Genomic DNA, 72,089 nt, shown 5'->3' on the forward strand with positions numbered 1-72,089 from the left:
TCCTAAAATAACACAGGTTCCTTTGATTTCTAAACTCACTTCTCCCTTTATTTCAAACAAATTATTAAATTATATTTTTATTTATAGTCTTTCTTAATTTGGGGGGCTCTCTAACTCAGGAACTCTGATGACAAGTACTCTGCTCCCCTGCTTTATCTTTAATAGCTTTCATCTCTTTCCCTCTTACCTCTTCATTTGCTCTCATTACATCATACCTTTCCTCTGAATTAAAAATTTAATTTTGAGCAACATATAGTGTAATATATGTACATATGTGTATATATTTATATTTATATATATATATAAATTCATAGTTCCATATTCAGGATATTCTGATATAATATTATTACATCAATATGTGATACTCAGATAAGTTTTATAGCTTCTACAGCACATTTTTTTTTAATTTTCCCTTACTGGTGTAATGTTTGTTTACTCTCTGGAATCTCTGTTGTCTTTCCCTTTTCTTCGTTTTTCTTTAGAAAGTTTGTTTAGTTACTCGGCTACATATTTTCTTCTTTCTCATACCTAATTTTGGCAACTTTGTCCAGAATCTCTATTTTCTCCTATATAATGAGGGTAAATTTTCTTTGACATTGCTCCATAGCTGGTTGGCACCCTCTCTTGAGAACTGAAGTTTTGCTATTATGCGTACTTTTGGTATTTTGAAGACGTGAGCAGTTCAGAGTTTGAATATAGTCATTTTTGAATAGCCAAGTCTCTGTTCTCTCTTTTGAAATTTTATTAAATGTCTGTAACAGAATTCACTCTACTAAGTTGATGTGCATATATTATTTTTAAGGAAGGATCCACTTGAATTTTTTATCATTCTCCTGGAACACAGTGACCCCTGGTGGTGTTTCCTGCTTCTGCTGAGGACCTGAGATGCTCCTGGTCACAGAGATTTTTTTCTTAAGGAGGTGTCCTTAGATTTTTTTTTCTAGGCTGTCTAATTACTCTCTCATTCTGCTATCCTAAGAATTTTTAGTATGTTTTCAATTAATCCTCTTCCATGTCTAAGGTATTAGAGAGATGAATAAGGATTAAACTGCATACCAGAATCAGTTACTTTTCAAAATTTATATTATGAGGTTGAATCACTTTGCATATTTGGATGCTGCTAGTGAATTCATCGTTGGTTGTGTCAGGGTATGGGTGGCTGTCTACCACACTATATATTCTTCCTTTCTTCCTTGGTAGTAGAAAAGTTTTTCTATTATTATGTACATGGCTGTTCAGGATAGAAAACACAGTTGCCAGCATCTGCTATATCTAAATGTAGGCATGTGACTAAATTTTGGTCAATAAAATGTAGGCAAAGGCAATTTCTGGAACATACTACTAAACTTTCTTAAAAGACAGCAGACATGATCCCTTTGCTATTTGTTCTCCTTTTCATCCTGTTATTGAATTAACACCAGGAGGTGATGTATGAAATTCTAGCCATCAATTTAGAACCTAAGAACAAGAGTCACACTCTAGAGATGGAAGAGTCAAAAGTGGGAATAATCCTGGGTCACTGTCAGTTATCTGAATGCATCAGAACTCTCTTATGTAGGAAAAAAAATAAATAGTACTTTGTTAAATCTACTACTATTTGGGGTTTCTTGTCATATAGAATTAAACATAATCCCGAAAGTATGCTAATTTTACTGATTTCTGTTCATTGTGTCAAGCACATATTAAGGGAGATTCTATGATCCAATTTTATTTTTTAAGCTACTATTTGTGTGGTGATTTTTTTATTTAAAAAAGTGTTGTCAAATACAGATACGTAGATTGAAATTTATATATGTGTGTATATAATTTTCATTAAGGTTGCAAACTGTCATACAGTTGATCATGTTTCCTTATTATGTTCTAATCTCTTCTATTTCTGTATTTCTGTCCCTTTTTTCATTAATTTCAGTTCTTATCCCTATTATCTCCTTTCTTCTGCTTTCTGTGGTTTTATTTGGCTCTTTTATTTTTATTTTTTAGATGCTTGGCTCTAATTTTTAGCCCTTTAATTTCAATTTTTCTACTTAAATTTATATAGTTTCTTTAAAATATCAATATTGCTTTGCCCATATATTTTGGTATGTTCCACCTTTTTTCTTATTAATAGTTATAATTAATTAATTAATTTTTTAGTTATAATTATTTTAAAATTTCATTACAATTTCTTCTTTTACCTATAAGTAGTTTAGAGATGGGTGTGCATTTTAATGTCCAAATGAGGGGCAAAGAGCAAATTATACTTTGCTATTGATTTCTAAACCAATTGCACTATGTTCAGAAAACATGGTCTAGTGTTAATAATAATATTGTTAGAAATATGTTGATCCTTAATTTGCAGCCATGCAAATGGTCAGTTTTGTTAATGGTCTCTGCATGAGCTTGATAAAATTGTTCTGCAATTGTTGGAGAGCAGCTTTTATATTTGTAGGGTTTCCATATGACCTGTTAGCTCAGGTGAATCCTAGTTTATGCTTATTATCCCAGTGTATCTCACTTACAAATATACTATAAATTTTTGTTGTTAAGTATTACATTATTATCAAATCAAATATTAATTCCAGCTGGTCAATTATGAAATTTGAGTCTTCAGATTCTTAACTAATTTGGGGGCCATTTGATAAATGAGAGTTTTGTTGAAACCTCTCACTACTGTAGTGCATTTATCAGTTTCTTCCTGCAGTTCTATCATTTATGCTGAGTATTTTATTTGATACACATATATTTACAACTGTCATAGCTTGTGGAGTTCTTTTTTTTCCCCACTGAGTTTTCTAATTCTATTGTGCCTTTATTAGTTATTTTAGTTAAATAATAATAATAATAATGATAAATAGCCACACACTACTTTATTTTGGCTTGCATTTTCTTGATTTATGTTTTTTACTTTCAAACTTTTTGCTATACATTTTACACGAGGAAGCCAAGGCAAGTGTGCAAAAGATATACCTATGTATCTAAGGTTTTACCCAAATAGTAGGAAACAGTAAAAATTCAAAACCAGGTCATCTAATGCAAAACTCACCGTTGTCTTTAATAATAACCACAAACATTGATTTAATGCCCAGTTTGTGCCAGCTTCTGTACTAACAGCTTCGTATGTATTATCCTGCCTATTCCATTAAACTCTAGTGCCCCCTTCAACCTCTCATGGCATTAGCATGTGGTAGATGTTCTAATATATATTAAATAGTAAGTAGAAAAACAAGGGAATCATTTTAAGGTATTTTCTTTCTTGCACCAGATAAATGGTGCACTATGAAAGCAGAACAACTTTGAAACTGAAGGAAAAATTAATGGTTTCAAATCTAGGTTAGATATGCACATGATTTCTTCCATTTCCATTTCCAGCTGTTGGTGAACACGTTAGGTCAGCTTATTTGCACTTTGGCACCTCTTAGGAAGAACATGTCTGTGTTGCTATTTTTGAAACTGCAAAGGGTTGATCAGGATAGTTCCCTGGTGTGAAACTCATCAGAAATTCAACTCCTTTATTTAACCTACAATCACAGCCATTTATGAAACTACTGGTTTGATATCAGAGCCTCCAATGATACTTCTCGGGATGCTACTCAAAAGGCCAGAGCTCATGGAACTAGAAGGGCTCTTTTCTTCTTTCTTTTCTTTTCTCTTCTCTTCCTTTTTTCTTTCTTTCTTTCTCTCTTTAATTCTATATTAAGATTATACTAATTTGTGATTTTAAGACTCCTAAGTCTTCTCGACTGATTCTTTTCAGCAATCATGCAGAATACCACTGCACAAAGTCCTTTGCAATAAACCTGATATTTATTTACCTTTATCTCATTGTCTGTAGCCTCTCAAGACTAATTTTGATTGGGACTACAGCTCAAAAAGAAAGGGGGAAAAAACCTACTGCATGGGAGAATTATGTCCTTGCTTTTTTCCAGAAAACAGCCAATATATTTACTTATTAGTGATACAGCTGTTTTTAACTTCCTGGGGGTGACAAGCTCTCAGTGCAGGCCAGCTGTCCCCAAAAACTTAAGACCTCTTTCTATCCAAGGCAAAGAGGTCACAGGAGTGTGGCACTCGTCACTCAGGTTTATCTAATTAGGATCCTACTTGGACCTTAACTCACTTACTTATCCCACAGATTTATTTACTGAGCACTTTCTATGGGCTAAGCACTGTTCACTGAGTTCTCTGAGTATTATTCATATTTATCTCTGGTATCCCCACTGTAGGAAATCACTACCATTTATTAGATGTCCCTGTTTACCTTGCTGGACTTGAACTGATATTCTTCACTCCTACTCTTAGATGTTGCAGCAATTATCTCTGTTACGTGAGCAGTCATGTTTGCCTTGCTTAATGCAGTGTTCTCAGCAGCTAGCAGAGTGCCTGGTACACAGTTACATATTCAATAAATACCAACCAACCATAAATCAAAGAATTATCTTAAAACTCTTATGAACCATTGCTAGCTGAGCCTTCAAGTCCTCTCCCTTTCCGTCCATATCTCCATGCCCTCATTTCACATACCTTCATCTTGGTTCACATTCCTGTGGGCCACACCTAGAACACCACGCACTCCTGACACGCTCCCTCTTTTCCATTCTCTGACTCAGTGGCTCCCCTGGGATTCCCATATCTTGTCTTCTACCTGACTTTGATATCTTTCTTAAAGATACAATGCTGTGAGAACACAAAGCCTGCCATGGAAGAGAGCCAATCTTCTGGGAAGAAAACAGAATACTAGTTGGTATTTGACAGTGCTGCCTTTGTAAATAATAAGTTATTTGACATTCAAAACTAAGGAGGTGTGTGTGGAAGAAGAGTCTCCTGCCAAGGAGGATTAATTAGCACAAAGGTCACAGTTGTGCTGCACATATTTTTGTAAGATACCATATCTAATTGTTAGGCAGTTAGACTACACTTATTTCAGACTGTTGAGATCTTTTTGGTTTAATGAGACAGTACAGTCCATCTTCACAGATCGCTGACCATTGTTTGAAGTGTGATGATAACTGCATTTAAAGTTATTGAGCTTGAGTTTAAATAAATTATACAGAGGTCAAAGAACACATATTTGGCGTTCCATAAACAGCCAGAGCTACTGAATCACAACTTCTGAGTAAAAGAAAAACCTCTTTTATTAAAACTCATACCCTGTGTGTCACTGCTAGGTTTTTCTTTAGGCATTCTATATTTTGTAAAAATAAATTATTTGTGTAAATTACACCACAAAATTTCTCTAATCCTTTAATTTTCAGATACCTTTTATTTAATTAGATTAAGCCTAGGTAATATGTACTAAACTCAGTTGCCCATATACTTTGAACTACAGGGCTAAACAGTAAGAACATTGAGTTTATTTTGAAAGAGACAGAGAAGGAAACCTATCATTAAAACATGCTTACACATATGCTGTTTTCTGTAGATTTTTTTAAAAAAGAGGTAGCTTTGTGAAAACCATCAGTGTCATTTTTGTAAAGTTAGTTTTGGTATCTTCCCAATTTAGATATTAACTATATTTAAAATAAGATAATGGGGCAGCCCCAGTGGCGCAGCGGTTTAGCACTGCCTACAGCCCGGGGTGTGATCCTGGAAACCCGGGATGGAGTCCCATGTCGGGCTCCCTGCATGGGGCTGCTTCTCCCGCTGTCTGTGTCTCTGCTACTCTCTCTCTCTCTGTATCTCTATGAATAAATAAATAAAATCTAATAAATAAATAAATAAATAAATAAATAAATAAAGTAAGTAAGTAAGTAAGTAAGTAAGTAAGATAATGGCATTTAAATAAACAGTATCTTAAAAGGAAAGTAAGTGGATAAGTAAGCTCTATTTGCCAGAGGCTTCCATATAGTCTCTTATTTTCTCTGTACCACAACTTGTGTCACAATTGGCGACAGATACCATAAGCGACATCACTTACAGCAATTCCTTTTCCTTGTGTCCTCTATAATACAGGCTAAAAAATTAAAATAGTCAACTTCATAGTGCTACCTAGTAGGAAGTCTCATGCAACTCAGTTCTTGCCAATAAAACAAGCACAACTGTGAGGATTCTGCATCTTCTGCTTCCTTTTCCATCCTGCCTGGAACAGTGAGGCTGGAGCTCCAGCCATCACCATCCAAGATGACAGCCCGAAAGTGAGAAGGGGCCTGGGTCCTAAATGACATTGGTGAACTACTACACCCACATCTCTAGGTCCATAATATAAGTAAAGCTCTCTATGGATACATCATTGAAATCTCATTTGCATTAGAAGCAGCTTAATGAATCCCAAACTGATACAATCCTTCCTGTGTTGACTTGGTCTGTAGATTTAATAGTATTTGTTATCAAAACTAAGTTTGAGGGTTAGTGTTCTGATGTGAAACTCAAGGCTTAATTAAATACCCTTTTTCCTTGCTTGAATTAAGTGACTCCACCTTTTATCCCCAATAATATAGCCAAATGGATTTAACAGATTTATTTTTCATACAGTCTCCTAAGACATATCTGAAAGTCTTGACTAAAATTGAGGAAAGACTCTTTAACACACAGTCTAGACAGCATCTGATCCTAAGCCTAGTTTAGCTGAACATTTGGTCTTTGATTCTACAATGACTCTCTCAGAAACAGAGTTGACCATCAGGATGGAGAAACACATGATTGTCCTGAAGTCAAGCCTGGAAATAAGCAATGTTGCCAGGTGACCCTGCCTCTGTTCTGAACTTGGAGCCCCTCATGACAAATGTCTTTAGAAATACTGTTCTTCAAAAGTGTGTCTTGGCAAAGGAAGCTTAAAGAAAGAATAGCTATTTCTGGCAATAACAGGCACCATGAACAGCCCAAGAAGAACCAAAGAACTGAAAAGATCTAGATCTTCTCTAACAATGTAATTACCAATGAAATTTCTCATATAATTTTACTTTCTCAGTTTTTACTTGTAGAAATAATTGTGAAACTTGGAAAAAAGAAGATATAATATCTATTTAGAACTTAGAGAGGCTCAGACTCAAAACCATCCCCCAAATATAACAAAATATTTTAATACGGATTTTCTGCTTTTAGGTACAATTTACTTTACCATTCTAATATTATTAAAAGGGCAAATATTCCCTCTAATTACCTAACACAAGTTTGTTGCACAAACTTTTATAGTATGATAGTGTCTACATTCATTTCCCTCATCTTTATTCCTATATAGGTTAAATATTGTTATTCCTTTTTTTAAGACTATTTTTTTAATTTATGAGAGAGAGAGAGAGAGGCACAGAGACACAGGCAGAGGGAGAAGCAGAGCCCAACGTGGGACTCGATCCCAGGTCTCCAGGATCACACCCTGGGCCAAAGGTGGTGCTAAACCGTTGAGCCACTCAGGCTGCCAAATATTATTATTCCTTATTCTTCAGAACCTTTTCTGAAATATCTTGGTAAAGGAACATTCCATATCATTTGGTTCAAAAATTCTTGCAGGGGTTGGGGAATGAAGAAAATAGGGGAAAAAAAAAACAGAGAGCAAAGAGGAGGGAAGATGAGATAAACCAACAAAAGCTGGGAGCTGGCTGGGTTAACTAAAGAAAAACATTTTAGGCATTGGTTGAACAGCATACAAAGTGACCTTCCTCTATCATGTTTGTATTTTCAGTAATGTCTGTTATAGACAAAAGTGCTTTATGTGAGCAGATATTTTTCAGAAGTAAAGGAAAGAGCTAAGTTTCAGGCTTAGGCCAATGTCATACATATTATTATGGCATATATAAGCCCCCTGGGGATTCAAGATTTCAGTAATTCAGATTCCACTAAACATGGATAAAACTCAAGTGACATTAATTAACTAATAATGCACTGAAGGGCCCTCCTGACCTTGGCTACATAAATATTAAAAACAGCAAAGGAACAATTAGTTTATTTGCCTCTTATAATTCACAAATTATATGTGCTTAAAATGTAGAGATATGATAGCTGTTATTTCATAGACTACTAGATTTGAAAAAAAATGCATTAACTGACTCAGAAAAGTTTAGATAAGGTGTTTCATAGTTACTTTAAATAAAAAGGGGCATGATCCAAAATTTTCTATTTCAGGACTAACTCTGTGACTGGACAGATATGATTTAACACATTCTAAAAGTCCCTTATATGAACTGGTAAACTAAATGAATTAGCCATTTTTAGGGGATCAACTGAATTGATATGACACATGTCATCTATCATTTATCTCTTGTATATGAAAGACATGAGGACATACGTTAAAAGTTTTTTTTTTTTTCTTTAATGGTCAGAAATGTAAGAATTTCAAAGAATAGGATGACCCAGCCTCTCAGTATGTGCCTGAGGTCAAGCGGACAGTCTTAAATCTCGAAAGAATATTAGATCACTAGAAAGATAGCTAAAAGATCAGATATATTTCTCCCTCAGGGTTAGAAAGGAAAATAAATTTTGTCCTTTTTCTAATACTTCTTATAATAAAAATGCAGCTATATTAATGACAAATTACCTTTTATTAGTTATTACAGCTTACATTCAAAAGTAATATGCATGATGACTACTAAAAAGCAAAGAGGATAATACTGTTCTAACCACATTAATTAGTAAAGGATTATTGCTTAAAGGATTAATCTAAAACTTTGGAAATACAGATTTTAACTAAAAGATAAAAGTAAATTATTAGGTCTGCTGCTATCTACTTTGAATGCATTTCTAAAAATCTGCATGAATTGGGAACATGCTCTATTGCCGTTATTGATTATTCGTAAGAATGAGAACCATATCACTAACTCCTTCTCTTATCATTTGTCTTCACTCCATATTAAAAACAAAGAAATATAGTAAGGAAGAGAATTTTAAAATATGAAAGAACATTATAATGGATTTTCTAAGTTAAGGAGAACCTTTTAAAGGGGAAATATTTTTAAAACAATAACAACCTAAGAATTACATACAACTCTTCTAATACTTGAGGTTACCTTTGCAGAAGACAAAATAACACCATAGAACAAATATTTAATTGATCTAGAAGAAAGCATAGCTTTTTTTCTTGAAAGTTTTTAAAAACTACTAGAACTAGGATAATGCAGTAATTTATATTTCTGAAAGATTAACCTTTTCAGCGTTTTGTCATTAACCTGAATCTGCTGTCCCATTTCTAAGTTTGGTCCATATCTAATTATCACTAAAGCAAAATTGAGATTGAGCTCCTACATTATTCTAAAATGTCTTTCTTAATGAAAATATCTCATAAAACAATTTACCCAGTAGGAAGGTCCTAATTTACCATTTATATAATTCTCTCATAAACCTAACAGCATCTCAGCTGGGCTTTAGGGGCCTCCTTTCCTTTATTTGCTATAACAATATATTTTTCTCTCCCTTCTATACTCATCAGTGTTTATCAATCACTGCAGTGTCAGAGGCCTTTACTGGGAAAACCAGAGTTCTGTCCTACTCTATAAAAATGAAAATACCCTTCCCTCAACATCACTTCTGTTAATTATGAGTAAGACTTTACTGAAGGCATGATAAGAGAATCAAAAGATGATCTGGGCAGAAATGAGACAGCCACAGAAGAGAGGTCTTCATAGTGTACATGCTCAGAAGCTATTCAGTAAGTGGACAAATTTATAAATAAATGAAAATTAGGAAAATGCTGTGCTCCCACTCAAAGGGGAGATTGAGAGAGAGTAGAGTAATATATTCTTTCTGAATGCCTCATACTTAATAAGTAGATTAGAGAAAAATATTTTTATTAATAATATGGTAATAATTTTGGAGAAAATGTCTCATATTTTCTCAATATGTTTTTATCTACATATTGACTAAATAGAGGTTTTGAGTTAGCCTAGCAAATAGTCATTGCCCTTTGATTCCTTAAGCACAATATCATATTAGCTATAATGCCTCTATAATGGAGTTTGCTAGACTCAGAACTATATATATGCTGGAACTCTATATAACAAACTCATAAATCTGAGTCATTCTGAAACTTCTTCAGCCTAGGTCATCTAACCATGCCAAACTGAAAACATTTTAAAGTATATCTCCTGTCCCCCTTCTTATCAATCTCTAAAAATTATTTAGGGGTGCCTGGGTAGCTCAGTGAGTTAGGCGTCCAACTCTTGATTTTTGCTGAGGTGATGATCTCAAGGTCATGAGATTGAGCCCCATGTCATGCTCCACACTCAAGCAGGGAATCTGCTCAAGATTCTCTCTCTCCCTCTGCCCATTTCTATCATACATGCATATGCTCTCTCTCGTTCTCTCTTTAAAATAAATAAATAAATTTTAAAAATTCTTTAACTTGAGCTCTAATATCCCTAGGTCCTATGGTGTTAGATACTTCTAAACCATTCCAAATCTATCTAGAGAAAAGGTGTAATGTCTTCAAGTAGAGACAGCATTTCCTCTTAGGAGGTAATGGGCATTCTAATTTTGGAGGCTTAATGATTTTGGCTGTTCTATATTTTATATGCAAGAAATAGCAGCCATTTCCTAGCCTGTGTGCCCCAACACATAATTTATAATGCTTTCTATTTTGTTACATTTTATAAGTTATAGTATTTAAAAGTTGTGTAAGAATCTTGTAGCAATGGTAGGTAGTATCCTCTATAACTATTTCTAGCCCCTGGCCATTGTGTAATAACCATGGAATTTGAGTGGAATTAACTTACATGCCCAGCTTCAAGTGAGGGCCTTAATGGTACCAGTCAATTGATGACTATTTGCAGTATAAAAACTATTAGTCTATCTCAGTCCACAAATGTTTCAGTTAACATATGATTCAAGTTCAATTAATCAGTGTGAGGCATAAGAATCTGTTGATAATTAGGGGAAGAAAGATGAACAAGGAAGCAGGTAGCCCAGACTGCTGCTGGGAGCCATCTTAAACTTTGATGAGAACTACAATACTGAAAGTAGAACGGTAATAGCTAAACAGATCAGTCCCTGTTGACATTTTAAGTCTCTGAATAGCCCCTCATCTCAGCCTTCACTTATGTAAGTAGAGAATTTCTCTTTATGATTTAAGTGAGTTTTAGTTTTCTGTTATTTGCCATTGAAATGTCCAACTTATCAAGGATTTTAACATATCATCATTTTTAAAATTAATTTCAGAGATAGAATTTAGTGACTCATCAGTTGCATATAATACCCACTGTTTATTTATTACATCAAGTGGCCTCCTTAATGCCCATCACTCAGTTATCCCTTACCATACTCACCTCCCCTCCAACAACCTTCAGTTTGTTTCCTAGAGTGCAGCATATCTTACGGTTTGCCTCCCTCTCAATTTTCATCTTATTTTATTTTTCCTTCCCTTCCCTTTTGTTCATCCATTTTGTTCATCCTTTTGTTCATAACTCACACAAATGACTGAAATCATATGGTATTTGTCTTTCTCTGACTGACTTATTTCGCTTGGCATAATACCCTCTTCCTCTATCTAAAAAGGATTTCATTCTTTTTGATGGCTGAGTAATATTCCATGGTATTCCTCTGGTTCCAAAGAAGTCCCCTCACGACTTGAAGGCAAAACAAAGACTGAAATCCAGGTAGTTGTACCATCATTCCTACAGTGTTTTAACTTTTTTCATTAGGTCTAAAACTGTCACTTTCATCTCCAATTATAATTATAGTTCTCTTTCAAAATAGTATATGATATCCCATACCTCTGTGCAAAACTGTTTTGCTGTTTCTTGGGGGGAAAGAAAACTAAAATAACTATCTACATAAAAATGGGGCAGCCCAGGTGGCTCAGTGGTTTAGCACCACTTGCAGCCCAGTGCCTGATCCTAGAGAACCAGGATTGAGTCCCACATTGGGCTCCCTGCATGGAGCCTGCTTCTTCCTCTACCTGTTCCTCTGCCTTTCTTTCTCTCTGTGTGTGTGTGTGTGTATCTCTTGTGAATAAATAAATAAATAAAATATTTTTCTAAAAAATGAAGTTCTGAATATTTCCTTTGAAGCTATTATTCTAAGACATTAGTTAAGACTTTAATCTAAACCAGGTTCTATTTAAGAGATGGATACAAAATACCCTTTAGTCTAATTGTTGAAGCAAGTGAATGAATATATAATTATGGTAGGCATGTTAGGTCCTTTAAGAGAGAAAAACCACAAAATTCTGTGAAGTTCTATAGGCTAGACTACACAAATTGGGAAAGGGTTCCCTTCAGATATAACATGTAAGCTATAGCTTGAATGACAGAACAGGGTTTACTTAGAGGGTTGGGAAAGACACACCAACCATGAAGCTTAGCACAAATATGAAACTGTACTTGCTTTATAAAGAAAAGGAGATAGCATAGAGAAATAAGACCTATGATTACTTACTAATTAACTAAGATCAAATGGGCATCTTATACCTTCCATCTAAAAAGATAGCAAAAGTAAAAAGATAGAACACATTATTGATAGTTTCATAGTTCTCTATGAGACTAGAGATGGCACTAGAAAGGAATGGAATATATGGGACCACAATGTGACCTGAAGGAAATTTAAAGACTCACTCACCTATTGAACAATAGGACCGTCTATTTCACTGACCCACCACAATGCTCCTGGGTACATCTTCAAAACAAAATCCTGGCAGAGTAATAATTTTCATCAATGAAGTATGATAACTTTATAGAGCATCAGGAAGCAGAGACTCTCAGGGCCTGAAGAAAAGGAACAGAGGAGATGGCCTATGTTGAGAAAGGTAGATTCCCAAAGGGCTCATGCAGGACACAACTGAACGGATGATGAAGTACTGGGGGATAGAGCACCAAGAGGGAACAAAATGAGAACAAAGGCAATCCAAGTCATTTGATAGACTTTTTTCCTAGTAAGTCATTATGGCAAGAAATAGAAAGTGGTTGGTTCATACAGTTCAGAAAACTCTAAAGGTAGACAAGAGTTTTAGTGAATAATGCATATAAAAAATCCCATTTGCAACAGACAACATTTTTTAGGAAAAGATCAAGAATAGGAGAATGCTAAAAGCAGCTATACTTCATTTTTTTCATAACATTTCTTGTTCCATAGCAGAAAACTAAATAGACTCCTACATTTTGATATAAGAAGTGGGGGGGTGGGGGGAATAAGTGATACAGCTGATCCAGCAATATCACAAATGGAAAAATGAGTCTTTAACTGAAAAAGGCTTGTTAAGATTGGGGGTTGGCCAAGCCACCCTATCTTACTTAGATGATTTACAGTCAGGAAAAGCTTATCTGCAATTCTAAAACTGCAGACTTCTATTTTATACTGTAAATAAGAAGTAAACTTTGCCATAGATTGTGGAAGAAAATCACTGTTTTAGATTAAGGCGTCCTATTTATATTCACAGACCTACAGTTGGCTAGAGCTTACTGGCTAGAAGATTATACTGATAAGAGTAATAATAATAATTCACTGAATAATTACTCCATGTCAGGCCTTGTTCTAAATTATTTGTTTATAATTTTTCATTTTATCTGCCTAACAAGACTATGAACAAGATTATTATCCCAAATTTATAGATAGGATGCACTGGGCAGGTTTCCTCTTACCCAATGACACACAGTAAGTGGTAGAACTGAAGAAGAACCAAAAAGGCAGACCCAACCTATCCTCTTCCTATTAGGTGGAGCTTCTCTGTGCTATTTCTTCTTTAATCTGCTACATTTTGACATTGAAGGAAAAATAACAACAAATGTAATGGTGTTTAGGGTATATAAATCAGTATATTTGTGTAGAACTAAAATAAAAAAAAAACTTGGGTACATGTCTGTCACTGTCATGTTCTCTTCAGATATGTTCTTCACACCCTTCTGTCATTAGTTTTCTTTTCTGTACTAAAAAAGTACAATATTACTTTTAAATGGTTTAGGGTTTTAGAACTATACCAGCTAAAGCTTCCTATTCACAAGGCTCTTACCTTTCAGAGTTCAAAATCAAATTATCAAAATCGAGTGTTTATCAAAATCAGGTATCTACTTTTCATGTTTTTTTTTTTCCACCCCTTTCTGACATGCCATAAGTAATCACAGGGTACTACATGTTTTTATCACTGATCTGCAGCCTGTGTTAAACTTTAAATGCCTTGCAAATACATCTGGTTTGTCTCAATATGAATTTTTCTAATCAGGACCAGCCTTATTAGTGTCTTCTGAAGTAAGATGCATCCTCGAAATACTAAATCCTTAATAAAAAATATAATGAGATTATGTTACCCTTTGACAACTTTAGAATTTGAAAAGATAAAGCAACATTACTCAACCAAGGATTTCTATGGGGTTGGAATTTCTATGGGGTTTCCAGGATTATTCTTATGTTTGGAGTGTAAATGCAGCAAGAATAACGAGATGTTGAAGGACTCTTGAAGGGAGATAGTTATATATTCCTCAAAAGAAGCATGAAAAACTCATACACTGGCCTTAAGCACCTGATTAATCAATACTTTATTAGAAAAAGTACAATACAACAAGAACACACACACACACCAAATACACAGACTGCTTACGGATGATTCAATTTTAAATATTCTATGCAACCATCACATTGCATGTCTCCCTTTTCTCAATTGGGACAGGTGTTCAGAAGATACAAAGTTTGGTTATGGAAGCTACGATGATTCTTATCCATATTTTGCTGTTTTTTTCCTTGGAGTTCAGGGCATCTATCTTCTTTATAATATAAAAGGATATTTCTTGTGCTGATTTGTTTTGATGCCTGAGGAAAGGATGTCTTTGTTGCTTTTCTCTCTGGGCATGTCCCACCAAGCTTTCCCTCAGAGTTTTGATCCACTTTGCTTTGAGCCTTCCCTCAGAATTAGTGACTTCCAGGTATAATTTCCAAATTCTTGTTCCAAATATGCTGTTTGCATTCAGGAGCTGCCTGTGGTTATGTTTCTCCACACACTGACTGTTCTTGGACTTTTTTGTTGTTGTTTGCTTTTAGGCACTCATCAGAATAGAAGTGTTACAGCTGCTTCTTAGATGCTGAAATGGCCGCGTCTTGAGGCTACAACATGACAGATGTGTGCTGGCTGCCTGTCACGTAAGCTCTCATTTACAGTTAATGGCAGCCCCCAAAACCCCTGACATTCCTCTTGCAATCACATAAATTAATGAAACGTCAGTCCCCAAAATATAAATAATGAAGTTTTGAAACCCATATTTAAGTTACCAGAAAAGCTATTCCTTTATCATCATCACAGTTCATTGGCAAACGACAGTACTTCGGCACAACAGAAGTAAAATCCTGTCTACAAACAGTATGTTAGCCACACTAGCTCACTCATTTCTATCACCAGACATGCTTCTGAAATTTTACTGTCTTCTTCCTTACCTACCCTAGACCCAGTTTACTTCTTATAATTATGAGTAGGACCTCTCGCCAAACAAATTTAACAAAATTGACTGTTTTGCTTACTGGATTCTCAAGGTGCTCAATATTTGACTCCTACAGCTTTAACTTGTATGTTATGTACTCAATGTTTTGTACACTTATACACTGTTACATATAAGTAACTAGGAAATCTTACTAGGGGTCATGTCAGCAGTAAGAATAAGAGTATGAAAGTAAATTCTATATTGTGTACTTCATTGTTCTTTATTCTGCTTTGCATGAGTCTGAAAATATAGAAAATATTCACTAAACTATGTAAAAATTTTTCCATTGGAAAACTTTAGAGATTTTTTGCATACTCAGAATCAGTGAAAGGAAAGAAGAAAAGAAACTCATAAATTTGGTATGACTATAAGTTGTTGCAACCTTTTATAGGGGCATTTTATCATTATCTGTCAAAATTTTTAGGTATGATACATTTGTTTTTTTTTGTTTTTGTTTTTTGTTTTGTTTTTTTTTTTTGGTATGATACATTTGAATCAGGAATTTCACTTTAAAGAATCTAGTCTATGAATATTATCAATCAAGCAAATAAAGATCTATTGCAGCATTTTGTAACAGCATTACTTTTATTAGCAATAAAAATGAAGTCAATCTGAACATTCATCAGCATGAGACTGGTTAAATAATGGTATGCTCATGCCAATATGAAGGAATACTTTAAAAAATAAAGTACCCCTAGATGTACTAAGAAAAAGAAAATTCATAGTTTATTAAGGAAAAGACAACTTGGGCCAGCCCAGGTGGCGCAGCGGTTTAGCGCCACCTGCAGCCCGGGGTGTGATCCTGGGGACCCTGGATCGAGTCCTGCGTAGGGCTCCCTGCGTGGAGCCTGCTTCTCCCTCTGCCTGTGCCTCTGCCCCCCTCTCTCTCTTCTCTCTCTGTCTCTATGAATAAATAAATAAAATCTTAAAAAAAAAAAAGGAAAAGACAACTTAAAACACAAACAAATTTGCATAACAATGCATATAGTACATTCATTCTAGCAGCACAAACACACCACATGTATTTGGAAAAGCTATAGGTATGTATCAAAAGGGGAAGGGAAGAGAAATTTTTTTCATTTTGACTAACATTTTGGATGGTTTTGCTTCATTATTAATTTATTTGAATGCTTATTATATCCAGACAATGTGTTAAGTAGCGATTTCATTTTAATACTTTTAACTGTACTTTTGTATTCATTTGAAATTATTTGTTTTTTAATGTTTTCTAATCTATTATCATGGCTCCTCAAAGAACTATGCTTTTAAAAAGAGTACTGAAATTTATTTATACAGGCCACTCAAGGAAAATGGCAAGATTTATATTCTAAATAAGTCAGAGCTGCAGGCATGTATAATCTATTAAGCTTATCAAGAAAGAACTATGTAAAATCCTTGAAACAAATTCCTGTACCAAGGTGCATGATGCAAATTTTACATATGAATGCATATCAAGTTTTCATAGGAGTTACTGAAAGAATGCTGGCTGTCCAGCTAGGCTATAATAAAAAGGAACTAATTGCCTTAAAAACAGTCTCACACTTCTGCTGAGCATTACATAGAACCTTGGTATCTCCAACTGGACATGGCTTTAGACACAACCGTACCCTTAACTGTGGATGAAAGTCATATATTACAGTGATAATAGCATAACAGTTTGGAACAGACAGACCTGATTCACAGCCTTTCTCATCCATTTAGTAATGTGTGATAAGGTACAGATCACTTAAATCACTGCTTCATTTTTTCCATCAGTAAAGAGATACTAAATATAAGTTACTTATGGTTGTATAACAACTCAATAAGTGAATGTATATAAATAAAGTAATGCATGTAAACCACTCAGTATAATACTTGGTATGTAATAAGCAATAAATAAATATCTTCTAGTACTATTATTTATAATATTTTTGATGATGGAATTTAAAATGTGTCATTCTTTGGGGGATTACAAATTCTTTAGAGGATCTATTCATATGTTTTATAATATTTTTCCATTAGTTTACCAGTTTCCTATTGCTACTATGGCAGGTTGCCATAAACTTAGTGGCTTAATGTAATATAAATTTATTATCTTTTAGTCCTTAAATTCAGAGCCTAAAATGGTCTGCAGGACTGCATCCCTTTTGCAGGCAATTGGATAGAATTTATTTCTTTGCCTTTCTACAGCTTCTAAAGAGTATCTACAGCCCTTAGTTCTTGGCTTCTTCTGCCATCTTCAAAGCCAGCAAGAGCTGGTCAAATGTTTCTCATGTTACACCACTTTTACATGCCACTACTACAGTCAAATCTTCTTCTTCCGGGGGATCCCTTGGTGGCTCAGAGGTTTCGTGCCTGCCTTTGGCCCAGGACGCAATCCTGGAGTCCCGGGATCGAGTCCCGCGTTGGGCTCCCGGCATGGAGCCTGCTTCTCCCTTTGCCTGTGTCTCTGTGTCTATCATAAATAAATAAAAATAAATCTTTACAAAAAAAAAATCTTCTTCTTCCATCCTATAATAAGGATCCTTGTGCTTACATTAGGCCCACCTAGATAACCCAAGATAATTTTCCTATCTCAAGATCCTTAATTTAGTCATATCTTCAAAGTCCTTTTTAAAGTAACATTCACAGGTCCTCAGGATTTGGATATTAGCATCCTTATGGGGCACTTATTCAGCCTACTACAACTAGTAAATAAATTCAGGCCAATTTGAATAGATTCTCAAATTTTCTGTTTGTATAGCAATGAATTTGTAAGAGACTACACCATCAAAAGCTTACAGTATCATTCATCTGATACTATTGGGGTAGTGTGGATTTTATCTTGAATTTCACTATAATTATCCCATGAGATGTTCAGATTGTACATGTACATTAGTACTCGTTGATGTAGCAGAATCAGTTTCTCCCTTGAGAAAATTTGTAATTTCCTACTTAACCTCATAATGCCCTTCATCAGACATCATCTAAGACTAGCAAGAAATTCTGAATCCTAATAGAATGTAAAAGCTGAAAGTGACCATAAAACAATCTTTTCAAGAATACCATCAAGTGTGCTCCATAAATTGCTAGATCTGGGACATATAAATACATGATCTCAGAAAGAGATTTCATGGTCAAAAAGATGTGTAAAACACTGTATATTATAAACTCTATTTTGAGATTCAAAATTCATGTGATTATACTATCATGTTAATTAACCTGAAAGGTTTTGTGAAAATAAATCACTTTTATTTAGAATTTCATAGATTTTATAACCATACAAAATTGATTTTGTTCCTTCTGGTTCGTTTTCTTCCAAGATTTGAAAGTGAATATATTGGACATCACCATAGGAAAATGGCTCTAATTCAGTGCTTCACAAATGTTGTTTCTGGGCCAGCAACATTAGCACCACCAGAGAACTTAGAAATGCAAATTCTCAGTCCCCACCTCAGACTACTAAATCAGGAACTCTGGAGGTAGGACTTAACTATATTTAAACAAGTTCTCCTGGTGATTCTGATATCTTGCTAACAAACAATAATCACTGCTCTAATCCAATCTGTTTGCACAGCTGAGCATGCCCAGCCCCAGAGTATACATGCTCTTTCTGCCCCTGTAGGTAAAAGCTTTACTTTGGGTATTGTCATACCTTAGGCACCCCAAGTCTCAAATGCCATTTGATCATCACAACTTTTCCTGATGTTCCACAGTGACACCATTTCCAGCACTGGCCTCATAGCAACATGCTATGTAGTCATTTGCCCTGTAGAGGATTTATTCTCTTATGTTCATGCTTTGATTCTATATCTCTTAGGTAGTATTTATAGCTTGAATGGACATAGTATATCTTAATACTGCCTTTGTCCCTACTATAAGACAAATGGCAGATCAAACTATGGTTTCCTTATGTACAAAAAGTCTTTTCATATCTTTTATCTAAGAAATAGTTTGGGAAAGCCCCATGATTCTTTTCTGTAGCCTCCTTATCTTTGTGTACAAAAAAAAAAAAAAAAAAAGCCACTAAAACCAAAGATTTTTAAAGATCATTGTACAAATTCTTTTGTTAAATTATGTAAGCTTTGCTGTCATACTGTTTTCTCTTCAGTATGTGATGGTACAAGAACAATGTTAAATGAAGTGGGTAGTATTGCAACAGAAAAGTTTAAATCATAGAAGTAAAAAGTTAGAATATATATAATCTTAATGAGTTTAAGTTTTTTTTTAAAAGGAAGATTTTTCTTCCCTAACATTGTTTCTGGAATGGCAAGTTGTTCCCATTAATAAAAGCTGAAGTTGTTAAAAAGGAAAAAAAGAAAAAAGAAAAAAGAAAAAAAAAAAAAAACAAAACCTGCCCTAGAAAAAAATCTAGCATCCTAAAACATTGCTAACATATGATTAGAGGAAAAAAGCTAATTAGTCAAGCAAGAAGGATGAGGAAATAAAATTTTATAAAAAAGAAAAGAACAATACATTTAAATTTGAGTTAAATGTCTTGAGTTGGGGCATCTGGGTAGCTCAGTGGTTGAGCATCTGCCTTTGGCTCAGGTGGTGATCTGGGGGTCCTCAGATCCAATCCTGCATCAGGCTCCCCGCAAGGAGCCTGCTTCTCCCTCTGCCTATGTCTCTGCCTCTCTCTCTCTCTCTCTCTCTCTCTCTCTCTCTCTGTGTGTGTGTCTCTCATGAATAAACAAATAATCTTAAAAAAAATAAAGATAACTGTAAAGACTTTTAAAATATATAAGGAAGAAAGATGATAATGGAAAATTTTATTTGAATTTTGTGATGGTGGTTGTGATGGTGGTGGTGGGTTATTTTTAACCTTAAGAAAGGAAAAATGATAATGTAGGTAAAATTTGTTGGAAAGCAAATATTGAAAAGAAAGTTTTTTTTTAAATTTTAATTTTTTTAAAGTCCATGTTAAATTTATTTTTAAAGAGAGAGAGACAGTAAGAGGGAGTCAACAGAGGAAGGGCAGAGGGAGAGAGAATATTTAGCAGGCTCTACGAGTCCAATGTGGGACTTGGTCTCAAGTCCTTAAATCATGACCTGAGCTGAAATTAAGAGCCAGTCACCTAACCAACTGAGTCATACCAGGTGCCCCAGAATTTCAAAATCTGTATTTCTCATAATCATTGGTTTTCTGCCTTTCCAATAATACTTAAGTTGAACAGAAGAAAAGTCTTCTTTAGCCATTTATGAGAATGTAGTTCTACTAGTGTGATTTCCCCTCCAGTTGTCACAAGCTGAGAGGATATATTCCCTCTGTGTAAATTTAAGAAGCCTGGCAGTAACATGGGTGGATGGCAGTAAATAATACTGCCACCTGCACTTAAATGGAATTTCTGATGTCTTGTTTTTCATTGCTGTCAGTAGTGTATCTCTCCTTAAGACAATATTTCATCAAACTTATAATGAAAATGATAATGTAGCCATGGTTTATTTATAGCATAACTTTCTATCAGTTGGGTTGAGTTTTTGTTGTCACATTAATCAAACACAAACTTGAAACTCTCCAAAAACACTTTTCCAAAATAAATACTTTTAAAAATATAGAAAGAGACAAATTTTAAAGCCACAGTTTTTTTTTCAATATCAGATAAAATAATGTATTTTCTTTTATTATAAGGAATTTTGGTGAGACACAAACTTTTTATGAAAACCAAAACAGTATGGCCATGTCTACCAAGGTGAAATTATAATCTCTCCCAAAAGAATTTTCTGAAAAAAGTAAAATGGTCAAGGGGCATCAGGGTGGCTCAGTTGGTTAAGGGGCCTTTGGCTCAGGTCATAATCCTAGGATCCTGGGATAGAGCCCCACATAGGACTCCTGCTCCACGGGGAGCCTATTTCTCCCTCTACCCTGACTGCCACTCCCCCTGATTGTACTTTCTCTGTCAAATAAATAAATAAAATCTTTTTTTAAAAATGTAAAATGGTCAAGAAAACAAAACTCTGGACACTACCCATCTTCATATAGATTGGAAGAATATATCAAAGATTCCATTTCATTGAAAATAGTTTGGGTTTTAATAATCCTAAAACTTTTTTTCAAACACAACATGATAGCAAACATGCTGCTTTTTATTAGATAAATAAAGAACAGCATACTGTATGCTCAGTATTGAGTTTGGATTCATATTTCCTATTCATAATTTATATCACAAACTATATTTTACAGGTATGTGACAGAATCAGTTAGGATTATTGGTAATAAAAATGATTTATAAGGTAAAAGGAAAAGACCATTGTTATCACAGGATAAAAGCATATAAAACTAATTTCCAGCGCCTATTTAGTTGTGTGAATCTTGGGTAAGTTATTTAAGCTCTCTTAGTGTCTTCATCTATAAAATGGGTATAATAGTACTACCTACTTCGTAGAGTTGCTACAAAGATTAATAAACTAACATTTATAAAGTGCTGAGATGATGTCTAGCATATAATGAAAGCTAGATAAAAATTTATTAAATGAAATAAACAAATGGGACCAAACAAGTTGGGGACAAGATCATTTTTTATTTTAAAATATTTCTAATGGTGTCTCTAATAATTAAGCACTTTAATCCAAGAGTAAAAATGCCATTCACTAGAAAATTAGTGCATTCAATAAGAATTAGTTTAATATTAATAATAATTTGCACCTAAATGATGACCTCATGAAGTTAAAGAATATGAGAGTATAAAAGCAAAAGAAGAAAATCTTATATATTTAACAAGACTACTTTTGCATTCCCTATGTTAAAGGATCCTTCAAGGTGAAAACTGTACTAAAAGTAAACTATATTTACACAGCAAAAAACAGAGTAAACAATGAAACAAATGCAAGTGCCCAAAGTACAGGTACAGGACATATGCTAATTCTCAAAGGGCAAAATACTATGTAAGTAAATAATGTAAAACTCATATATGAAGATGATATCAAACTGAAAAACTGAAATGTATGTTTACACATTTCTCCATTTCACATTAATTTAAAGAAGCTACCGCAAATCTAACTAGTTACCAGAATTACTAGAAACTCTAGAATTACCGTGGTTGTGTGGTTTGGTGGGGCATGGAGTGAGGGAGAATCTAAATGGAGTTTTTCCATCTAATCAATATAAAAATTATACACTGATCATATTGTGAGAAATATAATGAATAATACAAAAAGAAATATATCTCATTAAAAGTCAATTCCACAAGTGGTGCATTTACTTCATTTATGGGCACCAGAATTTTGACTGTAAAAGTCAGTTCAAATAGCAATGTCTAGAGAACAATGATGGGAAGGGTCTTTGACTTGAAACTTTGAAAACAATAGGAGTGACCATTTAAGAATAATTAATTAATCCAGTATGACTGCAGGCACGGATAGTCTGAGTGTGGGCCCCTATCAGAACAAATGTTCTGATACGCTTATAAAAATAATGAAATATAGAATATTGGCAAGAATAGTTGAAGTAATGGGCAAGAGACTCTAAAAACAATAGAGGGGCCTCTACATTTAAGAAAATAATTCCACTCAATTTGTATTTGAAAAATATTTGGTGTAGTGGAATGAAATAAATTTTCCCTGGGATCCCTGGGTGGCGCAGCGGTTTGGCGCCTGCCTTTGGCCCAGGGCGCGATCCTGGAGACCCGGGATCGAATCCCACGTCGGGCTCCCGGTGCATGGAGCCTGCTTCTCCCTCTGCCTGTGTCTCTGCCTCTCTCTCTCTCTCTCTGTGACTATCATAAATAAATAAAAATTTAAAAAAAAAAAAAATAAATTTTCCCTGATATTTTGGCACCATTGAGGTCTTTTCGAGAGCAGTGATTCTTCAGCTATTGTGTCAAATTGCTCTGGGTAGCTGTGACTATATGATAGGTCTACTGGCAGATTTTAACAAGTATGTATATTCTTTTTAACTATAACTGAAGACACAAGTTGTTAAGGTGATTTCCTTCAAATAAAACACTGATATCTTTTTGTATATATTGAGGGCTTAAAGGAAAGTAAGGGAATGTCACTGAAAATTACAAAATAGATCCTTGTAATTTAGTGGCAGAAATTTTAGCAAAACTGTCATCTGTGATGTTGTACAATATAGAAAATATACCTAGTTATGAGATCCAGAAAAATATTTTAATTACTTCCTAGGTTGATTCTTCTTGCTGCCTATGATAAAATGTGAGAAACCAAAGAATCACTCAGATATAAAGGATCCAGGGCTCTCGTTCTAGCCAGTTTTGGCTACTGTAGTCAAGTACCATAGACAGGATGACTTTTTAAAGTTATATAAAAGTTTTATAAAATTATATACATTTCCAGCAGAAATTTATTTTTCATAGTTCTGGAGACTGGAAGTCCAAGATCAGGGCTCTAGTAAAACCCACTTCTGGGTTAAAAACTCCTGAATTCTATCCATCCTCAGATGGCAGAAAGAGGGCTAGAGAGTTCTCTAGATGGGTCTCTTTTATAAGGGCACTAATCCCATTCATGAGGGCTCCATTCTCACGATGTAATCACCTCCCAAAGTCCCCACTCTTTAAGACCTTTATATTGGAGTTTAAGATTTCCACGTTTGTGGAATATGTATGTTGGGGGCACAGATCATTTGTCTCTTTAGTCACAGGACTTGAGATAAAGAAAGAAACGTTGATGAGCTGATACTCACAGAACTGAATTCAAAGATACTCATTTGTATACAGACTTGATTGAAATGATGAGATTCCATATCTGAAGACTGAACTTGTTTATAAGATAAGACCTTGGGGAAGTTTTGGGAGGAAGTGAGTGCAACGTATATAGGAGACAAATGCAAATAAGTTTGGTCATTTTATTTTAAAACATAGCCTAGAAACTCTCTGGCACTCTTCCTATCAAGATTTGGAGTCTATAATCCATCTTAATAAATATGATCTCTGTGACAAAGCAATAGAATAAAGTGGAATTGATGCTATGCTAGTTTCTAGACCTTAAAAACACAGCAGCTACCATATTCTGTTGTTTGAGATATTTGCTCTTAGAACCTAGCTACCAGTCATTGAGGATACAGCCTGTGGAGAAGCCCACACAGTGAATCATGTGAACAGAATGAAGGGTCCTGACTCTCAGTCTCAGTTGGGCTCAAGATCTGCAACCTATGTGAGTAAATCAACTTAGAAAAGAATCCTCCAGTACCCAGTTGAGTAGTCTCAGCTAACATCATCTAGAAAAGAAGCAAGCTTTCTTTGCAGAACCTGCCCATATTGCAGTTTCACGCAATGATAACTGTGGTTTATTTATGTAGTAAAAGCACCAGAACGTAACTATTGCCAGAAAAATAATCCTGAAGAATACAGAAATGTTTCACTAATAAGAATAATCTCATAAGAGTGCTATGGAAGAATAAGAGAGGTTTTTTTTTTTTTTTTTAGGCAAGTAATCTCTTTGTCTAGATCCTATCCAGGTCAGGTCTCTAATAAAATAAAGAGCCTCTGAAAACTAGCTCTTTTTCGTTCAAGGAAAAAATACTAATTTTTTTGATTAATTCAAAGTGAATCACCAAAATAATAAACAAAAAAGAAAAAATATCAATCCCTATATCCTTGTTGTTTGAAAGGACTAAGCCCGATATAATTTTTTATTAAAATAACTAGTATTGGAAACCAACTGGATTTACTGGTGACATTGACACCAAATATTCAATTAGTTTTCATGCCAATCAGTAAAACCATCAACAAGTACAACTCCACTTTTTAATAATGCTGTTATAAAATAGTCCATAAAAATAAATCAAAGGCAATTTTTCTTTCTTAAAAAATAATAAGGAAACAAATAAAATCACCTTTCTAGTGTTTCCCATCCTTCATTTCTTCCTTTTAAAATTCTTCAAAAAGTTAGGGATCCCTGGGTGGCGCAGCGGTTTGGCGCCTGCCTTTGGCCCGGGGCGCGATCCTGGAGACCCGGGATCGAATCCCACGTCGGGCTCCCGGTGCATGGAGCCTGCTTCTCCCTCTGCCTATGTCTCTGCTTCTCTCTCTCTCACTGTGTGCCTATCATAAATAAATAAAATTATAAAAATAAAAAATAAAATAAAAAAATAAAATTCTTCAAAAAGTTAGAAGTCACTATTTATCTTCAAAATCTAGTTGGAGAGCAACGCATTTGCTTTTCAATCTATTACTTTCATAATTAAGTTTCAGGTAGAGAATATGATTTGAAGTAAATATATTATTCACCCAAAGACTATTCTATGAAATGTTAATATTTTTAATATTTTTCAATGATTATGGGGTGTTTGGCTTATTCTTTGTGGTGACTGTGTTTCAAGTTGCATTACTTCGTTTCAAGAAATTGTTTCTTGCTGAGCAAAATTACCTGGGACATGTCTCCTAAAAAGTATGCAGTTTACCCATTCCATTTGGTGGCACAGCAGCTGCCATGTGATCTGGTTATAATCTTAGCCATCTGAAATTAACTCTTCTATTGACTAGACCTTTAGCAGATATGACAAGGATCACGTGATTTAAAGCTCTTTTGAATTCTACTCCAGTCGCTGAAGTACAGATTACACCAGACAAAAGGCTTGGTTTTTTACCCAGTGTATTCTCAAAGACAACCAGTCTCTGTACTTTAAGAGGGATAAGTATATGCCTGAGGAAAAAAATGAATTAAAATTAAAATTAATTTAGGTGTGCCTGGGTGGCTCAGTTTGTTAAGCATCGGCCTTTGGCTCAGGCCCTGGGATGAAGCCCTGCATCGGGCTTCCTGCTCAGCGGGGAGCCTGCTTCCTCTCCCCTCTCCAAACCCCACTAGTGCTCTCTCTCTCTCTCTCTCAAATAAATAAATCTTTAAAAAAATTAAGTTAAATTAATCTTAAAAATGAATTAAAATTCAAAGGAAATAGGCATTGAGATAATTTAGAAATTCAGTCAGGGAACATCAGAATTTCTTCCATTACTCAAAACATCCTCCAAAACAAAAATAATTTCCCTCCTAAAACTCATATAACACTGATAATTGGATAATTTAACTAATGTCTGAAAATACTGGATTACTGACATACTTGGTGCACTAAGACACTTTTGTCTTTTTTTGAAGTGGAGTCTGCACAAGCTTTGGAGGAAAATAATGCCAGACTGAAGTCAGAACTCTACCACTTAAGCAAATGAAGCTTGGAGAAGTCACTTAAATTCTGAGTTTCAGTTTTCACATCTATAAAACAGAGATAATAACATTTCTCAATTTTAAAAATCAGTGATAACAATGAATATAAAACATTGAACAGACCATCCATTACCCAAAAAATAGTAGCTATTACCATGATATTTGTAATATGTAAAAAAAATTTAGCCCGCCCCAGCACTGAATCAGCCCCCACAGACTCAGCCTCCAGGCATACCACGACACCAGGATGAATTCAGGGCTCCAGGTTCCAGTTCCATACCAGTGCCAGGCTGGCCTTGTATGCTCGGGCTCAAGGCCCAATCCTTTTACCCCAGGCTCCAGCCTGCCCCAGTGCCAAACCAGCCCCCATGGTCCCAGGCTCTAGGCTGCCTCTATGGTCCCAAACATTGGGCCCATCCTATTGGACTCCAGCACCAGGCCAACTACTGCATACTCAGGGTCAAGTTCACCTCCAAAGACTCAGGCTCAAGGTTCATTTTATTTATTTATTTTTAAATATTTTATTTACTTATTCATGAGAGACACAGAGTGAGGCAGAGACATAGGCAGAGAGAGAAGCAGAGTCCCTGCAGGGAGCCAGATGTGGGACTCGATCCCTGGACCCTGAGATCACAGCCTGGGCTGAAGGCAGATGCTCAACCACTGGACCACCCAGGTGCCCTTTCAAGTACATTTTTCCACAAGGTCAGCTCCCATGGCCCCAGACTCCAGGTTTTAGAAACTAGCTCATCTCTGTGATCCAGGTGCCACATCTGCTCTAGTAGAGTCCAGTGCCAGGCCAGTTCCCATCAACTCAGAACCAAGCTCATTCCCAAGGATCCGGGCACCAGGCCAGCTGCTATGAACTCAGGCTGTAGGCTCACCCCAGCATCAGGCCCACCCCAATAGACCCTGATACCGTATCTACATTCTTAGTCCCTGAAACCAGGCCCACCCCTGCAGACCCAGGTAGCAAACCTGTCCTACTAGACTCCAGTGCCAAGTCAGCCCCCACAGACTCAGGTTCCAGGCCCACCCCCACAGACTCAAGAGCTAACACCACCACAATGGATCCAGGCACTGGGACTGCCCCTGTGAACACAGATACAGGCCACGTCTTATGGATCCAGATGCCAGTCCCGTACCCCGACTCAGGTACCAGATGTACCTTGAAGTCTCTACCAGACACCCTACCCAGAATTTTTGAATAGGCTGATTGGTGAAGGGCATTCCCTCCCAAAGCCAGTCTATAAAGACTGGAAAAGATGTCTAATTCTTTAAATGGACAGACTCAACACATGACCACAAGGACCATAAATAACTGGGGAAACATGACATCATCCATGGAACAAAATAAGGCACCAGTAACCAACCTTAAAAAACAGATATCTATGAACTTTCTGACAAATAAGCCAAAATAACTATCTTAAAGTCACTCAGGGAGCTACCAGAAACACAGATACAAAACTAAATAAAGTCAGAAAAATAATACATGAACAAAATGAGAAATTCAACAGAGAAATCGTTAAATAAAAAGAATCAAACAGAAATTCTAAAACTAAAGAACATACACACACACACACACACACACACACACACACACGAATACTATTCATACTTTAAAAAGAAGGAAATCTTATCATTTGTGACAAACATGAATAAAACCTGGAGGACATTATGCTGACAGGGAGAAGCCAGGTGCAGAAAGACAGGTACTGCCTGAACTTCTTTCTCTGTAGAAATCTAAAAAAACTGGAACTAACAGAAGCAGGGAATAGAATGGTGGTTGCCAGGGGTAGAAATGGGAGAAATGGAGAGATGTCAAAGGGTACAAAGTAAAGATATGCAGGATGTATAAATTCTGAAGAACTAAAACACAGCATGGTAATTATAGTTGATAAAATACTAGAATGTATACTTGAAATTTGCTAAAAGAGTAAAACATGCTGTCATTCAAAAAATGGCAACTACATGAGGTAATATGTTGATTATCTTGACTGTAGTAATCTTTTCACAATATATACAAACACCAAAACATCATATTATATACTGCAAGCATTTTGTCAATTATACCTCAATAAACCTTGAGAGAAATACATCTTAAGCTTGTGTTCTAAACCACAGTTTTCAGAGTAGAATTTTTTTGCTGCTATCACATACTTGCTATGATAAAAATTCTGATAAAAATTACAAGATAAGGCACCTGGGTGGCTCAATCAGTTAAGCGTTTGCCTTCGGCTTATGTCATGATTCCAGGGTCCTAGGATACAGCCTGCATTTGGCTTCTTGCTCAATAGGGACTCTGCTTCTCCCTCTGCCCCTCCCTCTGCTTGTGCTCTCAATCTCTCTCTTTTTCTCTCTCTCTCAAACAAATAAATCTTTTTTAAAAATACAAGATAAAAATAAATGGAAATAAATATTAAATTCTATTTTTATATAAAAATATCTGAGGGGCACCTGGATGGTTCAGTGGTTGAATGTCTGCCTTTGGCTCAGGTTGTGATCCTGGAGTCCTGGGATCGAGTTCCACATCAGGCTCCCCACAGGGAGCCTGCTTCTTCCTATGCCTATGTTTCTGCCTCTCTATGTCTCTCATGAACAAATAAATGAAATTAAAAAAGTATATATCCAAGGGATTAATATGGGTGAGGTAAGAACTGAGTATTTGTAGTTAGAATGAAAAAGATTCAGGTGGTTTCAACCTGACATGAAATTCAAAGTGAGTTTGTGATATGGTTCCTAATATAGTATAACTAATAGGAAATAATTTCAAATATTTGAAATATGATGTCATCATCATGGACAAAGATGAAACAGCAAGTCTACTACTATATTTGTTAGAAGTACCTAATCTCAAAAGGACTATAGACAATAAGAGTACCCAGAGCTGAGAGGGTAAGAAGGTGAAGAGTCTGGAATCCGTTTATAAGGGAAGACAAATTCATACATATTTACCTTGGAATAAAGAAAATTAAAAGAGATAATGAAAATAATTTATTTTAAATATGACAGGTACAAGGTTTTTCTGCCTAAAAGGCATAAAAACAAACAACTGGTGAAAGGATGCAGCATTTAGTAGGGATGAGTGCTCCTGAAATATGATGCTAGATTAATATTGAGGTATTCACTGAGAAGGAAGGATATTAACCATTGTTATGTGATTTCTGTATATGGAATCTCAAAAAGCATGACATAGAATGGTGAGTAATGGAATATAAGATGGGGAGTCTTAGGTAATCTTTATGGTCTCTTTCAACTCTACACTTAGAAATATTAAGAGGTAATTTTCTTTTTTTAAAGAAAGGTAGCATAAATAAAACAAATATAAAGTCACTGAAAGATAACAAACTGTTATGAAAGAGTATGCATTTCGAGGTTTTTAAATCACTGTTCTGCCTTTTATCAGGCAAATAGCTTACTTTTTAAATTCATTAATAAAAAAGGTAAAGTATTTAGCTTACAAGTTTAATTATTAAATGTTATTCCTTTTTAAATGTATGTAGCATGCCTTAAATAATTTAGTTTACTGTAGAAATATGACTCATGACAAAAATATTTGTTATAAAATTTAATATGTGCATATATCATATACATATAAAAATATATTTTCAAGAGATCGATTTAAGATAAAATCACCTAAGCTCTCTATAGAAAATAAATTCATTTATTTATTTATTTTTAAATTTTTATTTATTTATGATAGTCACAGACAGAGAGAGAGGCAGAGACACAGGCAGAGGGAGAAACAGGCTCCATGCAGCGGGAGCCTGATGTGGGATTCGATCCCGGGTCTCCAGGATCGCGCCCTGGGCCAAAGGCAAGCGCCAAACCACTGCGCCACCCAGGGATCCCCTAGAAAATAAGTTCAAGTACAAAAATTATTCTTCGCATTTAAAATATTATTTTAATACTTTTAGTAAAAAGACTTACCTCCTCCTAATAAATAAGCAAATAAATTGCTTATTTAATAGTATAGTGCAGTATAGTGCATAACCTTTACTATTACATATATTTGTATAAATGCATATTAAGTTACATTTTTCCTATAAGTATTTGGAAAATTTCAGCTAATATTTCATTAAAGTTTTCAATCTCTCATTGATCTACTGAAACCAAACAAGGTTTGCCCAGATTTTTGTCTAAACTTCCACTCAAAGACATAGTTTCTTCACATGGCATAGAGATAGTAAGATAATTAACTTTGCTGATCAAGGCACCATTCTTATTTGCCATTCCATAAACTTAAATTCCTATTTCATCTATATAGTCATCAAATAATCATTCTCAATGATCATTGAGTTTGATCATCCCCATATTTCAGAAAAATATACAAATATATAAAATTCCTCTAATGAATTCTAATGAAAAGGTTTTTTTTAAAAAAGCCTTTAGTTTAAAAATAAATCTACTTTGAAATTCTAAACTTTTAATGTAAACATGCTTTATTATTTAATTCAAAAATTAAGTCTCAATAGAGAAATACAGAAACAGAATTATACCAACTCTAAAATTAGTGATTTTATTCAGTGTTCAGCATGTCAAATTTCAGCCTTGGATGAATCTAGCTCCGTAGTTCTCATTGTTAGTTCATTTTTAGCCAATAGCAGAATATTCTAATAATTGAATATGTACTTTAAGCATGATTATCTTCTTACTCATTCCACTATCAGAATTTGCTGCCTGGCCAAGTGTTAATTGAATGTTGTGGCCATGCAAATGGAAAGCAAATTGCTCTATTGGGCAGCTTTTTGTAAATAGAAAAAATAATGTTAGTAATCATTTCACAGTACATGTAAATCAAACCGTCATGCTATGCTGTATGCCTTAAAGTTATATACTGAAATATGTCAATTATTTCTCAATATAACTGGAAAAAAGAAAATATAATGCTTATAGCAATCCAGTGTCTGACTTAGCACTAGGTTTATGTACCTACCTATCATATGTGTAAGCCACAGTTGAGTCATTTTTCCAGTTTGAGCAACTTACTGGAGCTCAGAAAGTAAGAGTTACAAACCCAGATATTTTCAGTGCATACAAAGCTCCACCTACAAAACTATCCTTTTTTTTCCCCTAAAACCCTTTTCCCCTCTCATCTTTAGATATGCAACAATAATAGCTTTTGAAGTAAAAACAACAAAACAAAACAAAAAACCTCCAGCAACAAACAACAACAAAACAACTTGGGTTACAATCTCACCTCCTCATCTCCTAACTATATGTGTAAACTTGGACAAGCTACTTACTCTCAAAAATTCTGCTTCCTCACTAGCAAAATAAATGAGAAATTAAATAGATGATGTGTACTAAGCACTTAACACAGTGCCTGGAATATATAAACACTTTATTAATGTTAGCTATTATTTCATTATAATTATTAGCATATGTTTCTTCCAACATTCTGTATAAGTTTTAACAAATATATATTAGAATTCTCCCAGAGTTTAGGATAAAATGTAAATATATATTTAGATAAAATACTACAGCGACATAAATGCCTTCTATTTTTCTTATAGTTCAAGGATTTCTATAAATACATGAGGAGCCATATTAGGTATGATTATCTGTCTTTTACATTTGTGTAAATTAAAAATTAGAGAGCAGAGATCCTGAAAATAGAATTGTATAGCAAGTATTCTTTCCATAGTACCATGCTACTATTCACTCTTAAGAAATAACTAAGTTACATAAATTACACGTTTCCATTTATAAAATAATTTTGTTTGCCATTGGTAGCCAAGATCACTATAGGATAAAACACAAGAAGGGAAGAGTTCATAGAAAATCTTGCAAAGAATGTACCTGAAAATTGTAAGTACATATATAAGAGAAGTAGTACATGTCAAGTAGGGTCAAAAGCATGGCCAAAAGCAAAGAAGAAGAAATGAGTGTCCTACGTATAGAACATGCAATACATGCTCTTTCTTTATCCCTTCTTCCTTTATTTTTATTTTTTTTAAAGATTTTATTGTATTCAGGAGAGACACAGAGAGGGAGGCAGAGACACAGGCAGAGGGAAAAGCAGGCTCCCTGCAAGGAGCCCGACGTGGGACTCCATCCTGGGACTCCAGGATCATGCCCAGGGTGGAGGGCAGGCACTAAACCACTGAGCCACCCAGGGATCCCTCCCATCTTCCTTTATTACTGGACACCATTTTCCATCCCTCCTTCATTCTTTCAACATTAAACATCATTTCCTTAGCCTTTCATTGATAGCATGATCCTCCAAAAAATGTCACTGCATTTCTTATCTAATATATCCAAATTGTTATGAAACATCTTTGAAATTCAATTAACTGATGCAATTGTCTAGTGAGTTTCATCATTTTTGACATAGACTAAATTGAATGTATTTCAATGACATTGAATTTGAGATCACCTAATAACCATTAAAAAACTGCATTAAGGCAACAATTTAGTCACAATTCATTTCAGTTTGGAATGACCATTAAGCATTCTTGTTTAAACAAACAAAACAAAAACTATATTGCCAAAATAGAATAAAATTTGGGTGGCTGTTAACCTCATAGAGATAGATCAAGGACCCTTTTTTCAATCAAATTGTGAAAAAGCCTTGGAGGATGATGGGCATAAAACAGTATCAAAGCCATGAATATTTATAGAGTACCATCTTTTAATCACGTAAACTGTTTAGTAAGCTTACTTGACCTTCTGGAACACTGTTGAAATAAATGATTACAAAGCCTGAAAACTGCACTAAAAAAAAAAAATAGATTCAAGAAGTTCTAACTCCCACAAATTTAGTATAGTGCAGAAAACTCATTCCTGTAAGAATTTTTCTTCTGAAAAGCTGAAGGTTTGACTCTTAGTTTAGTAGACTAAATTCCTTATCTGAAGACTATAAAATTTTAAAAAGTTGATGCTTTTACCATTTGTGAATTTTCAAACACTGGACATTTTTGAAGTATAGCATAAGTCCAATTCATAATAGAGATATGTATGGATTCTTTATAACTGAAAAAAAAATAGAGCCTGTGTATTTGTGTATTTGAAGGCAGGCAGGTAGGGAGCAGTTAGAAGAAAGAACTGCAATGGTTAAGAAAGGGTAGAACTTTTGCCAATATATTTTTGTTTCAATAGGTGAATAGGGGAAATGCAGCAATAGGTCACTGGCAGTTGACAATCAATCTATTTCTTCCTTTAATGTGTTTTGTTTTATAATTCTGGTTACAAAACTGGTATTGAGACTACTGGTAGTCATTCAGACCTTCTTCCATTCAGGTAGTTGAACAATATCTTATTCTGCTAAGAAGCAGAGGTTATTTTTTTCTTGTTTTGTTTTTGTTTTATATGTCTTATAGTCAATTTCATCTATGTAGTGTTTGGTAAAGGAATAAGGACTTGTAATCTCATTATTAACCTTTACCAAAAGGAAGAACTGTATAAAACTAGATGATCCAGGAATTCACAGGTGAAAGAAAAGGGGTAATACAATTTATATCTGTATCATCTACATCTATCTATATGGACACATACATTCAGTTTTTAGTAGTTTGTAGTGCCCACCATGTTTCTACAACCAAATAAATGACATACAATATTTTATTAAATGCAGAATTATTTTTTTTCTCCTTCTTTAGATTCATTGCTTTGGTTTGTGTTTCCCCTAAAGCAAACACTGAGATAAAGACTTGAATGTAGGTAACTTACTTGGCTGGTAATCAAGGCAGCATAAATAAGAAATTCGAGAAATTGAGGGAATAAAGAGAAAAAAAATCAACCAAGGGTTTAGTTAATTAGCTAATTAATCATCCTTGGAAGTGGGGCTCAACCCCACTAGAAACTCTATAAGAAACCATGGATACTGAGCTCCAGAATTGCTCTACCATGGGATGGGTAACTTATCTATTCACTTCTGAGTCCCACTGGTTAAGGTTTATCCTTGAGGGAGTTAAATCCCTGCTTAGAGAAGATTACACTTGCCCTATGGATTGGTCTTTCTGGTGTCTGACTAGAAAAATCTGTGCCCTTGATACAAGAGCTTTCCTGTACAGGGAACTCTGCTGCAGAATGTATTAATTTGTATACTTGTACATTTATGAACTCATTCAACAATGCTTGTCTCTGAGATTACAAAATGTGTTATTTTTAAATTTTTTTATTTCAAATAACTCACAGGCTAGTGAAACATATAAAGCTAAGAAAGTATGTTACAACATAACACAAGCCCTGGGAATTTAAAGAAATGCCTACATTGCCTACGGATATCAAGAAAAACATCACAGAACAGTTATTATTTGAAGTGAAAATGGAGGGCATATAATGCTATTCCTTTCTTATCATATTCTATTAATTAGCAAATATATATATTTTTTTACTTGTGCCTCATAAGGAGTCAAACTGTTCTGTACATGGAAAAAGTACTCTGGCCTGGGAGCGAAGCTCACTGTGTCCTAATCCTAACTCTGACATCATGAATTGAAAGAGCATTAACCTCTGCAGATCTCAATCTTGTTCAATAAGAGCCTTTTCAAACTCTTCACTCTAATACACAGTCATGGTATAGAAATATATAAAAATAAATAAAAAATAAGGTTGGACAGATGGATTATTTTCATATCCCTTAGTTATCCTGGATGGTCTGACAAATAAACTCCTGGAAATGTAAAGGTAAAGGTTGATGGCCTCACAAATGTAGCACATGAATGTTTTGCTAGAAGCTTTGATATTGAGGTCATGTTATTAAATATCAAAGGGCATTTTGGCTAAAGATATTTTGAAGAAAAATTAGTTTACCTCTCTCTATATTAAAAAATGTAATTTTACTTTTATTTTTCATATCACTTCTCTGCCTTGTGAAATTGGAACTATTTAATATATTGTTGGCATTTTTCATTTCTGTCCACAAATCCACATGCTAAATTAAATATCTATCTTTTGATAAGCCTGCTAATAGCTAGATTTAGAAATTATCACTAGATTTAATATTCTTTCAAAATTTATCTGTACAAAAAAGTATTGATGAAATATTGATCCTCCCCTTCCTATAAATGAGAGATGAATGCTAGCCAAACAAAAAGCCAAAACCAGGGCACTGTTGTTTACACTTAAGTTTTTTTTTTTTTTACTCAAAGTGAATCATTTTCTTGAATTTTAGCTCTTTGGTCTCTCATATCTTTAAATTTTAGTGATGAAATGTGTCAGGTATAAAGCATGATGTGTGTCTCGATATTAACAAGAAGTCAGAGAGAAGTTTTAGAATGGTTAGAATTAGATTTCCCAAAAGACTGTTTTCTTACAGTGGGTCAGCCATAAGGCAGCCAGCTTTCCTACAGAGGGCCCTGGTATTATCTCTGCTGCAGTTCTTGGCTGATAAAATTTGAATAATCCTCTCTTAAAAACTGTGTGGAGGCCTTTACCGTTAGTTTATGCCTCCATATTAAAATAAAACATGGCTTGCTTCAGTGTTATCTTTTTAGGCTGAGGAATTTGTTTACATAGAAAAATAAAAACTTCTTGAGAAATAAGTACTTGGTTCCTTTTAGTTGGTGAAAGGAAAGCTGTGGTACAATCATTGTTAAAAGTAAAAGCACTCATGAAGAAAAATAATAAAAGGAAAAAAACAAGAGCCATGGCAGTATCCAAAACTACTCATAAAAAATTCTTTTTGAAAAATTCATTAGGGAATAAAAGATCCAAAGAGACTAACTTGACACATATTAAATAATAAGAACTGTGTGAAAGGAATTCCAAGCCTGTGTATAGATGCAGAGCAAAGTTAGGAAGTATATTTATGAGAAAAGAAAATTCAGGATAAAAGGACAAGAGTGTCATAAATACCTTAGCCATCTGTGCTCACTTCTTTGGTTGCATCCCTATCAGGGTTCTCATTTTGTCTACTACTCAGGAAACTAGCCTCAGAGATCAGGGTGGCTGATTATATTAGCTAAGGTTCTGTTATGTCCCTCTGCGTCCTAATCCCCCAGTGGGTATTAGAAAAGGTGAAAAGGTGAAAGAAAAGGGGTAATACAATTTGTGTATTGTGTATCAGCTCTGTGGTCAGAGCTGATCTTGGAAGTAGGTAGGGATTTGTATGCATTTTGAGATTCACCCTCTGCTAACATGATGTACTTTATTTAAATAGAAGAATTCAAACAACTAGTTTTGGAAAAGCAATGCTCCTGAGTAGAGAAAGTAGATTTATTTGGAGTCAATGAATGATGAATTTGTTCTCTGATACTGTATCATTAGATTCACACCAAGAAAGGAAGCATCAGACGATCATTATGAAACTCAACTTGCTAGACTAGATTGTTTCACTCTGAGAAATCTCATTTCAAGCATAGCCCCACACCAGGTCAAAATGCATACAGTACAAGGAGCACACACACAAAAAGCAGTTAGACCCGCTATCCTGACCTTGATGGGGGCTGCCTCCAGCAGAATGCCTGATTAAATTCGGGTTTCAAAGACAGGCTCAAATGTAGTCACTTAACTCTTTGCTCTTGAAGTGGGGACAGTTGTAAGATCTGTTTCCAGGGAGGTTGGAGGATGGAAAGAACAATTCACCTCTGAAAAGGAAGCAGTGCTTTTTCCCCAGTTGACCCTAAGCTTAACAATGCCACATATATACTGATACTTCCTATTATCCCTTTGAAAAATCCTATATACACATAGGAATCGTAAATCTTTTTTGCCAAATGGATAATTTTATTTTCTAAAATTCTTAACTTAGCTATATTAGATTCCCTAAATTTAGACCCTAGAATTTTCCTTATCAAAGTAATGTTCTGCTCTTCAAGCCTCCCTGATTTTTAACATCATTATTGCCACATTAATAATGTAGTTTATCTGGTTTGCTATTCTATTTCTCAAATCAGATTTACAGTCTAGGAATAGACTTTCAATAGCCATTGCAGAGTTTTCCTAAACAATTCAGGGCTAAAGGTAGATGCTCTTCTGATAAAAATAAGATTATATGATGATGTCTTCACATTTATTCTAACAAACTCTTTCACTCATTGTAGTCTGGTTTCTGCTTTCTTGTTCAACACACACACACACACACACACACACACACACACACACACACACACACACACACACACACCCATCATACTCTTCCTATCTCTTTCTACTTAGACTGCTCTTATCTAAATCAACTATGACTTTTGCCAAAGCAAATATATACTACTCTCATTTAGGCTTTCTTGCCCTCTTAGCAACATTTAATTCCTTTCTCTTGAAACATTCTTTCTTCTTGGTCTTAATGACTTCATAGTCTCCCAGGATTAATCCATCTCCCATGAGCTACTCTTCAGTATCCACCAACAGACTGATTGTTCTACTGTATCTGATATCTAAATATTTAAGTTTCCTAAACTCCATGATTTATTTCTCTATAAACTAGCCTTTGGTGATTTGATTATATTCATGATTTTAAAGTAAGCAAGAGAGAGGCACCCTGGTGGCTGTTGATTGTCTAACTCTTGATTTCAGCTAAGGTCATGATCTCAAGGTTGTGGGATCGAGCCCTGAGACAGGCTACATACTCAGTGCAGAGTCTGCTTCAGATTCTCTCCCTCTGCCCCAGGCTCTCCCCTCAACTTGTGCATGTTTTCTTTCTTTCCCTCAAATAAATAAAATCATTAAAATAAGCAAGAAAAACTCCAGTTTTTATATGTAAGGTGTTTGAAAGCCATTACTTCCTGACAACAAGAAAAAGCTGAACAAGCTGAAAATCAACTATTTTTCTTGAGCCTATTAGAAAATGGGTTCCAAGACAAATTGCCAACTCAAAATCTGGAGAGACAGATAATAATTTGGAGTCAATCCAGAAAATGATAACCAAATGCTTACCTAAAATAGAAACTACTGGAGCAATAAAATAATAGTAATAATGAATGGTTATTTTGACGCATTGCTGGAGGCTTAATGTGGACTAACTTAAGAATGAGAAAATCCTAGGAGCCATAGTCTCAAAGGGACCAACGCATTTTTATGAGTTTTGCCTGCAGGAATCCCACAAGGTTCTCATGGTGAAGAATCAACAAAGATCCCTTTTTTGGCTCTGGCATAGGGTTGAAAAGAATAACCATTGTGAAATAGGTGTAAAGTGTACTCTATAACAAAGGCCTATTCTACAAGACAAAGACTTCACCAGAGTCTTATTCGTCTTGGAGAAAGAGCATTTCTCAATCTCCAGTCCCCTCTTCTTGTCTCACTAAAGGGAAGAATGTTGGTAGAAAGAAATGCTTATGAAGATACAGTCCAGGGACACAGGCCCACTAAAAGACTAGGGTTTATTCATAATATTTTAAGTACTTCCCCTCACTAACACCTTACTACATCAGCAGGGCTCCAGTAAAATAACCGTGGATTAGAGAGGCAAGAAATACAAACCACAGACTCTTTAAGGAGAAGTATTCGAGGAAATCCAATTTCAAAAAAGAAGGTACAAACAATGGGGCACCTGGGTGGCTCAGTGGTTGAGTGTCTGCCTTTGGCTCAGGTTGTGATCCCAGGGTCTTGAGATCATGTCACTCATCAGGCTCCCTAAAGGGAGCCTGTTTCTCCCTTGCCTATGTCTCTGCCTCTCTCTGTGTGTCTCTCATGAATAAATAAATATTTTTAAAAAGGAAGGTACAAACAAAAAACCTAGAAGAATCTGAAGCCCCTAAAGCTACCACAAACACTAAACACAGCCAAAGTTCCAGCCCAATTAACATAAAACTCACACTAAAGACCTATTTGCCTTAGTTCTTATTAACCAATACACGATGCCCCACTCTTAACAACAAAAATCACAAGATATGGTAAAAGATAAGAAAAAACACAATCTGAAGTAATCATATAAGCAGTAGGAACAGACTCAGAAATGACACCAATGTTATCAGATAGGAATTTAAAACAATTAATGGAAAAAGGAGACAATATATAAGAACATATGGGAAAGCAGCAAAATGGAAACCCTAAAAAAATAAAAAATAAATAACAGAAATTAAAAGCACTTTGACATAAAGAAGAATACTTGTGGTGGGCTCACCAATAGACTGGATACAGAGGAAAAAAGAATCAGGATGCTTGGAGATATATTAAAACCTCCCAAACTGAAAAGCAAAAATGAAAAAAAGAAACAAAAATTAGAACATCCAGGTGCTGTGAAACAATTACCAAAGGTATAACATTTTTGTAATTGGATTACTAGAAGGAGAAGAGAGAATGGGGTAGAAGAAATATTTGAAGAAACAATAGTCAAGAATTTTCCAAAATGACAGACACAAAACCACAGATCTAGAAATTCAGAGAACACCAACCAGGATAAATACCAAACATATACATCTAATCATAAAAGACTTAAACTGCATAAAACTAAAAGCAAAGAGAAAATCTAGAAATATGCTGGGGGAAGGAACAAGGAAATAGGAGGGCATCTTACCTATCCAGTAAAAAGGTAAAAATTGACAGCAGATTATTGCTAGAAACCATTCCAGCAAGAAAACAGAATAAATCTTTTAAAGTGTTGAAACACAAACCCCCACCAATCTAGAATTATCTATACAGCAAAAATATTCTTCCAAAGTGAATAAAAAGTGAAGATTTTCTCAAAAAACTCCCCATAGGAATTCATCACCAATAGATCTTCCCTGCAGAAAATGTTTTTAAAAAGGTTTTTCAAGCAGAATAAAATTATTTAGGTCAGGAAATTGAATCTGCTTGAAGAAAAGAAGAGCCTAATAAGAAAAGGAATTACTAAAGGGCAATAAAATATTTTTTTATTCTTTTTAAAAAAAAGATTTATTTATTCATGACAGATAGAGAGAGAGGCAAAGACATATGCAAAGGGAGAGCAGGCTCCCTGAGGGGTGCCTGATATGGGACTCTATCTGAGGACCATGGGATCAGAACTTGAGCCAAAGGCAGATGCTCAACCACTGAGCCACCTAGGTACCCCTATTTTTATTCTTAATTGCTCTAAAACATATTTTTAAGCAACAATAGTAAGAATGCATTTGGTGATTATAGCACATAGTTAAGTGAAATTAATGAAAGCAATGTCATTAGAGATGAGAGAGAGAGACTAGGAATAATACTATAAAATGCTCTTAGTACATATGAAATGGTATATTATTTGAAAATGGTCTTAGATTAGTTAAAAATATATACTACATATTCTAGAGCAACTTCTAAAAAATTTAAAAAGATATATAATTACTAGGTAAAGAAAGAAGCAAGAATATAATCATATAAAATGGTTGAAACCAGAAGACAGAAAAATAAGGAGATAAATATAGAAAAAAAATTAACAAATAGAAAAACAGTTGAAAACATAGTAGTTATTAATCCAACTATATTGGTAATCGCTTTAAATGTGAATGGTCAAAGTATATCAGTCACAATACAGAGACTTGCAGAGTAGATTAAGAAAATAATAAAATTTAGGGATGCCTGCATGGCTCAGCAGTTGAGCATTTGCCTTCGGCTCAGGACGTGATTGCAGAGTTCTGGGATTGAGGCCCACATCGGACTCTGCATGGAGCCTGCTTCTCCCTCTGCCTATGTCTCTGTCTTCTCTCTGTGTCTCTCATGAATAAATAAAATCTTAAAAAGAAAATAATAAAATCCAACTAAATGTTGTCTTCAAGAAATCCACTTTAAATTAAAAAAGAAAAACTCAGGTAGGTTAAAAGTAAAAGGCTGGAGAAAAATACACCATGCTAACATGTGCCAAAAGAAAACAAGGATAAATATATTAACTTCAGATAAATCAGATTTCAGAACAGAGAATATTTTCAAAGATAAAGAAGATCATTACGTAATGACACAAGAGTCAATTCTCCAAGTAGACATAACAGTCACAGATGTGTATGCCCCTAATGAAAGAAAATCAAAATACAGAATGTAAAGAAAAAATGGACCAATCTGTTGTTACAGTCAAAGTCTTCAATACTCTGGTACCTGTAATTGATACATCAAGAAGGCAGAAAATCAGTAAGGATAAAGTTGACCTAAACAGCACTGTAAACCACTTGATCTAGTTGACATTTATTGAATTCCCATCCAATAAAAACAAAATACATATTCCTCTCAAATTCACATAGAAAATTCACCAAGATATGTCACATTCTGATCCAAAAAACACATACTCAACTTTAGAGAAAGACAAGCAGTAGGCATGTCTGGATCTTCCTTTAGTGTGAAGAGCATGTTTAACCCTCTTAACTCATTTCAAACTCTAAATTAACACATTATAATAGAGCATAAGTTCTGGTGTCAGATCCTCACCCAATTACTGGCCATGTGATTTTAGGCATATTACTTAATTACTGATCCTTAGTTCTCACATCTATGAAATGGGGTTAACAATAACATTCCCAATGTTATTTATTTTCCATTATCTTCATACTTTTCATATTTAATGTATCAGTGTTTAGAAAAATCAATAGACAGTGTCCATTAATCTTCAGGAAATAGAAGTATACTAGTTCCCCAAATCCTGCTTATATTAAGGATAATCTTATGTAAACATTAAGAATTTAAAGTCACGTTTTAGCCACAATTTTCTACTATAGTTTTGAGTAACTCCTTCCCTTAAAGACAAGATTATTCTTCTTACTCCTCCTCCTTCCTTTCTTCCAACTACTTCCCATTTAGTTTGCTATGTTATTTTCCTTCCTCAAATTTAATAATACTGATCTTATATTTTTAAATCAACATTCCCCAAGTTGTTTTGCTTCCATTCTATACTTAAAAGCTCACTATGTTAGTTTTTCATTGCTTAATAACAAATTAGCACAAAGCTAATAGCTAGAAACAATACATATTTATTATCTCATATCTTCCACTGGTCAGGAGTCCAGGTATAGTTTAGCTGACTCTTAAGCTCAGAGTCTCACATAATGGATCCAGGCACTGGCTGGCTGAGCTCCTTCTGGAGCTTGCAGTCCTCTTGCAAGGCTAACACAATTATTGGCAGAATTCAAGTTAATTATGACTATAGGACAAGGATCCTCATTTTCTTGTTGGCTACTGGCTATCAGATATTCCTCTCCATATGCAGACCACACTATGTCTACTTTCTTTTCTTAATATTTTATTTATTCATGAGAGACACAGAGAGAGAGAGAGGCAGAGACACAGCGAGAGGGAGAAGCAGGCTCCATGAAGGGAGCTGGACGCAGGACTCAATCCTGGGTCTCCAGGACCACGTCCCGGGCTGAAGGCGGCGCTAAGCCACTGTGCCACCCAGGCTGCCCTATACTTTCTTTCAGGCCACCAGGAGAACAGCTCTCTGAAACTTCACACCCTTTAAAGGATTCCTCTGATAAAAATCAGGCCCACCTGGGATAATCTCCCTTTTGATTAACGCAAAGTCAACTAATTAATGACCTAATCAAAGAAGTAATACCTGATCATATTTATTAGAGCCATCCATATTCAAGGAGGTAGAATTATATAAGGCATATAAAGCAAGGCACAAGTATCCTGGAGAGAGAAGTTACAATTCTGCCTACTATACTCACTGCAAATCTGTTTCTGTTCCTAAATTCTTACTTGATTCACTTTTGATTACATAGACTTAATTGATGTGTAGTGACTTTAAGATCATAGACTATAGTCCCTGAGTTCTTTCTTCTCTGAGAATGCCAGGCAAATGCTGCTTTTACTATAACCTATAATATTTTTTAGGTCATTTTTGCTTTTGTCAGAATTTTATAGGCTTTGTAGGTGGTATTGAAAGTCATTGCAGAGAAATTTGTGATATTTATGATTTCCTGTTTTCCAGCCATTGCAGGAGACAGAAATTTTTCTTCCTTCCTAGATGTCTGAAAAAGTCTCTGAACGCCATAAATTTCTAGGATTATTCTAATATGTCTTAATTTGGGGGAAATTTTTCCCTTTTATATCTCTAAATAGTTTTCTTGTCCATTAACTAGATTCTCTACTTCAGGGTCAGCACTGTCCTTATATGAGATTATCCTTGGCCTCCAAATCACTCATTTTCTGTAACTTGAAATCTTTTTTTTGTCATTGAATTTATTATCTTAAGTATTTCACCCAAGGAAGAAATACAACATTTTACCCTTTCACCTATCTCTTGTTTCTAATTTAGTTATTAGAGCTCTAAATGTTGATATAGGGGATCCCTGGGTTGCTCAGCGGTTTGGTGCCTGCCTTCGGCCCAGGGCGTGATCCTGGAGACCCGGGATCGAGTCCCAGGTCAGGCTTCCTGCATGGAGCCTGCTTCTCCCTCTGCCTGTGTCTCTGCCCCTCCCTCTCCCTCTCTCTCTCTCTCTCTGTCTCTCATGAATAAATGAATAAAATCTTAAAAATAAATAAATAAAGGTTTTTTTAAAAAAAGATTTATTTATTTATTTTAAGATTTTATTTATTTTATTTTATTTAAGATTTATTTATTTATTTTAGAGAGAGAGCACACGCACATGCATAAGCAGGGGGAGGGGCAGAGAGAGAGGGAAAGATGACTCCCTGCTCAGGCACAGCCCCATGCAGGACTCAATCTCAGGACCCTGAGATTATGATCTGAACTGAAATCAAGAGTTGAACACTTAACCAACTGAGCCACCAAGGTGCCCCTGTCAATCTTGATGTTTTGACTTGATTATTTTTACTAGTTTGAAATTTCCTTTTTCATTTTATTCTCTTGTTTAGTGCCTTGTCTTTGAACCTGTTATCTTACAGATTTTGTATTTTTTTTTATTAAGTTTTGTATAGCTCAAAAAATACTTGGATAGTTTCCTTCCCTTTCTTAAACAATAGTTTTCTTGACTGGGTACTTCATGTGTTGTAAATTGCTATATTGTTTTTCCCAATATTTTGCTATATGTTTGTTTGGTTGCTGAACACTTTTTAGAATCCTGCCATCAGAGGTAAAATACAGAAGAAAGCTGTATGGACCAGAGCATATGGTTGGTGAAGGTTTCTGATAGCAGCAGCCTCAGCTGGATGAGGACAACCATAGAAATGGAAGAAGTTTTTCAGAACTCACGTCTGGGACTGCCGAGACACAATGCAGAGAGTTAAGTGGCAGGAAAACAGTTGGACACAATAACTGGCAGCTTGATATGTGCATGCAGAGAGAAGGGGGGTGTTGCTTCGGTGCCCAAGCAATGGAGACTGAAAGAACCTGAATAATTTTTTATTTGGCTGGAGTTTAATCTGAAGATTTTCTTTGTGACAATTTGACTCCATTTTCTCTTCCCCATAAATTCTAGTAAAATTATCTTGTGAAAAAAAAAGGTAAAGTATCTACCTTTAATCTTAATATTTGTTTTGTCTAACATAGAGGGTTAATTTAATTCTTCTTGACACTCTCACATTTTATCCAAACTACAGTTTGAGGACAAGATCTGATTTTCTATCCATTTACCTGCAGTCACTGAGTTTGTAGTGTTTAAAAAAGGAAAGAGGATACATGAAAATAACTGCACATCTTCTAAGGAAACTGTTTTCTGCTTTATCTTTGGAATTCTTTTAATATCTTGTAAAGTGTATAATCCATACAGCCAAGGGTATATCCTATAAGAGACTCTGACTCATTGGACAAAGGTGATTTCCTAGAAACCATTTTCAGTGCTGCTGAGATCCTACTCTCAAAGGCTCAATTTTTTACTTTATCCCATGCTGTCTAGTCACATTTTCAGACTGTATCTCCCCAAACCAGGGCTCTCAGTGAGAAATCCCAGGATTTTGTCAGTTCCCCTTCTATTCTCACTTACCCTTCTGCCATGGAGATGAGGATGGCAATAGAATCAGAATACATTTTGATACAGAAACTTCTATTTCTTTCCTTGGACAGCACTTTTCAAAGTTTGGCATAAGATTTTATCACTTATTGATTATATATTAGGGGAGCTAAAATCAGTGATGGAACATTACTCAATCACCTTTACCTAAAAGTTTCCATTATTTTGCCTCTCTTTTTAAGAAGAGAATTAAAATATTTGAAAAAATAATGATCTAAATATATCACTGGTATAAAAATTGTTGGATGTGCATGTAGCCCATAAGTATGAGAAAAATAAGCCCTTTTTTCATAGTGATATGAAAAGATCTCTAGAATACAAAGTTAGATGGAAAAGAAAGAATACAGAACAGAGTATAGAGTAGTAGAAAATGAAAAAAGGAATGGCGTGAATGCTGATGTGTTAATAGACTATCTCTGGAGAAAAACCTAAGTAATGACAGGGATGGGAGACTTTGGACTGTGTTACTATATTCTCCCTTTGAATTTTTAAACATATGAATACCTATCCAAAATAAACTGAAAGAGCTTACTTTAAAAAAAAACATGCATTATCATTGCATATATTATATTCAAGAGGCTGTCAAAACTATGTCTTTCTTCCTCTTCAACTCCAAGCAAAATGAACTTCAGTTATTGCCTATCCTTATTTTCTGGAGAGACCAGCAATGCTGCTTCCTGCAAAGATTCAATGAGTAATGTGCTCATGTTTTAGTTTCCTAGGGCTGCCATAGCAAATACCACAACCTGGATGGCTTTAAACAAGAGAGATTTCTTGTGTTAAAGAGTCGTGGAAGCTCAAAGCTCAAAATCAAGCTGTTGGCAAAACAACCATGTCCCCTCTGAAAACTGTAGAGGAGTCCTTCCTTACCCTTTCATACTTCCTAGTGTTTTGCTGGCAACCTTTGGCACTGCTTGGCATGCAACGGAACAACTCCAACTCTGCCTATCACTGTATGATGTTCTCCTTGTTAGTCGGTGTCCTCACATGGCATCTTTGTAAGGACACTAGTTATGTTGGAATAGAAGCCCAACCTACTCAAGTATGACCTCGTCTTAACTAATTTATATCTGCAATGATCCTATATCCTGAAGTACTGAGGGTTAGAGCTTCAATATATTTTGAAAGGCAACACAATACCAGCCATAATAGCTAGACTTTAAAATACTAGTGATACAATGACTCCTCTGGCATCTGAGCAATTCTCCTGTTGGCAGAACAGTCATATATAAAACCTCTCAACCCTGAGAAGTACTTATGGCTCTCTGAGCACTCCCTTTATAGGCTGTGTCTTTTTCTTAATTTCAAGTTTTTATTTAAATTCCAGTTAGTTAACATATATAGTGAAATTGGTTTCAGGTGCAGAATTTAGTGATTCATAACTTACATATGACACCCAGACCTAGCATTCCCTTTAAAAAGATATTAAATGTTGAAATGCTCATTCCTTATAAAGGATAAAGAGAACAATACATATCACACCCATGTATATGTTAACTAGGTTAAGAAAGAAAAAATATTATTACTTTGAAGGCTTTTATTTATCCCTTCAAAGCCAGTTACTGTCTTACCTCCTTAGATGAAACAACTAAATTTGTGGTTTTATAACATTGTTATTTACTTTTGCATGTTTTTTGAGGTCTGCATCACTTCAATTGTGTGGTATGTATTCTCCTTGTTTCTTTTTCTTAAGACTTACATTTTTTGCAGATTCAGCCTTACTGATAGATGTAGCTCTAGTTTATTTTTTTAATTATGTATTATGTATTTCTACTATGTGTTCCATATGTGAATACAGCAAAAACCATTTATTCATTTGACTGTTGAAAGATTAATAGGTTGATTTCCAAAGATCTTTTCTTTTTAAACATTATTGCTTTAAAGATTATATATATGTGTATGTATATATATATATATTATATATATATAATATATATAATATCTTTTAGTGTATGCATGAGAATTGAAGCAATGTCATAAGAATGATCATGTTGTGCCCAAGATCGCAAATCTGAGAAACCGCCAAGGAGCCGACACCGATGCAATCACACGAGGGTTTATTTACAAGCTCGAGCCTGGATCCAAGTATACCTGACGCAGCAGAGCAGGGACTTGGACCCCGAGACTAAGAGGCTTAGCAACTTTATAGGGGCCAGTGGCCAATGGGATACGCAGAAAGTGCAGGCCAAAATAGTCAGTCCTGCTCTGCTTGTCCAGGGGTAGGGGATTTTGTTAAATCTCCAGGGTCCCACAGATCATGCATAATTTCACAAGGTTATTCCAACTTGTTTTCTAAGTAGTTGCACTAGGGTATAATGATTTTGGTTGTTCTGCATCATTACCACCAGTTAGTATTTTCTAACCTTTTAATATCTGTCCCTCTGTTGAGTGTTAAGTGTTATTTCATTGTAGTCTTATTTTGTATTTACTATGCCAGTAACAGTGGTTCCCCTTTGGAAAGTGCATGCTCAAGTCTTTTGCCTATTTTTATCATATTGTTCACCTTTATCTTATTGATTTCTTGATTCTTTTATGTTTTTAAAACTCATCCTTTGTCAGATATATTTGTTGCATTTTCTTCTAATTTGTGGATTGTCTTTTCATTCAATTTATGATGCTTCTTTAATTAACACAAGTTCTTACCTTTAATGTCACTAAAGTTATCAACCTTTTTCTTTACAGGGTTTCTGCTTTGTGTGTGTGTGTGTGTGTGTGTGTGTGTGTGTGCGTGTAGGTATTTAAGAAAATTTTCATTACCTTAAAACATACAGATGGTTAATAGACACATAAAAAGATGCTCAACATTATTCATCATCAGGGAAATACAAATCAAAACTACAATGATATATCACCTTACACCATTCAGAATGACTAAAAGTAACACAGGAAGCAACAGGTGTTGACAAGAATGTGGAGAAAGAGGTACTCTCCTACACTTGTTGGTAGGAATGCAAACTGATCCAGCCACTCTGGAAAACACTATGACAGTTTCTTAAAAAGTTAAAAATAGAACTACCCTTTGATCCAGCAAATGAACTATTAGATATTTATACAAAGGATACAAAAACATTGATAAGAAGTGATGTACGCACCCTAATGTTTATAGCAGCATTATCAACGATAGCCAAATTATGGAAATAGCCCAAATGTCTATTGACTGATAAATGGATAAAGAAGATGGAATGGAATGGAAAGGAATATTCCTTAGCCATACAAAAAAATGAAGTCTTGGCATTTGAAATGACATGAGTGGCACTAGAGAATATTAGCCAAGTGAAATAAGTCAGTCAGACAAAGGTAATACCATAGGATTTTACTCATATGTAGAATTTAAGAAATAAAACAAATGAACACAGGGTGGAAAAAAAGGCAAACCAAGAAACAGACTCTAAACTATCGAGAATAAACTGATGGTTTCTGGAGGGGATGTGGGCAGGGATGGGGTAAATAGATTATGGGTCTTAAAGAGTGCACTAGTTGTGATGAGCACTGGGTAATGCATATAAGTGACGAATCATCAAATTTTATACTTGAAACTAATATTATAGTGTATGGTAACTAAATGGAATTTAAATAAAAAATTGGAGGTGAAAAAAGAGAAAACTTTCTTTACTTTGATGGCTTAAAAAAATTCTCCCATATAGTTTTTATAAAAGTTTATAGTCTGCCTCTTACATCTGGGTTCTTAAGACAACTGTAACTGATTTTTGTACATGAAAAAGGTAGGATTCCAATTTCATTTTTCATTCTCTATAGATAATTATGTATCCTAATTTCATTTAATCAAAAATGTTTTTTCTACTAGTTTGCATAAATCAGATTACTATTTCTGTAGATGTATTTCTATGTTCTCATTTCACTAATTTGCCTATTCCTTCACCATTAACTCCTGAATTGATTACTATAGTAATAAAATAATTTATTGGTTATATGAAAAAGCAAGTCTCCCCATATTGTCTACTTTCTGATTAATTGGTTATTCTTTGTCTTTTGCTCATCCACATAAATGTACAAGTACACACAAGTATACATACTTACATAGAAGCCTGTTAAGATTTTTATTAGAATTTCTTGAATCTACTAAAATATTGTGACTTCTAATCAATATGATTAATACCTCCATTATTTAGTACTTTTTCAGTCTTTAAAATGTTCTTAATATACAAGACATGCATAACTTCTCTTAAATCATTCCCAGTTACTTTATATTCTTTGTATTTTTATATTATAATTATAACTTGTTTTCTCAAGTACAGAAATGTGACTGATTTGTAGAAAATGAATTTCTTTATCCAAAAAGCTTTCTAAATTCTCTGACTTATCTGGTTAACTATATTTACATCACCATTTGATTTATCAATTACTAAGAAGAATGAGTTAAAATCTCCTACCAATATCTTAACTGATTTAAACCTTCTCTCATCTGACTAGAAATACAAACTATTCTCATTTTTGTGGGATTCATCTACTGCTGTATCACTAGTGCTCTCATCTCGTTTTGCATCCCCAAACAATATAGTTTGGGTTTGCCTATTGTTGAAATTCATATAACTGTATTATAGACTATGTATAATGTTATGTCTGCCTTCTTTTCTCAGTTTACCTTTTGGTGTGTTATTCTTTTTTTTTTTTTTCAATTGCTGTAATGCTATTTTGTTGTATGACTCTTCTATGATTTAAATAGTCATTGAAATGTTAAGGATATTTTCTGGTTACCACAATACTGGGAATTCAGCCTACAACTAAGGATTAAAAACCAGCTTATTTTGCTTATTATCAATATAAGCTTTTTTTACACTTCCAGTTAGCATCAGTGTTCAGAAGAGAGAAATTCTCTTTGGTTTTGGGGGGGTAGTTTGCTATTTCTAATTTGTCCTTATACCAGGGTAGTCATTTGTGCTTGCAGCTACATAGAGTCCTCTATTTGACTTCCTATCTATATTTTTATGTCCTATTCCCTGAGACCCACGAAACTTAATTTTCGCAGTTTTTTAAATGCCTTCAAGACAAAAAGCAGTTTCAGTGTCTCACATATTTCTTTTAGTATGCACCTTCATTTGGTCCTAGGCCTGAGTATTCCTTTATTCCTTGTCAGCAATCTGTTGCATTTAAGATGTCTTTTTATAATATCCAAAGCTATAATTGCTTTTAGTAAGAGGCCCAACCTTGGTACATAGTTCACCATATTACAAGAAAAGAAGCAACTACACCTATACTTTTTTCAGTGTGTCCATTTAGCAATTTTGAAAATGGTTGAATTCTTTCATAGTCCTTCTATTGAGAAATACAGGCTACATCTTCACTCCCTGAATCTGAGCCCTGCGACTGCGTGAACAGTGTTTAAGGGTTTCAGACTCAGGCCTTAAAAAAACAGTAGCATGTACTTCTCATCTCTTGCGGAATCTGCTTTTTCAAGTTACATCAGGTATGCAACTATTTACTTTGTGTCATTATTCCCACTAGTTGTCCTAGTACTCAATTATTTGCCCAAACTAGGCAAATCAAAGTTGTGGTCTAAACAATTATTCTACATGTTTAGTGTAACCTATCAGTGTAATAAGCACACAGCAAAGGATTTATAACATTTTCATAGATATTAAGAGTATAATTAATAGTTTCATTTGTATTTAATATAAACAATAATGCTAAGCATATATTAAGTATCAAATATTAATAGTGTGATCATGCAAAATATATAATAAGAAATATGTAGAGATTTTTTTAAAGCACTCATATTGTGTGGAAAAATTATTCTAAAATATATAAAATGAAGGATAATTCGATTTGAAATATATATAAAAGGAAAATAATACTGACACTGTGATTCTCAGCTGTGACTCCTAAGTTGAATAACACAGAGTTTCAAAAAAACAGCCAGGCCCCATTAGTATCCAGGAGGCATACCAAGGAAGCATGATTGAGAAGAACTGGGTAAAACAGTGTTTCTCAACCTCAGCTTAACATTATAATCACTTATGAAGCTTTTAAAATACAAATTTCCAGACTGTATTCCAGACCAATTAAATCAGAATTTCTGGGGGTGGGATCGATGCATCAGTACTTTTAAAAGTCTCATCCTTTTTCAATGTGCAGCCAAGTTGACAACTGCTGGTCTAAAATATCTGATTGATTATATATACTATAATATGAATAAATATTTTTAAAAGCTAAAAATAATTATATTTTCATTTATTATGAGTTCCATCTAAATTAATATAAAATTTGACTACAAATTCTTTAAGATTTTATTTATTTATTCATGAGAGACACAGAGAGAGAGGCAGAGACATAGGCAGAGGGAGAAGAGGCTCCCTGTGTGGAGCCTGATGCAGGACTCTATCCCAGGACCTCTAGGATCACGAACAGAGTCAAAGACAGGCTCTCAACCACTATGACACCCAGGTACCTCGACTATAAATTCTTTTAAGTACATTTTCCTAAGACTAACTAAATCCTCCTAGAAAGAGAAATTCAGTGATGTGTAGAAAATTTTAAATGGTCTATTCAACCTGGAAAAACTAAGAATATTTTCCTAAGCAATACAATAATCAACACTACACAAGTATGGCTTCTTGCCTGAGTAAATGAGCAAAATATTGAATTTCATTTATTCATTTAAAAAATGCTACTGATCATCTTTATATGTTAGCCATTGATTTAAATTCTGGAAACATAGCAGTGACATAAATCAAAGATTGCTACCCCCATCACACTTATAATATAATATAGAGATAAAAAATTTTAAAAATCACTCAAATATCTGTGTAATGATGAGCCATAAAAGGAGCTATGAAGAAAGGATTCCTGGTGCTATATGATATCTTCTAGTAGAACTTAACAGAAGTGACCTATGTCAAACTTTTAAAAAGTAGCAGCTTCCACCTCCTGTCTACTGGACCCTCTCTCTTGGAATCCAGCTATTATGATGTAATAAGGAAATCCAATCAGGACAGAGAAAGATCTACACAGAGAAAAACCAATGCCCCGGGGCCATAGTCTCCACTGAACTCCATCCAGCTGCAAATTGCCATTCATTTGCATGAGCAATCTGGAAAAGTAAATTGCACAGTCCCCTCTTTCTCCAGTGTTGTCAGGTCAGGGAGGCCTTCTTGGAAAGCTTACTTCTAAAGAGGGAATAGGTGTTATGGAAATGTGCAAAGGCCTCTGACAGAAAGGTCACTTACAGTAATAATCTATCTGCAAATCACAATATTTTTCTTGAGCAATTGACTATATTATACACATGATGAATATTTTTTTAAAATGTATTGAGTTAGAGAACAATGGGAAATCAAATACATTTGGTATAAAACATCGCTATCAACAGGACACATAATAAAAGAAAAAGCAGTATAAGGTAAAAAAAAAAGTGACTAATGATAAACATAAATAAAAGAAATTTTAAAAATCTACTCTAAATACAGCAAAAGCAGTCCTGAGAGGGAAATACATCACAATACAACCATCCCTCAAAAAATTGGAAAAATTGAAAATTTTATTTTTTTTTTAATTTATTTATGATAGAGAGAGAGAGAGAGAGAGAGAGGCAGAGACACAGGCACAGGGAGAAGCAGGCTCCATGCACCGGGAGCCCGACGTGGGATTCGATCCCGGGTCTCCAGGATGGCGCCCTGGGCCAAAGGCAGGCACCAAACTGCTGCGCCATCCAGGGATCCCAACAGCATCCATTCCCGATCAAAACTCAGAAGAGTGTAGGGATATAGGGAACATTCCTCAGCATCTTAAAAGCCATCTATGAAAAGCCCACAACAAATATCCATTCTCAATGGGGAAACACTGGGAGCCTTTCCCCTAAGATCAGGAACATTACAGGGATGTCCACTCTCACCACTGCTATTCAACATAGTACTGGAAGTCCTAGCCTCAGCAATCAGACAACAAAAAGACATTAAAGGCATTCAAATTGGCAAAGAAGAAGTCAAACTCCCTCTGCAGATGACATGATACTGTACATAGAAAACCCAAAAGACTCCACCCTAAGATTGCTAGAACTCATACAGAAATTCGGCAGTGTGGCAGGATACAAAATCAATGCCCAGAAATCAATGGCATTTCTATACACTAACAATGAGACTGAAGAAAGAGAAATTAAGGAGTCAATCCCATTTACAATTGCACCCAAGAGCATAAGATACCTAGGAATAAACCTAACCAAAGAGGTAAAGGATCTATACCCTAAAAACTACAGAACACATTGGAAAGAAATTGAGAAGACACAAAGAGATGGAAAAATATTCTGTGCTCATGGACTGGAAGAATTAATATTGTGAAAATGTCAATGCTACCCAGGGCAATTTACACATTTAATGCAATTCCTATCCAATTACCATGGACTTTCTTCAGAGAGTTGGAACAAATCATCTTAAGATTTGTGTGGAATCAGAAAAGATCCCGAATAGCCAGGGGAATATTGAAAAAGAAAACCAGAGGCGGGGGCATCACAATGCCGGATTTCAAATTGTACTACAAAGCTATGGTCATCAAGACAGTGTGGTACTGGCACAAAAACAGACACATAGATCAATGGAACAGAATAGAGAATCCAGAAATGGGCCTTCAACTCTATGGTCAACTAATATTCGACAAAGCAGGAAAGACTATCCACTGGTAAAAGGACAGTCTCTTCAATAAGTGGTGCTGGGAAAATTGGACAGCCACATGCAAAAGAATTAAACTGGACCATTCTCTTACACCATACACAAAGATAAACTCAAAATGGATGAAAGATCTAAATGTGAGACAAGAATCCATCAAAATACTAGAGAACACAGGCAACACCCTTTTTGAACTTGGCCACAACAACTTCTTGCAAGATGCATCCATGAAGGCAAGAGAAACAAAAGCAGAAATGAATTACTGGGACTTCATCAAGATAAAAAGCTTCTGCACAGCAAAAGAAAGAGTCTACAAAACTAAAAGACAACCTACAGAATGGGAGAAGATATTTACAAATGACACATTAGATAAAGGGCTAGTTTCCAAGATCTATAAAAAACTTATGAAACTCAACAGCAAAGAAACAAACAATCCAATCATGAAATGGGTAAAAGACATGAACAGAAATCACACAGAAGAAGACATAGACATGGCCAACATGCACATGAGAAAATGTCCCGCATCACTGTCTATCAGGCAACTACAAACCAAAACTACAGTGAGATAGCACCTCACACCAGTGAGAATGGGGAAAATTAACAAGACAGGAAACAACAAATGTTGGAGAGGATGTGGAGAAAGGGGAACCCTCTTGCACTGTTGGTGGGAATGTAAACTGGTGCAGCCACTCTGGAAAACTGTGTGGAGGTTCCTCAAAGAGGTAAAAATAGATCTGCCCTACGATCCAGCAATTGCACTGCTGGGGATTTACCCCAAAGATACAGATGCAATGAAACGCAGGGACACCTGCACCCCGATGTTTCTAGCAGCAATGTCCACAATAGCCAAACTGTGGAAGGAGCCTCGGTGTCCATCGAAAGATGAATGGATAAAGAAAATGTGGTCAATATATATAATGGATTATTATTCAGCCATTAAAAACGACAAATATCCACCATTTGCTTAGAATTGGAGGGTATTATGCTGAGTGAAGTAAGTCAATTGGAGAAGGACAAACATTATATGGTCTCATTCATTTGGGGAATATAAAAAATAGTGAAAGGGAATAAAGGGGAAAGGAGAGAAAACGAGTGGGAAATATCAGTGAGGGTGACAGACCATGAGAGACTCCTCTAACTCTGGGAAACGAACAAGGGGTAGTTTAAAGGGAGGTGGGCGGGGGGATGGGGTGACTGGGTGACAGGCACTGAGGGGGGCACTTGACGAGATGAGCACTGGGTGTTGTTTTTTTTTTTTTTTTAGCACTGGGTGTTATACAATACGTTGGCATATCGAACTCCAATAAAAATATACAAAAAAATAAAATAAAAAATCTACTCTACAGTTTTCATATCCTACCACATTCATTAGAATATTATGTTCTTTTTTAAACCACAAGTAATTTTTTAAGGTCTAATAAAACTGCATGAGATCACTAATTTTTTTCCTGTTTTTATTTATTTTTTAAATTTGGGATAGAGAAAGGGAAAGTATGAGCGAGGAGCAGAGACAAAGGGAGAAACAGGTTCTCTGCTGAACAGGGAGCCCCATGCACAGTTCAATCCCAGGACCCCAGCACCCTGACCCAAGCAGAAGGCAGATGCCTAACCAATTGAGCCACCCAGGTGCTCCCTGCTTTTATTTTGAATTAAAAGGATAAAATGAAGAGTCTTCTCTCATCAATTTCTGTAAAATACTTGTATTGAGTTCAATCTTATGAATTCCAACACTCAAATACCCACGCACACACTTAAATATTCAGCTTCAACCGACTGATTATGAATTATATTCACAATGCTCTGAGCATATCCTTGTATAAACATTCTGATGTAAAGGGGAGCTGGGAGATGCATGAAGCATCATCGTTATATTCAGCTCTTTGCCTGCAATTTAGAAACAAATGTATGTTGAAGTGTTTTCATGTCCATGCATTGCTCTCCCTTCTGGCATTTGTCAAGATATGATTGAAAACAGTGATACAGTATTAAGACTTAGAGAAAATCCTGACATATGATGGATTAAAGCATAGAATTAGTCAGACCTTATGATTTTCAGACAGCTTCTGTAACTGCTTCTCTTTGATTCACTAATGAGCTGAACTGAGCATGAATTTTCTCCTTTTCAACATTGCTCACATTCATGACCTACCAGTTCTTCTCTAGAAAGTCCAAGCCCTCTCCTAACCCTCATTGAGGTCACCAACATCAGTAAGAAATTATGATTTTTTGACTTAAGTACACAGCTACACAGTAGTTCATGTTGTCCCCCGTTTTTAATGTGTGCCACTGGGTATTAATAGTGTTCAGATTTATTTTTCATAATGTAGATCCTGCCTTATGAAATATTAAAGTGCTTATTAATGTTTAGAAAAGTGGCAGAGGCACTAATGTATACTGCAAGCAGCACACTGCTGTTCTTCAGCCACATACTAATTAGCCACACATATAAAAATACATCAATTAAATTTTGTGTTCATTGTTCAGTAGGCAAATAGAAAAGGGGACATAGAAACATAAATAAAAATCTTTAGGAAAAGTCAGTATTTATTTGAAACTATAGCCATTGGTTCAAACTAATCATAATATTTAATGGCCATAATATTTATGAACACATATAAATAATTTAAAAGGGTTCTTAAAAAAATTAAAATAAAATAAAAGGGTTCTTACCTTCATACTCATAAATAAAAAATACAAAATTCCCAAACATTACTAAAAACCAAAATAAAAATCATATACTTTAAAATTAGACATTTTCTGTGTTCCTCAGTCACCATTACCAGGGTCCAGCACTTGTCTCCCCCAAGATTGGCAATGAATTCAATTTTTTTCATTCACTCTTCTGATTGACTCCTGTAAGCTACATTTGAGAGATAACTAAAAAGATCTAAAGATTAAAACCCTCTGCCTATGGAGCAGTACTATACATATTACACAGTGCTTGGTTCAGCTGATCTCACTAATCAAAAGATAAAATTATTTTACAAAATCATGCATTATACTGTGTGATATACATATTTCTACAAACAAAATGTTACTAAACACCAACGTTTGCCTTCTGACACTGGTTGCCAATATAGTGATCAACATTAAGCAAGATTAAGAACAAATTAAATCAATACTAAGACTTATTTTTATTCATTGTTAAATTTAGCAGTATGAATTTTGCTGAAACATGCTTTATAGGACTTTTGCAAATAAAGATGCTTTTGACCTATTTGCCACTTGATGATCTTTGCTGGAAGAGAAGATAAACAGAAGTGAGAAATTAAGCATAAGGCAAAATAAATTCCCCATTACTGGAATTTTTGACATACTGCTATGCACCAATTTCATCAACAAACTCAATTTAATGAATTAATCAGATAAACAGTTCTGCCTTTTATGTTAATGTGGGTAAGAACCAATTTTGCATTTCACTTCTAGGTGACCTTGTTTCCACTGTGAGAGTGCATCCTGCCTCTCCTACCCCAGTGAGGGACACTGAGAAACTGTTTCATCTGTCCCTCTGAGCCTTAGTTTTCCAACCTGATAAAAATAATAAGTAAACTACAAATCATGATACCTACCTAAAAGGAAATGATAAGTAAATAAATAATAAGTAAATAATAAGGAAAAATAATAACTACAAACCATGATACCTACCTCAAAGGAAACAATTTACATAAATCACTAGTCATAATACAATCCTTTAAGAAGTATTAGCTCTTACTGCCACATTAAACATTTAGAACACAATGAGATAATACCTCACACCACTCGGAATGGCTAAAATGAACAAGTCAGAAAAAGATAGATGTTGGCAAAGATGTGGGAGAAATCTTACATTGTTGGTGGGAATGCAAGCTGGTGTAGCCACTCTGGAAAACAGCATGAGGGTTCCTCAAAAAGTTAAAAATAGAGCTACCCTACAACCTAGCAATTGTACTACTGGGTATTTACCTCAAAGATACAAAGGTAGTGATCCTGCACCTGCACCCCAACATTTATAGCAGCAATATCCACAGTAGCCAAACTTACAGAAAGAGCCCAGATGTCTATCGACAGATGAATGGATAAAGAAGATATGATCTATATATACAATGGAATACTACTTAGCCATCAAAAAAAATGAAATCTTGCCATTTGCAACAACGTGGATGGAACTAGAAAATATTATACTAAACAAAGTCAATTAGAGAAAGACAATTATATGATCTCACACATATGCGGAATTTAAGAAACAAAACACAAGATCATAGGGGAAGAGAAGAAAAAACAAGACAAAATCAAGAGAGACAAACCATAAGAGACTCTTAATCATAGGAAACAAACTAAGGATCACTGGAGGGAGTGGAGGGGGGACAGGGTAACGGGATGATGAACATTAAGGAGGGCATGTAATGTAATGAGCACTGGGTATTATATAAGACTGATGAATCACTGACATCTACCTCTAGAAACCAATAATACATTTTATGTTAATTAATTGAATTTCAATAAAATTAAATAAATGTAAAAAAAGCAGAAAAATGCAGTAATTTTTAAAATCATTATATTCAATGTTTTCAATGATATAAAATTTAAACTGAAACTTTAGGAAGTTATGTAAACTATGAAGGGAGGAATAGAAAATAAGGCATTATAAATGTTAATTGGAAAATTACTTCCCATGTTGCCTAGAACACAATGTTATCATTTTAAAGAATTTCTGTATTTATGCTACTTTTCATTATGAAATGTATTTATATTTCAGATAGATGTTCCTTCTAATTAGAGCAAAGGGATTAAAGTCAATGTTTTTAAGAAGCATTTTATAAGAAAATTATAATATGCTATTGACCCAGAGAAGGTTGACAAGCCATCTTTGGTCATTTTTACAATATATACATATATTATGATCTTCATGTGGGAGAATGGAGTTTAGAGTGAATGGACACAAGAACACAGGCATTAAAAAGTTGAATGACTGAATGCAAGTTGACTGGCAGGAATATTAACAGAAGTGATTTTCAATGAAGGGTGTACACTGACCAATGCCTGTGCATAGCTTGCATTGTTAATGGACTACCTACCACAATATGAATTATGGAATAAGATAACTCAAGAGATGGTTAGAAATTCTTGTTTACTATTCAGGACTGAGGATTAAATTTTTGTTGGTGGAAATCTACTGTGAATAACAAATATGTTATGAAACTTTGTCCCAGAAGGATTAATATGCACTAAGTTTTTTTGTCATTTGTTTGCTGCTTTCTTTGAAGCCATGAGGTTTTCATAGAGACCAAAGGTTAAAAGAGATCAAGAAATAGGAAATTTCTCTCTCTCCTTTTCTCTTCCCCCTTCTCTCTTCTCTCTCTCTCCTGCTAAAAGATTAAAGAAGCACCATCCCCTACTATAGATAAGTCCATAAAAAACAAGAGGACAGAATTTGTAAATTAATAAAGGGGATACATAAATGTTTTGTTCACTTCTTTTATTAAGAAATTTTTTTCAGATATATAATTGAATACTAAGCTAATCAGAAATATCTGCTAAGATATTTATTGATTCCTATGGAGTATTTAATATATGTATGATGTTTCTCTTTATTATCCCATCTAAAAACACGTGACTTTAGAATACTGAGCCTTCTGAACTTTTTTTATATCTAAATCTTCCCCCTCCATATTATGATAAATTTGTTATAGCTTTCACTATCTATTATGGAATCTTTTGGGCCTCGCGAGGAGCCGGGCTGAGGCCGGGGCGAGTGTCCCCAAGACAGGAGAGCCCCGTCCCGGAGAAGCAGGAGCTGCACCAACCTTCCCGGGCGGAAAGGGGCTGGCAGGGAGTTGGAGCAGGACCCAGGAGGGCGGGGATGCCCTCGGGCTCCCTGGGACACTAACAGGCACCTGCCCCCGGGGAGAGTGCGCGGAGCTCCCTGAAGGGCTGCAGCGCGCGCGGCTGGACCCGGAGCAGCTCTGAGGGGCTCGGGGCCAGCTCCGCGGAGGGGTCTGCGCAGCCGGGAGCGCGAATCCAACAGCGCAGGCCCGGGAGCATGGGGCGCCGGGACACAGCCCAAGATCTGGCCTCCTCCCGGGACAGGCAGAGGCCGGGAGGGCCCACAACAGCAAGGACACTCCTGCCCCGAACTGAGCAGATCAGCGGCCCCGCCCCGGAGCCTCCAGGCCCTGCAGACGGAGAGCTCCGAGTTACTACCGGGGCTGAATCCAGGGCTCCAGAGCTGGCCCCTCCACTGCGGTTGTTCCTCCTGAGGCTTCACAGGGTAAACAGCCCCCACTGAGCCTCACAGTGGCCTCACCGGACAAGCAGCTTGAACATCACTCACTGAGCCCGGTACCAGGCAGAGGGCTGAGCAACTCCCCCCAAGTGCTCACACCTGAAAACCAGCACAACAGGCCCCTCCCCCAGATGGACAGGGGAAAAACAAATTATTGACCAAGCAGCACTGGAAAGTTCCAGGGGAAGTCAAGGGACTTACGGTATACAGAATCAGAAGATACTCCCCCTTTTTTTTGTTTTGTTTTGTTTTTGGATTTCTGTTTGCTTCCTCCCCCCTTTTTTTTGTTCTTTTTTTTCTCTTCTTTTTTCTCCCTTTTTTCTTTTCTTTCCTTCTTTCTCTTCTCTATTTTTCTCCTTTTCCCAATACAACTTGTTTTTGGCCACTCTGCACTGAGCAAAATGACTAGAAGGAAAACCTCACCTCAAAGGGAAAGAATCAGAAACAGTCCTCTCTCCCACAGAATTACAAAATTTGGATTACAATTCAATGTCAGAAAGCCAATTCAGAAGCACTATTATAAAGCTACTGGGGGCTCTAGAAAAAAGCATAAAGGACTCAAGAGACTTTATGACTACATAATTTAGATCTAATCAGGCAGAAATTAAAAATCAATTGAATGAGTTGCAATCCAAACTAGAAGTCCTAACGACAAGGGTTAACGTGGTGGAAGAACGAGTGAGTGACATAGAAGACAAGTTGATGGCAAAGAGGGAAACTGAGGAAAAAAGAGACAAACAATTAAAAGACCATGAGGGTAGATTAAGGGAAATAAGTGACAGCCTGAGGAAGAAAAACCTACATTTAATTGGGGTTTCCGAGGGCGCCGAAAAGGACAGAGGTTCAGAATATGTATTTGAACAAATCATAGCTGAAAACTTTCATAATCTGGGAAGGGAAACAGGCATTCAGATCCAGGAAATAGAGAGACCCCCCCCCCCAATCAATAAAAACCATTCAACACCTCGACATTTAATAGTTATTAAGCTTGCAAATTCCAAAGATAAAGAGAAGATTGTTAAAGCAGCAAGAGACAAGAAATCCCTGACTTTTATGGGGAGGAGTATTAGGGTAACAGCAGACCTCTCCACAGAGACCTGGCAGGCCAGAAAGGGCTGGCAGGATATATTCAGGGTTCTAAATTAGAAAAACATGCAACCAAGAATACTTTATCCAGCAAGGCTCTCATTCAGAATGGAAGGAGAGATAAAGAGCTTCCAAGACAGGCAGGAGCTAAAAGAATATGTGACTCCAAACCAGCTCTGCAAGAAATTTTAAGGGGGACTCTTAAAATTCTCCTTTAAGAAGAGGTCCAATGGAACAATCCACAAAAACAAGGACTGAATAGATATCATGATGACACTAAACTCTTATCTTTCAATAGTAACTCTGAACGTGAATGGGCTTAATGACCCCATCAAAAGGCGCAGGGTGTCAGACTGGATAAAAAAGCAGGACCCATCTATTTGCTGTCTACAAGAGACTCATTTTAGACAGGACAACAACAGCCAGAAAATAAAATGTTAGGAGAACCATTTACCATTCAAATGGTCCTCAAAAGAAAGCAGGGGTAGCCATCCTTATATCAGATAAACTAAAATTTACCCCGAAGACTATAGTGACAGATGAAGAGGGACACTATATCATACTTAAAGGATCTATCCAACAAGAGGACTTAACAACCCTCAATATATATGCCCCGAATGTGGGAGCTGCCAAATATATAAAACAATTAATAACCAAAGTTAAGGCATACTTAGATAATAATACACTTCTACTTGGACACTTCAATCTAGCACTTTCTACACTCGATAGGTCTTCTAAACACAACATCTCCAAAGAAACGAAGCTTTAAATGATACACTGGACCAGATAGATTTCACAGATATTTACAGAACTTTACCTTTACAGAAGGTGCCGCCTTCTCCCTGTGATTTCACAGATATTTACAGAACTTTACATCCAAACTCAACTGAATACACATTCTTCTCAAGTGCACATGGAACTTTCTCCAGAATAGACCACATACTGGGTCACCAATCAGGTCTTAACTGATACCAAAAGATTGGGATCGTCCCCTGCATATTCTCAGACCATAATACCTTGAAATTAGAACTAAATCACAACAAGAAGTTTGGAAGGACTTAAAACACGTGGAGGTTAAGGACCATCTTGCTAAAAGATGAAAGGGTCAACCAGGAAATTAAAGAAGAATTAAAAAGATTCATGGAAACTAATGAGAATGAAGATACAACCGTTCAAAATCTTTGGGATGCAGCAAAAGCAGTCCTAAGGGGGAAAGACATTGCAACACAAGCATCCATTCAAAAACTGGAAAGAACTCAAATACAAAGGCTAACCTTCCACCTAAAGAAGCTAGAGAAAAAAACAGCAAATAGATCCTACACACCCAGAAGAAGAAGAAGTTAATAAAGATTCGAGTAGAACTCAATGAAATCAAGACCAGAAGAACTGTGGAACAGATCAACAGAACCAGGAGTTGGTTCTTTGAAAAAATTAATAAGATAGATAAACCATTAGCCAGCCTTATTAAAAAGAAGAAAGAGAAGACTCAAATTAATAAAATCATGAATGAGAAAGGAGAGATCACTACCAACACCAAGGAAATACAAACGATTTTAAAAACATATTATGAACAGCTATATGTCAATAATTTAAGCAATCTAGAAGAAATGGATGCATTCCTGGAAAGCCACAAACTACCAAAACTGGAACAGGAAGAAATAGAAAACCTGAGCAGGCCAATAACCAGGGAGGAAATTGAAACAGTCATCAAAAACCTCCCAAGAAAAAAAAAAAAACCTCCCAAGACACAAAAGTCCAGGGCCAGATGACTTCCCAGGGGAATTCTATCAAACGTTGAAAGAAGAAACCATACCTATTCTACTAAAGATGTTTGAAAAGATAGAAGGAGATGGAGTACATCCAAATTCGTTCTATGAGGCCAGTATCACCTTAATTCCAAAACCAAAGACCCCACCAAAAAGGAGAATTACAGACCAATATCCCTGATGAACATGGATGCAAAAATTCTCAACAAATACTAGCCAATTGGATCCAAGAGTACATTAAGAAAATTACTCACCATGACCAAGTAGGATTTATTCCCGGGACACAAGGCTGGTTCAACACTCATAAAACAATCAATGTGATTCATCATATCAGCAAGAGAAAAACCAAGAACCATATGATCCTCTCAATAGATGCAGAGAAAGCATTTGACAAAATACAGCATCCATTCCTGATCAAAAATCTTCAGAGTATAGGGATAGAGGGAACATTCCTCAACATCTTAAAAGCCATCTACGAAAAGCCCACAGCAAGTATCATTCTCAATGGGGAAGCACTGGGAGCCTTTCCCCTAAGATCAGGAACAAGACAGGCATGTCCACTCTCACCACTGCTATTCAACATAGTACTGGAAGTCCTAGCCTCAGCAATCAGACAACAAAAAGACATTAAAGGCATTCAAATTGGCAAAGAAGAAGTTAAACTCTCCCTCTTCGCTGATGACATGATACTCTATATAGAAAACCCAAAAGCCTCCACCCCAAGATTGCTAGAACTCATACAGCAATTTGGCAGTGTGGCAGGATACAAAATCAATGACCAGAAGTCAGTGGCATTTCTATACACTAACAATGAGGCTGAAAAAAGAGAAATTAAGGAGTCGATCCCATTTACAATTGCACCCAAAAGCATAAGATACCTAGGAATAAACCTAACCAAAGAGGTAAAGGATCTATACCCTAAAAACTATAGAACACTTCTGAAAGAAATTGAGGAAGACACAAAGAGATGGAAAAATATTCCATGCTCATGGATTGGAAGAATTAATATTGTGAAAATGTCAATGTTACGCAGGGCAATTTACACATTTAATGCAATCCCTATCAAAATACCATGGACTTTCTTCAGAGAGTTAGAACAAATTATTTTAAGATTTGTGTGGAATCAGAAAAGACCCCGAATAGCCAGGGGAATTTTAAAAAAGAAAACCATAGCTGGGGGCATCACAATGCCAGATTTCAGGTTGTACTACAAAGCTGTGGTCATCAAGACAGTGTGGTACTGGCACAAAAACAGACACATAGGTCAATGGAATAGAATAGAGAATCCAGAAGTGGACCCTCACCTTTATGGTCAACTAATATTCGATAAAGGAGGAAAGACTATCCACTGGAAGAGACAGTCTCTTCAATAAATAGTGTTGGGAAAATTGGACATCCACATGCAGAAGAATGAAACTGGACCACTCTCTTTCACTATACACAAAGATAAACTCAAAATGGATAAAAGATCTAACTGTGAGACAAGATTCCATCAAAATCCTAGAGAACACAGGCAACACCCTTTTTGAACTTGGCCACAGTAACCTCTTGCAAGATACATCCATGAAGGCAAAAGAAACAAAAGCAAAAATGAATTACTGGGACTTCATCAAGATAAGAAGCTTTTGCACAGCAAAGGATATAGTCAACAAAACTCAAAGACAACCTACAGAATGGGAGAAGAGATTTGCAAATGATATATCAGATAAAGGGCTAGTTTCCAAGATCTATAAAGAACTTATTAAACTCAACAGCAAAGAAGAAAAAAATCCAATCATGAAATGAGTAAAAGGCATGAACAGAAATCTCACAGAGGAAGACATGGACATGGCCAACAGGCACATGAGAAAATGCTCTGCATCACTTGCCATCAGGGAAATACAAATCAAAACCACAATGAGATACCACCTCACACCAGTGAGAATGGGGAATATTGGGATCCCTAGGTGGCGCAGCGGTTTGGCGCCTGCCTTTGGCCTAAGGCGCGATCCTGGAGACCCGGGATCGAATCCCACATCGGGCTCCTCGTGCATGGAGCCTGCTTCTCCCTCTGCCTATGTCTCTGCCTCTCTCTCTCTCTCTCTCTGTGACTGTCATCATAAATAAATAAAATTTAAAATAAAAAAAAAAAGAATGGGGAATATTAACAAGACAGGAAACCATAAATGTTGGAGAGGATGCGGAGAAACGGGAACCCTCTAACAGTGTTGGTGGGAATGTGAACTGGTGCAGCCACTCTGGGAAACTATGTGGAGGTTCCTCAAAGAGGTAAAAATAGACCTGCCCTACTACCCAGCAATTGCACTGCTGGGGATTTACCCCAAAGATACAGATGCAATGAAACGCAGGGACACCTGCATCCCGATGTTTCTAGCAGCAATGTCCAAAATAGACAAACTGTGGAAGGAGCCTCGGTGTCCATTCGAAAGATGAATGGATAAAGAAGATGTGGTCTATGTACACAATGGAATATTACTCAGCCATTAGAAATGACAAATACCCACCATTTGCTTCGACGTGGTTGGATTTGGAGGTATTATGCTGAGTGAAGTAAGTCAATCGGAGAAGGACAAACATTATATGGTCTCATTCATTTGGGGAAAGAAATAATAGTGAAAGGGAATAGAGGGGAAGGGAGAAGAAATGGGTAGGAAATATCAGAAATGGAGACAGAACATGGAAGATTCCTAACTCTGGGAAACGAACTAGGGGTGATGGAAGGGGAAGAGGGCAGGGGGTGGGGGTGACTCTGTGGTGGGCACTGAGGGGGGCACTTGACGGGATGAGCACTGGGTTTTATTCTGTATGTTGGCAAAATGGACACCAATAAAAATAAATTTAGTATTAAAAAATGAGAAAACTGCTTTAACAATTACAAAAAGAAATCAGTTATAGAATAGGAAGAAAATTTTTTTCTATATCTTATTGACACGAGGAAACAAATAGAAAATGTACGTTCCATGTGAATCTTGTTAATATACATGAGTTTATAGCTTTTAGCAGTCTTACCTATTAGGAAAAAGAAAAAGTGAATCAATTCAAGAGTCATACTTATATGACATGAAATGTGTTTTCATATGTTCTTTTTTTAGTGGTGGTTTACTGATATTAAATACTAAATTAAGTAAAAGTATACAACTGCATTAAACATTTAGATAATAAATTCAGTTTTATTAATGATCCTAAGTGCCTGAATGTTTCTAAGGAACTATTATACTGACTTAGGCTTACACACTGACAAAGGTAAAATATGTACATCAACAAACCTGAGAGTCTTTGGTTGATTTAGCTTAATATTGAACTTTGAAAAGAGTAAACATATTACTACTTAGACATGTCTTATTGCACATATCTTCTGTAACTTCAAATTCAATTTTGAAATACATAGGTTGAATATTAATTTGAGAAACAGAATCTATCCCAGAAATAAGAGGAAATCTATAGCAGCAACCAAAACTAGAAAAAGTATATTCCAACTTCAAAAATATCAAATTATCTCAAAAAAAAATCAAATTATCATGAAATTTAGGATATAGGAGACCACATTGATGAAGGATTGATTCAAAACTCCCACCCTGTAAGAGGTATTCTGAAAGAGAGTATCTTTCCACAAATAGGTGGAACACGCTGTCACAGAATTTGGCACATTAAACTTACGAAGGCAGTGAGCTTGTTGGGGGATCTATTAAGCCCATGACCATTGTATAAAATATTCTTGAATCAAGATATCATGAATAAAGGGGATAGGAAACAACTTTCGGAAGTTATAAATATGTTTATCGCAGAGACTGTGGTGAGGGTTTCATGGGTGTTTACTGAGCTCCAAGTTGTATATATTAAATATGTACAGACTTTTGTATGTCACGCATACCCAAATAAAGTAGTTAAAAAATAAAAGAAAATCCCTAGGATAAATGGGGAGAAGACAATTCTCGTTTGGCTTACAAGAGTTATCAAATTCTGTTTTAAGATTAAGTCTCTAAAATCATAATGCAAGCTAATTAGTTTAAAAGATGCGACTTCACTAAACTGATATTGAATATACAGAATACATTACATATAAAGAGAACATATTTATATATATGGCTCTCTAAAATATATATATATTATTTATATATATAACATATATGTTAACATATAAAAAATATATATTTTATTTATATATATAACATAATATATATAACATATAATATAATATATAATATATAACGTATTTATATATATATATGGCTTTCTAAAATATATATATATATACATATATATATATATATTTTAGAGAGCCACTGTAATCTCAAACTCTGTAATAATTTACCATGAACTATATCAAATTTACTAGGAGCAAACTTAAATTGTCATAATTTAAAGATTATTCTCAAACAAATGTAAGATTTTAATTAAAAATGGATGCTGAAGCCTCTACTTGAAAAATACTTAGTAGTTAATTGCTAATATATTTGGAAGCATGTATTTCTTTGTTTTAAAAATTTCTATGCTTTATACTAATTCAGTTTGACTCTTTTTCTCAATTGGTTCCACATCTGTGATGTTAATTCAAATAGATGATAATTTTACTGGTATGGCATTCTCCATTTTCAATTAAGAATTATATCAGACAAATCAAATTCAAAATAAGCAAAAGTTATAAAATCAAATTTAAAAATATATATTATCACAGTATTTCTTTCTCACATATGACATAGACACTTTTATCATTAGCAATAAAGGCACCATCATTTCAAATCCTGGCAAATGATTCATATCAACAAGAAGCTCATTAGCTCCCTATATCAAGATATATGATTATGTAGTATCCTTCTTTGTCTCTTGTTACAGTGTTTGTTTGAAAGTCTATTTTGTCTGTTATAAGGATAGCTACTCCAGCTTTCTTTGCATTTCCATTTGTATGCTGTTTGTACATCCTTTCACAATCAATCTGCATGTGTCTAGGTCTGAAATGAGTTTCTTATAGGCTGCATATAAACAGGTCCTATTTTTTATCCATTCCATCACCCTATGTTTTTTGTTTGGAGTGTTTAGTCCATTACATTCAAGGCAATTATTGATAAATATGTATTTATTGTCATTTGGTTACCTTTTTTTTGGTTACTTTTTATGGCTGTTTTTGTATATCTCTGTTCCTTTATTCTCTTGCTCTCTTCTCTCATGGTTGGCTGACTTTCTTTAGTGAAATACTTGGGTTCCTTTCTCTTTGTTTTCTGCATATCTATTACTGGATTTTTATTTGTTGGTACCATTAAGTTTGTATATAACATCTTATGCATATAGGAGTCTATATTAAGTTTATGGTCACTTAAATTTGAACCCATTCTATAAGCACTAAATTTTTACTCTTTTCACCCTCACACTTTTGGTATATCAGGTAATATTTTACATCCTTTTACTCTGTGAATAAAATTTTGATTTTTATAGATATCATTAATTTTACTATTTTTGTGCTTCCTACTTTTTCTGCTTATGGCATTTCTTTTCCACTCAAAGAGTCCCCTTAGCATTTCTTGTAGGGGTGGTCTAGTGATCATGAATTCCTTTAACTTGTTTGTCTGGAGTACTCTTTACCTCTCTATTCTGAATGATAGCTTTGCTGACTAGAGTATTCTTGCTTATAGTTTTTTGTTTTGATTTCTTTCAGAAGTTTGAATATATCATGCCATGCCCCTCATAGCTGGCCTGTAAAGTTTCTGCTGAAAAAAATCCACTGATAGCCTTATAGGGTTTCCTTTGTATGTAATGGTTTTCTTTCTCTTGCTGCTTTTAAAAATTCTTTTTTTTTTTTTTTTTTTTTTGCCATTTTAGTTTCTACATGTCTTAGAATGGTTTTGTTGGGGGCTCTCTGTACCTTCTGGATCTGGTTTTCTGTTTCCTTCCTAAGATTCAGGAAGTTTTCAGCTTTTGTTCCTCAAATAAATTTTCTACTCCCTTTTCTCCTTTCTTTGGAATCCCTATAATGTAAATGCTATTACACTTGATGGTGTTACTGAGTTCCCTAAGCCTATTTTCATTTTTTGTTACTATTTTTTTCTCTCTCCAGTTCAGCTTGTTTTTGGATTACTATGTCCTTCAGGTTGTTGATCCATTCTGCTTCCTCTAGTCTATGTATTCCATCTAGTGTATTTTTATTTTATTTTCAGTTGTTAAGTTCTTCCTTTCTGATTGGTTTTTTTATGTTTTCTTACTCTTTGTTGAGGGACTCATTGAGGTCCTCTACTCTTAAGCCCAGTGAGTATCTTTATGATCATTACTTGATCATTACTTGAAATGATCATATTTTTATGATCTTTATCAGGCATATTACCTATCTCCATTTCATCTAGCTCTCTTGCTGTGAATTTGTTCTATTCTTTCATTTGGGACTTACTCTTCTCCCTATTTTGTCTAACTCTCTGTGTCTATTTTTGTGTGTTAACTAAGTCAGCTCCATCTCCTGTCCCCTGTTCATGAGAACCTGGTGCTTCAGGACTGTCTCCTGCATGCACCTTACTGTTGTGGCTGAGTCACATTTGCCTTCAGTCTAGTTGTCTGCAATGGTTCTCTTTGCTTTTTGTGTGCTTGTATGTATGTATATATGATATGGTAGGAGACTGCAGGGACAGGGTGTGCATTGCCGGCAAGGTCCCCACTGGTCTGCTACAGGAGGGGACTTATAGCCACCCAGGAAAACTCTTGTCCAGGCCAGGATGGAAGGGGTGTGCCAGGTTCTCCTGAACAAGAGGGTGGGTGCACTGTTAGTAAGCTAATAGAGAGTGTTCATGTTGCATTGGTTCTTGTAGTTTGTCCGTAGTGGGGACAAACAGGCAGAGGACAGAAATGGCGTCCATCAGATCAACTCTTTTGTTCTTAGAGAAGTTGCCCAAAGATCCCTGCCCCTATAGCACATGCTCTGAGAATAGTAAAAAAATATATTTCTCTGTACATCACAGGAGTTTTTCAAACTGCTGCTTCTATGCTGTATCTCAGTGGAGCTGTTTGTTATATTGTCTCCTTAAGGGCAGGGACTCAGTTTTCTACTGCCCTCTCAGCTCTCCCAGAGCCAATCAGCTGATTTTTAAAGTTGCAGGTGTTAAGATCCATTGATAGTAAGAATTCATGAAGTTAGGGGCCTTTGGTTTTTCAAATCCAAATGTTATAGGGTTTCATTTTTCCAGGACAGGCCTCCCATGCCTGGGAGCCTGGTGTGAGGATCTGTTCCCCTCCTCACTCCATACCCACTATATCCCTCCTTCCCACAGACTATTCCATGGGTCCCTTTGATTTCTGACCATGTCTCTGCCCTTTCTACTCTCTTCAGTGTGGCCTATTCTCAATAGTTAGCTGTGGAGAGTCTGTTCTACCAGTCTTCATGTCCTTTTCTGGATTATTTATACTGAAGTGGGTGTTATCTAGTTGTATCCACAGGATAAGGTGAGCCCAAGATACTCCTACTCCACCATCATCATCCCCAGAAATAAATGTAATAATTTTTTTGTAATGCTTTACATCTTAAATACCAGCCCTTCCCTAAACTTAAAAAAAGATATATATCCAACTTGTTATTCAATAGTTCCAAATAGAGCCCCAATACTTAACATATCTAAAACTGAAGACCTGATTATACTCTTGAACCTAATGTATCCCAAGACCTGCCCTTCTCAAAAAATGGCATCAACCTCATACTACTTCTCAGTATAAACACCTCTGAATCATTTCTTTTGCATCTCATTCTCTCATAATCCAAACACAATACTTTGAATTAAAAAAAAAAACCCTAAATCCAACTGTTGTCAATATCTATTTCACCATCTCCTTAGTATTAGACCCCCATCAACTTTGATCTGAAGTACTGTAATTTCCTTCTTCTTGCTCTTCAGTTATCCATGCCATGGCAGTCAAAATAAATGCATATTTAAAAAAAACCTTCTGAAATAAAATATTTGGAATTAAATACCTAAGACATATACGGTTTACCTGGAAAAACTTACTTAGAGTGGTCATTATTAGGACATATTCTAGTAAAATTATTAAACTTTAATGGTAAATTGAAAAAGTACTATAGGCTTCCAGACAATAAGGTCAATTCACCTATATAGGAAAGACAATCAAATTGACACCAGATTTTGGAAACAAAACTTTACTATAGAAAAATGAATCAACATATTTAAGATACTCAAGGAATAGAAAATATGCATCAAGAATTTTGCTTCCCACCAACAAGGAATATGCCCAAGTGTTCCTTTTTCTTCACATACTCACCAACACCTGTTGTTTTTGTGGTTTTGATTTTGGCCGTTCTGACAGATGTGAGGTAATATCTCATTGTAGTTTTGATTGTACTTCCCTGATGGGAAGTGATGACGAACATCTTTTCATGTGTCTGTTGGCCATCTGTGTATCTTTGGAGAAATGTGTGTTCATGTCTTCTGCCCATTTTTTAATTGAATTATTTGGTTTTTGGGTGTTGAGTTGTATAAGTTCTTTATATATTTTAGATACTAACCCTTTATCAGATATGTCATTAGTATATATTTTCTCCCATTTCATAGGTTGCCTTTTAGTTTTGTTGATTGTTCCAAAGAGAATCTTGAAAACACTATGGCACAGTAGAAAACAATTTGGGCTTTGAAATCAAACAATGCTAGGTTTAAATCGTGGTTTTGTAACTTAAGAAATGTATAACTCTGAGCAAATTATTTGACCTCATTTCCTCAAAGGGGAATCACAATACTTTTTTGATGATATTATAAGAATTAGATGTATTTTCTGCTATCACTGGCACTAAATGGTAGTAATGATGCTGGTAATGATAGTGCTGCTGCTGCTGCTGCTGCTGCTGGTGGTCATCAATATGCAATGGTGATGATGGTGATGATGATGATGATTAAGCATGCAGCTGGAACGTTCCTGATCTGGAATGAGGAAGAGGAGGAAGCAAAATTTAAAAGTTAGGAAATAGAGGAAAAACTGCATGGCAGTAGAAAAAAGTAGTCCATGTAGAGAATAGTCAGGCCACTCTGATGACTGACATGAAAAGACTAGGATTTAAAAAGAGAGAAGGAAAAGGGGAGAGAGGAAAATAGACAATTGGGGAACAGTGAGTTTAGTTTTTCTTTTCTTTGGATAAACTGAGATTAGCTGATTGAATGAGCTCACTGAATCATCTGCAAAAACAATTTCAGTTATTTATAGATTCTTCCAGAAACCTTAAGAGTTCAGCTGTGCAGCATTCATGAAGGCTGTCTGCCTATAATGCCTACAGTAACCTT

The sequence above is a fragment of the Vulpes lagopus genome, chromosome 2 (assembly GCF_018345385.1).
Source record: "Vulpes lagopus strain Blue_001 chromosome 2, ASM1834538v1, whole genome shotgun sequence".
Taxonomy (NCBI): domain Eukaryota; kingdom Metazoa; phylum Chordata; class Mammalia; order Carnivora; family Canidae; genus Vulpes; species Vulpes lagopus.